Genomic DNA, 72,089 nt, shown 5'->3' on the forward strand with positions numbered 1-72,089 from the left:
CCAATAGAAAAAAACAGAACCATCAATATTCAAGGTTTATTTAGCACAGGCTCATTTATAATATACTTGGGAACTCAGAGAAGCCTTCATACAGTGTTTTGAAGACCACTAGGCAGCCACACCCCAGGGGACCTTGGTACTCTAGCCTCCAACAGCCTGACCTTGTCTAGAATCAATCCCCACCACAACTTTTTAAAATTAGATAAGAAAGGCAGGGAGATATATTTAGCAGCTGTAAAGATACCTAATTTCTTGGACGCCTGGGTGGCTCAGTTGGTTGGACGACTGCCTTTGGCTCAGGTCATGATCCCGGAGTCCCGGGATCGAGTCCCACATCGGGCTCCCAGCTCCATGGGGAGTCTGTTTCACTCTCTGACCTTCTCCTCGCTCATGCTCTCTCTCACTGTCTCTCTCTCAAATAAATAAATAAAATCTTAAAAAAAAAAAAAAAGATACCTAATTTCTTGAACTTGGAAGATGAAGACCCCAAATCCTCTGTCATGCTGGTGGACCATTCTATCACAGTGGACCTGCTATTCTGCAAAGTGGACACTGATGTCCTCCCCAAGAAGATATGACATAGAGACATTCAGAATCTCCAGTGAGAAATAAGGGAAAACATGAAGGAGGCTGCAGAGCCAGGTAGAAGAATCTTTACTCATTCCAGGAACATGTCTAAATATACTATGTTCTGGGGCCTGTGGGAGAGAGAAAGATGAAGAAAGCAAGCTCTGCAGCAGGTCAGAAAGGAAAAGCCAGGAATAGGGCAGGGCAGGGCAAAGAGGTGGGAAGGATGCTGGAGAAAAAGCACCAAGGAACAACCTCCTCTAACTCATATTTTGCTCACCAGAACTGAGAACATTTCTGATCTGGAGGGAAACAGAGTGTAGGCGTCCACATCACTCTGACCCCAGCAAACCTACTTGCCCTTTCCAAACTCACAAGGCCTCTGCTCTGTACCCCACAATCCAAACACTAGCTCTAGTTCCAAGAAACACCCTTTGCTCGAACTCTAAGGGCTTTCACAGCCAGTGGTAGTACACAGTCAACTTTCTTCCTCTGTGGCTCTCAGTTTTCTTGCCAACTCTATAAACACAAGAAATCACTTACCAGTGGGCCTTTCCTGTCTAAGAGGAGAAAGACCTCAAAAGAAACTGCAAGCCAAACCCAGGAAGAGGTAAGGAGATTGACCAAGCAGAGTCAGGACTTGGAGTAGAGCTTAGCTTGGCCTTTATGGAAATAGGACCCTCAGGAGGGGGGACCTTCTGGGAGGAGGGACCTTCAAGAGAGGTGGCATGAGCAAGACTGGGTCTCAGGGAGTTGGGGCCATTAGGAGGCAGATACAAGGGAAGGGTGGGGAACGGGAAAGGAGGTGGCTTAAATAGAATCCTGGAAGAAAGCAGGAGGTGGGCAATGGAAGACTAGTGGGGCTCTGCGTGGGTAAGGAAGTGGACTGAGGATGGAACTAAATGGAACCTTGCTGGAGACCTTGTAGGAAGGAAGATGAGAATTTAGAAGTAAACAAGCTTTTCAGGGTCTTGGCTATACAGGTGGTCCTGGCTGACAGGAAGAGGGCGTGGGGAGCCTGGTGGAGCCGAGCCTGTGCTGATTTGGAGGCCAATCTCAGATCCAGTTAAAGAGCCCACTCAACAGTCCTTTATTTTATTTTATTTTTTTACAGATTTTGTTTTTTAAAAAGATTTCTTTTTGAATTAATTTAATTTTAATTAATTTAATTTATTTTTTTTAAGATTTTTAAAAGTTATTTTAAAGATGAATATTGATTTATTTGTCGGGAAGGGAAGGAGAACGAGAGCGAGAGTGAGAGCACGCATAAGCAGAGGGAGCAGGGAGAGGGAGAAACAGGATTCCAATTGAGCAAGGAGGCTGATGAAGGACTTGATCCCAGGGCCCTGGACCATGACCTGGGCTGAAGGCAGACACTTAGCTACTGAGCCTCCCCGGGGTCCCTCAGCAATCCTTTAAACAAGAACATAAATAAGGACAGACGTGCCCCCGCACTATGTTCCGCAACCACACTATCCATCCCCCGCCCCCTCCCCTGCCCCCTCACCCATGTTTCCTATCACTCCAGGAATAAAAACAAAAGGGATCTGGCTTACGCATCACCACAAGGATTTCCTGAGACAGTCGCTCAGTGTTCACAGCATATTTTGACTGAATGAGTATTGAGCCTTGGGCTGGAGGAAGTAAAGACGTGGTCCCTGCCTGCAGAGCTTCCTGCTCTAGACAGTCATAATGAGGGGATCCCAAGACCCTGAAACAGTGACCAAAGGAAGGTGCCTGTTTGTTTCCACAATGTTAATCTTCAAGCAGAGGCAAGACTTCTCAGAAATGCAGAAGGTGGCGCCTACTTAGAGACCCAGGGCTGAATGCACAGGTGACGCGCCCACGAATCCGTGGGTCTCCAGGTAAAGCGGCACCACCACTGTCTCCACTTGATGCTGCTGACATGCCTCTAAACCCTCAACTGTGTGCCTTAAAGCCTGGGGTGGAAATGAAAGGAATAGAGAGATGGCAGGTCCCTAAAGGGTCAGAGTCTGTACTAGCTATAGGAAGAGACACTGAACTTGGAGCAGAAAGAATTGCTCCTGATCACAGGAAGAACCTCCAGCTGAGGAGAAACCATAAATCACACTGACCCTGCCCTAACACATCTGCAGGAGGCCTGGACCAAGGGCACTAACTGAGCACCTCCTGTGTTCCAGGTACTGTGCGGGGTAGGCTCTGTGCCAAGACTACAGAGCCAGAATTCCCAGAGGCAAAAGGGGCAGGCAGGACTGGAAGGACAACTTTCATGACAGAACAGAAGGGGAGGGGCACCTGGGTGTTTGATCTGTGTCTGTTCCAACAGTCCTGGGCTGTCTCCCCGCCTCAACTGGGATTTCCCCAGATGTGCACCTGCTTGAGGGCAAGAAGGGTAGATACAGGGGAGGGTCGGTCTATCCATGCAACTGGTCCCCAGAGCAATCTCTTCCCCTTTCTCCCTGTGCTACTCACTGCCTGCTGTATAGAGGGTGTGAGGCTGGGGAAAATTCCAGGTTCTCCAGACAATCAATAGGTAAGGAAGACAACTGGCCCAGGACTGGGGGAATGCAGAGGATACAGATTTGGGGCCAGAAGTCTCCCCTGGGGGAGGGGGACAGAATGGGGGAAACTGGCAGGTGGAGTTCACCCAGGTGATGTCACAGGAAGTGTCTGCACTTTGAGGAGGGAAGGAGGGAAGAGGAGGAGAGGCAGGGGTGTGAGGCAGAGATAGGAAAAGGGGCTGAGAGAAAAAAAGATAAAAGAAGCAGGGAAGATAGCTGGGAGGGAGAGCAGAGAGGGACCAGGGGTGGGGGAGGCAGCACAGGACACAGACAGGAGGAGATGTGGGGGAGACGCTGACAGGTTCACAGGGTGAGACTCAGACAGATGTGATGGGAAGAGAGACCCTCAGACTCTGGGGGAGGGATGCGGGGAGAGGGACAGCCAGAAGGGAGAGCTGAGGGCAGACCCAGTCCTGGGACATCTCAGACCACAGAATATCTGCAGTCAGACAGACAGACAAACAGGCCCAAAGACAGACAGATGTGCTGATGGGGTGAAGGTGAAGGAGGCCAAGCTGGAAGGAAGCAGACAGGGCTGCAGGGAGGAGGGAAGGAGCAGACAGAGAGAGAGGAGGCAGGAGTGCAGCAGGAGCCAGGCAGGGAGGGGGCTGCATAGTTGCTCCAGGAGCCTCTTCCCTCTCACCTGATTCCTGATGAGCCTGGGCCCTTCTCAGGAGCTGCTCCTGATGGAAGGGCACAGAAACCTGAGAAGGCGGGGCTGCCTCCCAGTGCCCACCTGGGGTCCCAGAGGCCATGCATGGGTATGGACCTCACCTCTCCTCGCCCTGCAGTGCTGCCAGGCTTAGAGGACTGAGCTCAGCCTTCATTTCTCAGGATTCATGCAGCCTGATACACCCAGTGCAGGGGAGTGGGAGCCAAGGAGAAAGAGAAACTGGGTCAGGCAGGCAAGGGAGGCTGACAAGCTCTGGAGAAGGTGCTGGGACAGTCTGGTTAGTGATCCTCTCCATGTTCCTGCTCCTTGCTAGCTGAGTCAATATTCTTGTCTCCTCAAAAACCTTCCAGAGTTCTGTATCTTCCTCCATCTTTCCTCCTGTGGTCATTGTCAGTTTCTCATCATTCAAGTCATGGCATCTGGTCCAGTTGCCCTTGAGCAACTCAGCTCACACACATTTGCTGAGGGAGTGCCCAGAGCACTGTGTCTCTCTGTCCTGCCATCAGCTTTCTCTTCCCAGCTGTCAGGGAGCTCCCCTGGCCAGGGCCCTTTCCCATCTGGGTCCTCACCTTTTTCACCAGCCTTAGAGAAACCTTGACAATTTTCTAAAATTAGATCCACCCTAAAGGACAAAAATGTGCCTCTGGTGAGTATGTTCAGAGCTGTACTGAATGTTGTAATGGAGATCCTGAAACAGAGGACTCCAGAGAGGGAGATAAGGAGTCCTGCCAGCATCTGTCACATAGGCCATCTCCCTCCAGCATCCGTGCCTCCTCCCGCCTGGCTCCAGCCAATCTGTCTCCTCTAAGGCTGATGCACTGAGCTCAGGCACAAATTCACAGAAGCCTAGACTCATAATCCAGGTCTGCTCTAGACCCATTCTTTCCAGGATGTCATACCCCTGCCGCTTTCTTTAAAAACTCTGCAACTCTGGGAGCTGAGGTTGTAGATGGAGACCAAGAGAAAGAGAAATTGCTCTCTCTGCTCAATATCTTTATCTCAGCCCTTTGTCTACACCGCACATCCCCCAAAGCAGAACTAAAACCTCAGACAACAGCAAAAGGGATGAAATCTCAGGAAGACTTTCCCAGCCTTAAGGAGGTCCTGAGTGCCTCCAGAAAGCAGGGCATTTGGAGGGAAAGATGAAGTTGGAGGACCACAGAATGCTTCTTGTGGTACACGCAATTTCCACCAGGGGGCGAGGATAGGAGGGGAAGCTACTCAGCAGAGGCTTGCTAAGCGCTCTGCAGCCACAAGATGGCAGCAGAGAACAGCGCTCCCTGCAGAGCAAGGCCTGGGCCCTGGGCGCTGGTACTGGGCTCCCCTGGAGGGAGGGAGGGACCCGTTGCCAGGGGAGCATCGAAAGACTGAAGAACCATGAGGAGATGGAGTAAAATGTATAGAACAATATCCCCAACTCTACCAAGGTCAAAATCTTCCTGAAAAGGGGAACCATCAGGCTTGAACTACTGACTAAAAAATATGTCCCAGGAGGAAGCAGTGTTGGGAAAGGGTGAACAGGTGTAAAAGCTCCAGGTACCAGTGTCAGATTCTTCTTACCCACTCCCAAGCCTTTTCTAATGTGACCCCTGATGTGCAAGAGACAGAAACTAATACTACCAACTTGTTCTGAAGGAGGCCGGTGGGAAAGTGGTCAAAGGAAGACCTTGGTATGAACTGCTTAGCTGAGGCTGCTGGGATACTGGCGGACTGCTTGCCCCTCATAGCCTGGGCTGTCTTCAGCCTTGGAGCAGGGATCCAGGGATGACTGGGGTCAGAGGGTGGGGGCCTCTAAAATCAGGGGATATCTCCCCCTTCCCTGAAGCCCCAAAACCCTGACCCAAAGAGAACAGAGCCCAGAACTCACTGAGACTGAGGTGGGAGGTGAGAGGAAGTCTCTGTGACAGCGATTTGCCTCTCTCATTGTGTACTTCTGTCTCCATCTCCTCACATCCCGGGCCATTATTTCAGACACCACTATCTTCTTCTGTCTCCAAGTCTGTAGCAAGATCAAAGCTCTTAACTCTGCTTTGCTTGAAAATCCTCAGCTGGAGAAGAGGTGGCAGGGTCCATTCTGAGAAAAGGGGAGAGCCCTGACTTACCCTCTTCCCAAGGCAGCAGGGAGGTTAGAAGTTGGACCAAAGAAGGAACCAATCTACTGGTTGGGTAAAAATTTCCTAATAAAATGATCTATACCTGAAAGTATCATGACCTGACCTATATTAACGGTAATATCCTTAATCAACATTCATAATGCACTTACTTCTACATCTCTACACATGGCTTCCTTCCCTGCAATTGTATACCTTGCATGCAATTATTTAACAATTCTTAGGTTCTGTGTTGGGCCCAGTGGAGAGAATGTAAAAATATACAGGGTGCAGTCTCCCCACTCCAAAAGCTTAGAGTTGAGTAAGGGACAAAGAAGATACAGGATAACTACAACAGAAGACAATGTGTGGAGAGATAACTACGGTAGATTGACACAGAGGAGTAAAGGTGGTTGAAGGAAATAAATTGCTTCTGATGTGAGTTATCTAGGAAGGTGTATGCAAGAAGTAGATTCAAACTTGGTCTGTGATGGATCTAGGATCTAGACCTAGCTTGTACGCTCAGTTTCTTCCAACGCAGAGCTGACCGCCACCGGCCCCTTCTCAGAGTGAAATCATGAAGGTAGTGAACTTGAAGCAAGCCATTTCGCAAGCCTGGAAGGAGCGATGGAGTGACTACCAGTGGGCAATCAACATGAAGAAATTCTTTTCCAAAGGAGCCACCTGGGACATTCTCAACCTAGCAGAAGCACTACTGGAGCAGGCCATGACTGGACCTTCCCCCAATCCTCTCGTCCTGTCCTACCTGAAGTATGCCATTAGTTCCCAGATGGTGTCTTACTCCTCTGTCCTCACAGCTATCAGTAAGTTTGATGACGTTTCCCGGGACTTGTGTGTCCAAGCTTTGCTGGATATCATGGACATGTTTTGTGACCGACTGAGCTGTCATGGCAAAGCCGAGGAGTGCATCAGGCTGTGCCGGGCCCTTCTCAGCGTCCTCCACTGGCTGCTGCGCTGCACTGCAGCCTCTGCGGAGTGGCTCTGGGAGGGGCTGGAGGCCGGCATTCCAGCCGCGGGGGAGAAGCAGCTTGCCATGTGCCTTCTGCGCCTGGAGAAGACCCTCAGCAGCACCAAGAATCAAGTCCTGCTCCACATCGCCAAACTAGACGAGGCCTCCTCCTGGACTGCCATTGAGCATTCTCTCTTGAAGCTTGGGGAGATCCTGGCCAATCTCAGCAACCCCCAGCTCCGGAGCCAGGCTGAGCAGTGTGGCACGCTTATTAGGAGCATCCCCACGATGCTGGCTGTACACTCGGAGCAGCTGCACAAGACGGGCTACCCCACAGTCCATGCGGTGGTCCTGCTCAAGGGCTCCATGAACCTGACAGGCGAGACACAGCCCCTGGTGGAACAGCTGATGATGGTGAAGCGCATGCAGCATATTCCCATCCCACTTTTCGTCCTGGAAATCTGGAAGGCTTGCTTCGTGGGGCTCATCGAGTCTCCCGAGGGTACAGAGGAGCTCAAGTGGACAGTTTTCACCTTCCTCAAGATCCCACAGGTGTTGGTGAAGTTAAAGAAATACTGTCACGGGGACAAGGACTTTACAGAGGACGTCAGCTGTGCTTTCGAGTTCCTGCTGAAGCTCACACCCTTGCTGGATAAAGCTGACCAGCGCTGCAACTGTGACTGTACAAAATTCCTACTCCAAAAATGTAGCAAGCAGGGGCTTCTGTCTGAAACCAGTGTGACCAACCTCATGGCCAAGTGGCAGCAGACCGGGAGCATGCACCCCAGCTGAAATCAGGAGAAAATGCCAACATCCAGCCCAATCCTGGGCTCATCCTCCGGGCAGAGCCCACTGTCACAAATATCCTCAAGACGATGGATGCAGACCACTCCAAGTCCCCAGAGGGCCTGCTAGGAGTCCTGGGCCACATGCTGTCCGGGAAGAGTCTGGATCTGCTGCTGGCCGCTGCCGCCGCCACTGGGAAGATTAAATCCTTCGCCCGGAAATTCATCAGTTTGAATGAATTCACAACACACGGCAATGAAGAACTCGCCAAAGCAGCCTCCGTTCGCGCCTTGCTCTTCAACATCTCCTTCCTCATGTTGTGCCATGTGGCTCAGACCTATGGTTCAGAGGTGATTCTGTCCGAGTCAAGCACAGGAGCACAGGTGCCCTTCTTTGAGACGTGGATGCAGACTTGCATGCCCGAGGAGGGCAAAATCCTGAACCCTGACCACCCCTGCTTCTGGCCTGACTCCACCAAAGTGGAGTCCTTGGTGGCCTTGCTCAACAACTCCTCGGAGATGAAGTTGGTGCAGATGAAGGGGCACGAAGCCACAGCATTTCAGCGGCCATCTTGGAAATCCTCAATGCCTGGGAGAATGGGGTACTGGCCTTCGAGTCCATCCAGAAAATCACAGATAACATCAAGGAGAAGGTGTGCAGTCTGGCAGTGTGTGCTGTGGCTTGGCTTGTGGCCCAGGTGCGGATGCTGGGTTTGGATGAGCGCGAGAAGTCACTGCAGATGATCTGCCAGCTGGCAGGGCTGCTGTACAGTGAGAACACACTGCAGTTCTACAGTGAGAGGATGGTGATCATGAGCTCGATCCTGGAGCACATGTGTGCCGACGTGCTGCAGCAGACGGCCACCCAGATCAAGTTCCCGTCCATGGGTGTGGACACAATGCCCTACTGGAACCTGCTGCCTCCCAAGCGACCCATCAAGGAGGTGCTGACGGACATAGTCGCCAAGGTGCTAGAGAAGGGGTGGGTGGTCAGCCGCTCCATCCACATCTTTGATACCCTGCTGCACATGGGAGGCGTCTACTGGTTCTGCAACAACCTCATTAAGGAGCTGCTGAAGGAGACGTGGAAGGAGCACACGCTGCGGGCAGTGGAGCTGCTCTACTCTATCTTCTGTCTGGACATGCAGCAGGTGACCCTGGTCCTGCTGGGCCACATCCTGCCAGGGTTGCTCACCTATTCCTCCAAGTGGCACAGCCTCATGGCACTGCGCTGGCCAAGCTAGCCGTCTGGTGTGCCCTCAGTTCCTATTCCTCCCATAAGGGACAGGCGTCCTCCCGCCAAAAGAAGAGACACCATGAAGACATCGAAGATTATATCAGTCTCTTCCCCTTGGACGACATGCAGCCCTCAAAACTGATGCGACTGCTGAGCTCCAATGAGGAAGATGCCAACATCCTCTCGAGTCCCACTGACCGCTTCATGAGCAGCTCCCTGTCAGCCTCCCAGCTGCACACGGTTAACAGGAGAGACCCGCTGAACCGAGTCCTGGCCAACCTCTTCCTGCTCATCTCATCCATCCTGGGCTCGCGGACCGCGGGCCCGCACACTCAGTTTGTGCAGTGGTTCATGGAGGAGTGTGTGGATTGCCTGGAGCAGGGCAGCCGAGTCCAGCATCCTGCACTTCACGCCCTTCACCACCGTATCGGAACTGGTGAAGGTGTCAGCCATGTCCAGCCCCAAGGTGGTTCTGGCCATCACGGACCTCAGTCTGTCCCTGGGCCGCCAGGTGGCTGCCAAGGCCATTGCTGCGCTCTGACAGGCTGGGGGGTAGCCGCAGGGGCCGTGTGGGGGACCACAGCCCCAGGCGCCTCACAAGGGAACAGTGAGGAAAGATGAGACAGCATTGCTCATATCCATGTGATGAAAGAGCCCTATGTCATTTCCAGATTATTCCCCTATCCTGACATCTGACCTCTAAGACGTCTCCCAGTTTCTTTCATAATTTCTTCTGCCCACTGCCAGCACTAAGGACTGTGTACAGCCTGGCTGTTAGCCTGGGGCCCTCAGCACCCCACACCCCTCCCCCTTCGGACAGTAGATGTACCTCTGGGAACTTTGCAGGTGCAGAGTGTGTATATTTATATTTTTGTAACACATGAGGGAAGTTTCTCTCAGTTCATTTGTAAATAAAGATCTTTGTGGGAAAACAAAAAAACAACAACAACAAAAAACTTGGACTGTGATGATTGTGTAGAATTTCAGTAGTCAGAGATTGGAAGTATGGAAAAGACATAAGGAAAAGACATAGTTACAGGGAAGGATTTCTTGACTTAGGGCATTATTTGACACTGACCTTCTGTCATCAGGATAGTGAAATACAAGGGCCAGTGAAATTCAAGGTATTACTGCAGAAGCCAGAAGCTTTCTATAGGGCAATAAGGGTCAGGACCTGAGTCCCAGGGTCCATTTATTCCCCCCTTCTCTTGCAGCTGATCTTATTAAAGGTCTGTACTGTTCAAATGGAGCAGGGTACCCATTATGCCTCCATCTATAGGTCTCTCATCTCTTCTCTCCCTCCCCTGAGTTCCTTAATGACAATGAGAGGATTTCTTAATCTCATTACTAAGAAGAGCACAAAGAATATACCACACCACTTAAGTTGGATAATTTGCGTACCTGAAGGAAAGAGAGACACCCCTCCTCCTCCCATCTCCATAGTCAATTTTCCTTGATCTTTAGACACTATATGTCAGTAAATACCTGTATTTCCTCCTTCACTGGACAAGAGATGCCATTAAAGGTCAGATGCAAAGTTTGTCATAAAAATCCCTCATAAAACAGTCTCCCAAGTGCTGGCATTAGAAGATGGAAAAAGGGGTTCCTGGGCTGTGTCTGCCTTCAAACCACGTGAAGGTTGTCCTGCGTCCTGTTTCCAGGAGCTTTGCTTCAGGTGCTCTAAATAAGGAAACAGAGACATTCAGCTCCTCTTACATCCTTTCTTCTGTCAAAGCTCCTTGTTTTCTATGAAGTTCATTTCACAAGTCCCCTATTTCTCACAATCTCAACTCTACATTCCTGAGTTAATATAATTTTTAATTCTCCACTTTCTGGGATGGCTCAAATAGAAAGTCCCATTTGGAAGCAAAGATGTAAATAAAATAGCTTCTTTTAGTACCTTCCATGAAGGGGTTCTAGGAGAGGGGAGGGGGTTACATGGGTGGTTACAAGGATGGCTGTGTATTAGGCTAGAAAGAAAAGTCATGAGGCAATTTCCTCTGGTTGCTGTGCTCTTTCTCTGTAACCTCTCCTGGCTATAACAGATTTATAGGGGCTCCAAAGCATCCCAACATCTTAGCCATGAATTTCCCAGAAAGAAAACTCATGGATGTTCCCTTGAAAGTAGATGAAAAGTTGATTATCAGGATTTGGTACAAACACACAAACCAGGGCCGAGGAAAAAGGCAGCTAGTTCATTACAGCTTGTTGAACTCCTTCAGGATTTGTGTATGCACACACAAACAGAGGCACACAAACACACACACAGAGGCACACACATCATACCTAACAACCATGGTCATATTTATAGAGGAAATATACCCCATTCCTTGGTGCTTATTTCCACTCAAATTCAATGACATATGTCCATATATCTGGCACACACACATCTTTCAACGGGGTGCTTTATCAATATAATATACCCAGCCTTTCCCCTTTCCAAGCTCCTATCATCAGGGTGGGGCAGAGTGAAGTTGAGAGAATATCTGAGTACAAGCTTGCCTGTGTCACTAACTGTGACTCTGACCATAGGACACAAACAAATAGAAATTGTTTATTCATTATTCACTAACTGTAATTATCCATTATGTTTCCATTATCTCTGTGCCATCAAATTTCAATGATCATCTATCCCTCACTGAGTGGCTGCTCTGTGCAGAGTATAGCTTAAGGAGGGGTTAGCAGTATGAACTTTGCTCAGAGTTGGTACAAGTTTTAGCTTCAGTACTCAGTTTGCACAAATTTCTTCATTGCATTTTGCACCTCTCTGAGCCTTAGTTACAACTTTTCTTTTTAAATTAACATATAATGTATTATTTGCGCCCAGGGGTACAAGTCTGTGAATTATCAGGGTTACACATTTCACAGCACTCACCATAGCACATACCCTCCCCAATGTCTATAAGCCAGCCACCCTATCCCTATCTCCTCCATCCCCCAGCAACCCGCAATTTGTTTTGAGAGATTAGGAGTCTCTTATGGTTTGTCTTCCTCCCAACCCATCTTGTTTCATTTTTTACCTCCTTAGTCAGCTTTTGTAAAGTGAATATAACAATACTCAACCCCTACAACTTTTGTATTAAATATGTGATCTTGTAAAGTGCTTGAAACAAAGCATAGGGCAGAGTATTCAGTAAATAGTAGCTATTATTTTCATCATCACTCTGTAGACATTGGAGATATAAAGAAATAATACATAAAAGAGATGTTCTATTCACTTGGAGGTTTTTCAATCTCATCAATGAGGTAATATATATACAAGTAGACAGGAAGAACACGAAAACCTAAAACTCTTATTTGAGCCCTAACATGCAACTTATTCTCCTAAACCTGAGACTTGATTACAATTTTTAAAATTTTTTAAATAAACATATAATGAATTATTTGCCCCAGGGGTACAGGTCTGTGAATTGCCAGGTTTACACACTTACAGCACTCACCATATCACATACACTGCCCAATGTCCATAACCCCATCACCCTTCCCCTGGGCACCCTCCGTTTGTTTTGTGACATTAAGAGGCTCTTATGAAAAAAAAAAAAAAAAGAAAAAAAGAAAAAACAAAGAGTCTCTTATGGTTTTCTCCCTCCAGATCCCATCTTGTTTCATTTATTCTTTTCCTACGCCCCAAACCCCCCACGTTGCATCTCCACTTCCTCATATCAGGGAGATCATATGATAGTTGTCTTTCTCCGATTGACTTATTTCGCTAAGCATAATACCCTCTAGTTCCATCCACGTCATCACAAATGGCAAGATTTCATTTCTTTTGATGGCTGCATAGTATTCCATTGTACATATGTACCACTTCTTCTTTATCCATTCATCTGTTGGAAAGGTTCTTTCCATAGTTTGGCTATTGTGGACTTGCTGTTATAAACATTCGGGTGCACATGCCCCCTTGGATCACTACATTTGTATCTTTAGGGTAAATATCCAATAGAGCAATTGCTGGGTCATAGGGTAGCTCTATTTTAAAGGTTTTGAGGAACCTCCATGCTGTTTTCCAGAGTGGCTGCACCAGCTTGCATTCCCCCCAACAGTGTAGGAGTGTTCCCCTTTCTCCACATCCTCGCCAGCATCTGTCATTTCCTGACTTTTTAATTTTAGCCATTCTGACTGGTGTGAGGTGGTATCTCATTGTGGTTTTGATTTGTATTTCCCTGATGCTGAGTGATGTGGAGCACTTTTTCATGTGTCTGTTGGCCATCTGGATGTCTCCTTTGCAGAAATGTCTGTTCATGTCCTCTGCCCATTTCTTTGATTGGATTATTTGTTCTTTGGGTGTTGAGTTTGATAAGTTCGTTATAGATTTTGGATACTAGCCCTTTATCTGATATGTTGTCTGCAAATTTCTTCTCCCATTCTGTCAGTTGTCTTTTGGTTTTGTTGACTATTTCCTTTGCTGTGCAAAAGCTTTTGATCTTGATGAAGTCCATACAATAGTTCATTTTTGCCCTTGCTTCCCTTACCTTTGGTGATGTTCCTAGGAAGAAGTTGCTGCAGCTGAGGTTGAAGAGGTTGCTGCCTGTGTTATCTTCAAGGCTTTTGATGGATTCCTTTCTCACATTGAGGTCCTTCATCCATTTTGAGTCTATTTTCGTGTGTGGTGTAAGGAAATGTTCCAATTTCATTTTTCTGTATGTGGCCGTCCAATTTTCCCAACACCATTTATTAAAGAGGCTGTCTTTTTTCCATTGGACATTCTTTCCTGCTTTGTCGAAGATTAGTTGACCATAGAGTTGAGGGTCTATTTCTGGGCTCTCTATTCTGTTCCATTGATCTATGTGTCTGTTTTTGTGCCAGTACCATGCTGTCTTGATGATGACAGCTTTGTAATAGAGCTTGAAGTCCGGAATTGTGATGCCACCAACGTTGGCTTTCTTTTTCAATATTCCTTTGGCTATTTGAGGTCTTTTCTGGTTCCATATAAGTTTTAGGATTATTTGTTCCATTTCTTTGAAAAAAATGGATGGGATTTTAATAGGGATTGCATTAAATGTGTAGATTGTTTTAGGTAACACAAACATTTTCACAATATTTATTCTTCCAATCCAGGAGCATGGAACATTTTTCCAGTTCTTTGTGCCTTCCACAATTTCTTTCATGAATACTGTATAGTTTTCTGAGTATAGATTCTTTGCCTCTTTGGTTAGGTTTCTTCCTAGGTATCTTATGGTTTTGGGTGCAATTGTAAATGGGATTGACTCCTTAATTTCTCTTTCTTCTGTCTTGTTGTTGGTGTAAAGAAATGCAACTGATTTCTGCACATTGATTTTATATCCTGACACTTTACTGAATTCATGTACAAGTTCTAGCAGATTTCGAGTGGAGTCTTTTGGGTTTTCCATATATAGTATCATATCATCTGCAAAGAGTGATAGTTTGACTTCTTCTTTGCCAATTTGGATGCCTTTAATTTCTTTTTGTTGTCTGGTTGCTGAGGCTAGGACTTCTAGTACTATGTTGAATAGCAGTGGTGATAATGGGCATCCCTGCCGTGTTCCTGACCTTAGTGGAAGAGCTCTCAGTTTTTCTCCATTTAGAATGATATTTGCAGTGGGTTTTTCATAGATGGCTTTGATAATATTGAGGTGTGTGCCCTCTATCCCTACACTTTGGAGAGTTTTAATCAGGAAGGGATGTTGTACATCATCAAATGCTTCTTCAGCATCTACTGAGAGTATCATATCGTTCTTTCTTTTATTCTTTTCTTTCTTTTATTGTTCTTTCTTTTATTAATGTGTTGTTTCACATTGATTGATTTACGGGTGTTGAACCAACCTTGCAGCCCTGGAATAAATCCCACTTGGTCATGGTGAATAATCCTTTCAATGTACTGTTGGATCCTATTGGCTAGTATTTCGGTGAGAATTTTCGCATCTGTGTTCTTCGAGGAATTGGTCTATAATTCCCTTTTTTGATCCTTGTCTGGTTTGGGGATCAAGGTGATGCTGGTCTTGTAAAATGTGTTTGGAAGTTTTCCTTCCATTTCTATTTTTTGGAACAGTTTCAGGAGAACAGGAAGTAATTCTTCTTTAAATGCTTGGTAGAATTCCCCTGGAAAGCCATCTGGCCCTGGGCTTTTGTTTTTTAGGAGATTTTTGATAACTGCCTCAATCTTATTGGTTTGGGTATGTTCAGGTTTTCTATTTCTTCCTGATTCAGTTGTGGTAGTTTATATGTCTCTAGGAATGTATCATTTCTTCCAGATTGTCAAATTTCTTGGTGTAGAGCTGCTCATAATGTGTTCTTATAATTGTTTGTATTTCTTAGGTGTCGGTTGTGATCTCTCCTCTTTCATTCATGAATTTATTTATTTGGGTCCTTTCTCTTTTCTTTTTGATAAGTCTGGCCAGGGGATTATCAATCTTATTAATTCTTTCAAAGAACCAGCTCCTAGTTTCATTGATTTGTTCAATTTTTTTTGGTTTCTATTTCATTGATTTCTGCTCTGATCTTTATTATTTCTCTTCTCCTACTGGGTTTAGGCTTTCTTTTCCTAGCTCCTTTAGGTGTAGGGTTAGGTTGTGTATTTGAGACCTTTCTTGTTTCTTAAGAAAGTCTTGTATCACTCTATTTTCCTCTCAGGACTGCCTTTGCTGTGTCCCACAGACTTTGAACTGCTGTGTTTTCATTATAATGTGTTTCCATGAATTTTTTTCAATTCTTCTTTAATTTCCTGGTTGGTCCATTCATTCTTTAGAAGGATGCTGTTCAGTCTCCATGTATTTGTGTTCTTTCCAAATTTACTCTTGTGATTGAGTTCTAGCTTCAGAGCGTTGTGGTCTGAATATATGCAGGGGATGATACCAATCTTTTGATATCAGTTGAGACCTGATTTGTGACCCAGGATGTGATCTATTCTGGAGAATTTTCCATGTGATCTAGAGAAGAATGTGTATTCTGTTGCTTTGGGATGGAATGTCCTGAATATATCTGTGATGTCCATCTGGTCCAGTGTGTCATTTAAGGCCTTTATTTCCATGTTGATCTTTTGCTTAGATGATCTGTCCATTTCAGGGAGGGGAGTGTTAAAGTTCCATACCATTATTGTATTCTTGTCAATTTGTTTCTTTGATTTTTTTATTAACTGGTTTATATAGTTGGCTGCTCCCACATTAGAGGCATAGATATTTAAAATTGTTAGATCTTCTTTTTGGACAGACCCTTTGAGTATGATATAGTGTCCTTCCTCATCTTTTATTATAGACTTTGGCTTAAAATCTAATTGATCTGATATAAGATTGCCACCCCACCTTTCTTTTGATGCCCATTAGCATGGTGAATTGTTTTCCACCCCTCACTTTAAATCTGGAGGTGTCTTTGGGTCTAAAATGAGTTTCTTGCAGACAGCATATTGATGGGTTTTGTTTTTTTTATTCATTCTGATACCCTGTGCCTTTTGATTGGGGCATTTAGCCCATTAACATTCAGGATAACTATTGAGAGATATGAATTTAGTGCCATTGTATTGCCTGTAAGGTGGCTGTTACTGTATATTGTCTCTGTTCCTTTCTGGTCTACAACTTTTAGGCTCTCTCTTTGCTTAGAGGACCCCTTTCAATATTTCCTGTAGAACTGGTTTGGTGTTTGCAAATTCTTCAGTTTTTGTTTGTCCTGGAAGCTTTTTATCTCCCTTTCTATTTCAATGATAGCCAGCTGGGTATAGTATTCTTGGCTGCATGTTTTTCTCCTTTAGTGCTCTGAATATATGATGCCAGTTCTTTCTAGCCTGCCAGGTCTCTGTGGAGGTCTGCTGCCAATCTAATATTTTTACCATTGTATGTTACAGACTTCTTGTTCCGGACTACTTTCAGGATTTTCTCTTTGTCGCTAAGACTTGTAAATTTTACTATTAGATGATGGGATGTGGACGTATTCTTATTGATTTTGAGGGGGGTTCTCTGCACCTCCTGGATTTTGATGCTTGTTCCCTTTGCCATATTAAGGAAATTCTCTACAATAATTCTCTCCAATATACCTTCTGCTCCCCTCTCTCTTTCTTCTTCTGGAATCCCAATTATTCTAATGTTGTTTCATCTTATGGTGTCACTTATCTCTCGAATTCTCCCATCGTGGTCCAGTATTTGTTTGTCTCTCTTTTGCTCAGGTTCTTTATTCTCTGTCATTTGGTCTTCTATATCACTAATTCTTTTTTCTGCCTCATTTATCCTAGCAGTAAGAGCCTCCATTTTTTATTGCACCTCATTAATAGCTTTTTTTAAATTTCAACTTGGCTAAATTTTAGTTCTTTTATTTCTCCAGAAAGGGCTTTTATTTCTCCAGAGAGGGTTTCTCTAATATCTTCAATGCCTTTTTCAAGCCCAGCTAGAACCTTGAGAATCGTCATTCTGAACTCTAGATGTGACATATTACCCATGTCTGAATTGATTAGATCCATAGCCTTCGGTACTGCCTCTTGTTCTTTTTTTTGTGGTGAGTTTTTCCACCTTGTCATTTTGTCCAGATAAGAATACATGAAGGAGAAAATAGAATACTAAAAGGGTGGCAAAGACCCCAGGAAAATGTGCTTTAACCAAATCAGAAGAGACCCCAAATCATGGGGAGGGGGAGAAAGGGGGTAAAAAGAAGTTCAGAAAAACAAATTAAAAAAATAAAACAAATAAAGAAAAATATTAAAAAAATGCATATATATATATATTAGACTTGTGATTAGAACAGGGTCACCAACTACTTTTGGGAGTATTTTGATCTCTTAGAGGAAACTACCTCCCAAATTTTAAAGAAAGAAAAATGTATATAAGGGTAAACACAATGAAGGGATGGAATATGACCATAGAGATGAAAAAAAATTTTTTTATTTCTAAAAAAGGAATTGATAAAGTAAGTTGGTTGGGAGAATAAAGAAAAAGAAGGTGGAGAGAATTTGCTCAGTCTGGAGACTAGAATGATCCCCATGTTATATTTAGGGTGTATTTTGATCTATTAGAAGAAGTTGTATCCCAAATTTTTTTAGAAGAAAAAGCCCTATGTGCATACAAAAAATAAAGTTAGATATAATGAAGGATAAAATATGACTATAATAATGAAGGTTCAAAAACAATTATTTTTTAATGAAAGGTATTGTTAAGATAAACTAGTTAAAAAACATTAAAAGAGCAAAGAGTAAAAGTTAAAAACATTTAGTAGAAAAAAATTAAATTAATAAAAGTAATTAACTTTGCAAGACTAAAGATTCATGGGGAGAAAGCCATGAATTCCATGCTTTGCTTTCTCCTCCTCTGGAATTCTGCTGTTTTCCTTGGTAAGTGAACTTGTTCTTGGCTGAATTTCTTATTGATCTTCTGGGGGAGGGGCCTGTTCTAGTGATTCTCAAGTGATTTTTTTCTGAGGCAGAATTGCACCACCCTTACCAGGGTCCAGGCTAAGTAATTTGCTCGGGTTCACTTTTGGGAGCTTTTGTTCCCTGAACACTTTCCGTAGAGTTTCCGAGGACAGGAATGAAAGTGGCAGCCTCCCAATCAGCCTCCCTCTCAACCCTCTCCCCTGAGCCAAGAGCTTGGGGCCCCACTCCTCAGTGCACCTTCAGAGAAAAGTGCTCAATCACTCCCATCTCCCTGGCCTCCAGCTGCACTCCAAGCTCACCCAGCCTGTGACCAAGCATCCCTGTCTCTGGCACACAGCTCCACCTGGAGTCTCTGAACCCCGCAGATCCCTGAGCTCCTCTGGGGGGTCTCCCCAGATCTTGGGGGACCCCACTCTCAGAGCCATGGCCTGTGCCACAGATTACGGTTCAAGGTAGCCCTGAGTTGAGAGCTCACTCCTCATCTCCGTCTCTGTAGCTGGTTTCCCTGCTCTAATACCTGTGAACTCTGTGATACTCAGACACCCCGATCCTTCTATGACCCCGTGGGACCTGAGGCCATGCTGTCCCTGCATGGGCTTCACCCTGGTTTAGCCTCTGGAGCGATGTCCCTCAGTGGAGCAGACTTTTTTTTTGGAGCAGACTTTTAAAAGTCCTGATTTTGTTCTCCATTGCTCCACCGCTTGCCGGGTGCCGGGCCCGCCCCCTGTGGTCTATCTTTCTGTCGCTTTGGATTCACTTCTCTGCCGGTCCTACCTTTCAGAAAGTAGTCAATTTTCTGTTTCTAGAATTGTTTCTCTTCTTCTCTTTGATCTCCTATTGGATTTGTAGGTGTTCGGAATGGTTTGGTAAGCTATCTAGCTGATCTGCTACCTGATGTCGTCTCACCCTGCTACTTCTCCACCTTCTTGACTCCTCCTCTCCTGATTACAATTTTAGCAGATTTCAATGCTCAAATGTTTTTTTCATCATCCCCATGCCTCACCATCTTATCTACACCACACACTCAAACCAGTCTTTCACTTAACAAGTTGACTGGAGATTTCTTGGGGCAACAGTAATTTTGAGAGTTCATTTTATCCATTTTGCTGGTTCTGGGCAGGAGCCCATTTGAAGCATAACACATCCAAGTGAGACAGCCATATCCCCCATCACCTTGCTAATCTCAGAATATTTTTCCTTTTGTTCAACTCAGTCTGTTTTCCTTCAATATTGGCCTGTCTTCCTCACTCATTCTGATTTAGGATGAGGTACATAAACCCTCAAAAGTGTAAGAAAACTTCCAAATGCCCACCTGGTAACATTGTTCCATTGCCTATCAGCAGGTCTCTGGAATTACAGGTCTTATATAGTTTGTTATTAACCCATTAAGAATCATCAAAAGATCTCTTAAAAAGCATTAGTTTTGGGCCCTGTCAGGGTATAACCACCCATGTAGTCATCTGATGTCTTCATACAGTTTTCAAAAGATGAAAGTATCCTAATTTCCAGGACAGATACTTAAGAAATCCTATTTCAATCCCCCCAACCTCCAGAGCCTCCTTGATTAGTGTCATTATATTATCACTCATTTGATTAAGGGACAGTACAACCCTGAGTCAGGACATGACTAAGATGACCTCCCCCGTCCCTTTAAGGCCATCGTATGAAGAAGAGGTAGGAGAATGGGCAGCAGTCCCTACATATGCAATTCTTATGCCAGGGGAGCACCTGAAGACCAAGTAGATTCCTGGGAGGGCACAACAGGCATTGTCCCAAAGTGGGAAGAGTGCCAAAACCTGCCATAGTGACCAGTGTTGGAGGCCTGGAGACAAGAGGGAAGCTAATGACTATACTCTCCCTCTTCCTCAAATTCAACTCCCCCAGCCTAGGCTCATCCTCTTATACTCCCAGTTCCAAAGTTTTCAGACCTTTTGTAGTGTCCCTCTGAGACTAGATACCTATCACTGATCACCTCAGGCCAATGCTTCTCAAACCTGAAAGAACATACAAATTACTTGGAAGCCTGCTAAAATGCAGATTCTGATTCTGTAGGTCTGGGTTGGGGTCTAAGACGTTGCATTTCTACAAGCTCCCAAGCGATACCTATACTACTAGAGCAAGGATCTAGATGATATAGCAGGTGCTACAACTGTCTCGCAGGAAGAGTCTATCTGTCCACATCCTTCTGCTGTCTATCCTCCAGATGGCAATGAGAATCATGTCATTCCTTCCTGATTCAGGAGTCTCTCTCCATGACACAATACACAATATAAACCTGGCTCATATTCCCTTGAAATGTGGAAAAAAAAAATCCCTCAGAAGAGTCTCATTCTTTCATGACTCTTAAAGGTCCATGTGCCTAGAATGACTGTCCCATTTCTCTTCCAGCTCACCTTTCACTTTTTTATTTCCCAAATTTATCCATAAGTGTCTTCCTCCAGGAAGTGTCCCTAGACTAATAACTTTTTCTCCGTTTCTACTCATACCTTTTCTTCCAAAGGAATGATGCCTTAACTCCTATCCAGTTATTAATTCCTCCCATGTCAGTCCATTTCCCTCCACATTTGGGGTATGCATTGTTTTTTACCAAGATATCTTAGATGCTCTCACAAGGTTTTTGCACCAGTCCTACAAAGAAGCATCCAAAGGAGTGTGTAAATATATGAGAGGTCCTGCCTCCACCAGGCTTCCCTGGAGTCACCTACCCCGTGTGGGGAAAATGAGAAATATCGTGAGTAAAAAAGTAGCTTCCTAGCCCTCTATCCCAGGGCAGGCCCCATACATAAATGCAACAGAAAAACACTGGCCCTTCTGTTCCAGTCATTGACTACATCAAAAAAGATGCCTGTTGTGCCCACACTGGAGCCAGTTTCATCTTTAGGAATTCCCTGGAGTCAGAGAGAGAAGGTTGGGCCTTTCATCAATTTCACTACTTCTGGCTCCTTCCCATATTCCATGGAAAGACATGGAGCAGGACCAACGGAGGTCATGTTGGGTATGTTCCTGTTCCAGGTCTGCATTTTTCCTGTTGCTCTCTGAATGAACAACACTGTTTCTAATGTTGGGTCGAGAGGAAGGAAAGAACCTACTTCTTGCTTGGAGTAAGACTCCATTCTGATAGAAGAGACAGGATAGTCACCAGAATTCAGGCATAGCCACACAAAGGCAAAACTTGTAATAGCTTAGTACAGGTCTAGAGGCACTTCTAGATTTAGTTCTGAAAGTAGAGAAATGCTGTTTGTCAAGGAAGTCTTCCAGATGATAGTCTTAAAGGAATAACATAGCACTAGCCTAAAAGGAGAATTTTCTGCATCAAAGAAATGTGTAAGGTTCAATTCACTTTAACATGAATTTACTAAATGCTCATTATGTGCCCAGCTCCCAGCTGGATGCTCTCAGCAGTAAACAAGATACACTCCTGGGGCACCTGGGTGGCTCAGTGTGTTAAGCCTCTGACCTTTGGCTCAGGTCATGATCTCAGGGTACTGATACTCTCTGCTCAGTGGGGAGCCTGCTTCCCCCTTTCTCTCTGCCTGCTTCTCTGCCTACTTGTGATCTCTCACTGTCAAATAAATAAATACAATCTTAAAAAAAAAGATACACTCCTTACCTATGATTTACAATCATAAAGAAATAAAGACACACAGATAGCTTTGGTATTTCATATTTAAAATTTCAGCTTTATTGAGGTATAATTGACATAGAAAATTATAAGTTACTTAATGAGTACACTGTGGTGATTTGTTATACATATACATTGTGAAATGATTCACTCTGATATCCCCACTGGGAGAGGATTAATGGATGTTATTTTAATCTAAATATCTCATTAAATGAAAAAAAATCTCATTAAATGAAAGTCAATGGTCAAAGCACACCTTTCTTTCCCTCACTTAATCTTTGTATCATCAGGGCCTTCAGGTGGAGCTTTCCTTTTCAGTTGTGTTCCCTGGACCAGAGGTATCAGCCCTACCTGTGAACTTGTTAGAACTACAAGTATTGGGGGCCACTCTGACCCACTGAATTCCAAAGGCTGGGGTGGGGCCCAGTGATCTGTTTTCACAAGTCCTATGGATGAGGTGGCACCTGCTGAAGTTTGAGCACCACTCAGCAGTGTACTTACTAGTCCTGGTCTCTCTCTTCTCATCCCCCTTCACTGTGACTTCAATTAATGAGTTAAAGAGACAACCATGAGCATGCCCAGCTCAGACACTTTCACTTTTTTGTTAAGTTCCTTTTTTTATCCAGAATCAAGTTACCCACAGGACACTTGATATATCTAAAGAGGTGTTAATATCCAAAGTATATACAGAACTTCTACAAGTCAACACCAGAAAACCCGAACAATCCTATAAATGGATTGAAGGCTTGAATAAACATTTTCCAGAGAAGACATACCAGATGGGTAACAGACACATGAAAAATGGGCAACATCATTATTCATCAGGGAATGTATCTTAAAACCACACTGAGATATCATTTTACACCCAATAGAATGGCTAAAATAAAAGAGCAAGAAATAGCAAGTGTTGATGAGGATATAAAGAAAAGTGAACCCTCAGTTACCGTCAGTGGGAATGCAAATTGATGCTGCCATTATGGAAATTATTATGGAATTTCCTCAGAAAATTAAAAATAAAACTACCATTTTACCCAGTATTTCCCTACTGGATCTAAACAGAAAGAAAAACACTTTTTCTGGTTTCTTTTAATAATAACTTTCAAAACCTAGTATGTAGTACAAACACATTTGGAAAGTAGACAGAAAAAAGGAGAAAGAGCAAAGACACATCCTTCATTTCATTATAAATAGAGTTGTATTAGTGTTCTCCCACCAACTACCCATGGGAAGCCAAGCTTTCCATGTGCCCCAAAGTACTCTATTATCGCAGGGGACCAGACTTCATTCAAGTGTGATGATGTCAACTCAAATACAGACTGCCACTGCTAAGTTCACTGCTGAGTCTACAGTTTTGGTCCTAACTAAAGTAGGGTTAAGGGACCAAGCTGTGCTGGATCCCGTAGCCAAAGTATATAGTAAACCCAGTTAGCATCCAGACACCAAATCGGGCCCAGGTGCCAGCTGACATCTGCATCATAAGATAAACATTCACAGAGATACTCAGGAGTGGGAGGAGAGGCAGAGCAGGGACTTTAAAGTGAAGGGGAGTGGAACTCTGTGGCTGTCTCCAGATGACCCCAGTGATCCCAGTAATGAGCACCAGGAGCAGCACAACCACTGTGATCACCCCTGCATCTCCAGAAAGCAGACCTGGCCAGTGGGCCAGCACCAGGCAGAGGAGAGCCAGCAGCAGAACAAGTAGTGAGGAGCAAACAATGACAACCCAGCCAGATAGTGGAGTGGGGGTGGGGCTCCCTGGAAAAAACAATTCTTGTAGTGTCAGTTTCTCTGCTGCCTGTCCATTCTCTTCCTGCTCCTGTGCTTTTTTTACCCCGTTCCTCCTCTCAGGCTGGTACCTGAGGATGAGAACACAAAGAGCCATCAGGGAGTAAGCTAGCAGGGCCCCAACTGACATGAGATCCAGAAGATCAGTGAGTCCAAGGAAGAATGCCATGATTCCTACGATGATGCCCAAGATTACAGTGGACACATTGGGCATGTATGTGCTGGTCTGGATTCTGGCAAGGACAGGGAACAGGAGGCCATCCTGTGCCATCATGTATATCAGATTACGTATGGGGAACATAAAGCCAAAGATGCTGACAGAAAGACTACAGAGGAATACAAAAGCTATAGCATAGTAGGCAGTTGTCCAGCCAATATGGAGAAATATCTCTGGCAATGTGCTCCCAGGTCGAAGCTGGTAGTAAGGAACCATAAGTGTTAGTGCTGCAGCGACACCAAAATACAACAAAAAGCAGATGAGCAGTGAAACCACAATGCCCATGGGGATGGAACGCTCAGGATTCTGGGCTTCTTCCACTCTTGTAATAATAATGCTAAAACCAATAAATGCATAGAAACAGGTAGCTACTCCACGGAGAATCCCCCTGAACCCAAAAGGCACAAATCCTCCAGAGCCCAGAGGGCCCAAGCTAGAGGTGTCATTGAGTCCAGCCTTTACATAGTCCTCTTCTGTGAGCTTCCAGTTGTGCAGGTCTCCCTTAATGAAGCCCGAGATGATGACAAAACTGAGAGCCAAAAGTTTCACCAACGTGACCACTTTGGAAACCGGGAAAATCCACCTATTCCTCAGAGTCAGCAATTCCATCAGCAACAACATAAGGCCCACAACAATGAAGCCTAGAATTTCTCCCAGGTGCTGGGGAACATTTGGTGAGATGCTCTCATGCAGGGTCTGAGAGATCTGGTTCCCAAGCAGATTGTCAAAAGCTAAGGTCCAAGCCCGAGCCACAGTGGCTGTATGAGCAACAAAGAAGACAATGAGGTTCCAGCCAGTGATGAAAGCCCAGATTTCACCCATAGTGACATAGGTGTAGAGATATGAAGAGCCAGCATAGGGAACCTGGACACCAAACTCTGCATAGCACAGCCCAGCCAACCCAGAAGACAGGCTGGCTCCCAACAAGCAGACCACAATGGATGGTCCCGTTACATCTCTAGCTACCTCCCCAGCCAGGACAAACACACCTACTCCCACTGTGCAGCCCACACCCAGGGCCACTAAATCCAGAGTGGTCCGTCTTCTGGCAGGGGCCATCTCATTCACATCTTCTTCCAGCATTCGTCTGCGTACCAGCTTTGGACCAATTCTGCGAAGTGCCTGACATGGCATTCTAGCTGGAATGAAGAGGACTCTAGGATCAGAGAGCTGTAGAAAGTCCAGGAGTGGAGAGTCTGAGATCAGGTTCAATGAGGCTGAGTTAAGCTGAGTTGAGTTGGGGCTGTTGAGTTCTGTTGCTCAGGCTTCAGAGCTGCTGCTTCATATTTTTTTTTTCTGTTATGTGTTATCCCTCCATAATGCCTAAGTAAACAATAAATATTTACTGGAAAATGGTGTTCAATCAACCAACTAAGGCTCACAAGTCCCATGTCACTTGTTACAGCACAAATATCATAGAAACTTATACAAATATCATAGAAACATAGAGGACATCATAGAAAAATCAATATTGCTTTCCCTCCAGGAAAGAGGACAATGGTTCCCCACATTCTGCTTTTAAACATACCACAGGACATATTCCAAATTGGGTTCATCCAACTCATGTAGTGTCATGTACTAATTAAGCCATAAGACAAGAGGTCATGAATTATTGTAGAGTAATTCTCACATAGGATGTGCGAGCAGTGTTTGAGTGTGAGTCATGACAGGTTAATTTACGGACTGGTCAGCCTCATCACAAGTGTAGACCCATCTTGAAAATATCATCTGAGATTAAAATATAACTTTGGCCCCCCAGTCATAAACCTTTAGCTCCAACATCAGCTAGCCAAGGTCAGCTGGCACGTTGGTCCCTTTCTCTTCATTCCGCATCATCCAATTAGCTGTGCTGAGGGCCAAGCATGGACAGTCCACCCCTTCCCTTTACCACCTAGGCCCACAAGGGTGCAGTGAACAGAGAGGAAGAAGGGGAAAGGGGCAGGACCTTCATAACCACCTGCAAGAAGGAAAGGACCAGGCTGTCTGAGAAGGAAACACTGGAGAAATGGGGGCAACAGCCAATCTAGGGTCCATGACTGAGAAGGGAGAGGAGCGAGGAATTTAGTTTTGTGAATTCTTACATTCAACACATCTCACCCAAAACAACTAGGAAAGATTCACTACAGTTTTTATGTCCACGGTTATGAATGTGTGATGGGTAGAGAGAAAAGAAATAAGTCCCCTAACTCAGTGGCTCATAATCTAAATATTTCCCTCTCTCTCCTGCCTCTCTGGGTTCCAGGAGAGAAGGTGAGGCCACTTCTGCAGGAAGTCTCTTCACCAGCCACACAGTGATCCAAACACACCCTGTGTAATCTGTGATGTCAGCTGCCAGAGACTTGGAGGTTATGCCCCACTCTGTGAGCTTGTATTAAAACACACATTTTTAACTTCCTATTAATTTTTCACAAGAAATTATTTTTAACTCCCTTGAAACATTGCCCGAGTATGTCAAATATATATTCTTAATGAATGAACCCTGGATGTGGTTCTTCTTTCCCCCTTCTCCCCTGCTGCTATTCAAATGACTACTGCCCAAGAGGAGATCAAGTCTTTGGATGAACAATTCACAGCCTTGCCCAGAAAAGAACTTCAGAATACAGAGAGAACAAAGGGAGGCAGTCCCCACTATCCTCCCTGCTCAGGCTTTGGTTTTGAGAGAATTTAATGGGATGTTGGCAGAAGTTTTCTTTTCTTTTTTTTTTTTTTTTAAATTTTATTTATTTATTTGACAGAGAAATCACAAGTAGGCAGAGAGGCAGGCGGCGGTGGGGGGGGGGCAGGACGCAGGCTCCCTGCTGAGCAGGGAGCTAGATGCAGGGCTCAATGCCAGGACCCTGAGATCATGACCTGAGCTGAAGGCAGAGGCTTAACCCCCTAATCCACCCAGGTGCCCCTGGAGAAGTTTTTATAGACAGAAAGATCAAGTCAAAATGGAAAAGTCTTATACAGAATACACCAAGGGCTGATGGAGGGAAGCAGATGGTTATGGGCTTAAAGGGTAATGGGTACTAAGGAGGACACTTGTGGTGAGAACTGGGTGTTTATATAAGTAATGAATCACTAAATTCTACTCCTGAAATCAATAATTAATATTACCACATATATTAACTAAGTAGAATTTAAAGTTTAAAAATTAAATTTAAAAAACCTCAAGAAAATAATTGGAAAATCTTCTCTATACATTGTTGAAAGGAAACTGACATATGGGCCAGACCTTCTGACTGCAAATCCATCTAGATTCCTTATTTGCCACTCACTAGTTCCAGTGTTATGATTTCCCAACTCACTTAAGATAGAAAAGAAGAGCCAATTCTTAATGTACGGAAGTTTACACTATAAATATGATTGAGTCATCCTCCACCCATCCCCAGGCTCCAAACCCTTCAGTGGTTCCCCACTCTCCTTCCTTCATCATCTGACATAGGCTTGCTCCTCTAGCATCATCCCCTGGTGTTAAACACATGGGGTCCTAAGCTTAGGGAATTAAACCAAACATCAAAAAAATGCAATAATAATAGTAATAGTTGTAGTAGTAACACTACTAATAATAATGATCTGTTCGCCTGTGGATGGCTCATCTTATTCCTGGGAGAGGCAGTGCTGGTTACTATAGAGTAAGAGCAATGACCATTACGTCAGAAATTCTGCATGTGAGCCCTGGCCCTTTCTCGTAACTACAGTAACTCAGGGAATCTGCTCTCTCTAAGCCTCTGTCTCCTCATCCACAAGGGAACTCACCTGACTTTCGCTGGATCAGCATGAGAATTCATTGAGGAGACACAAACCATCACACACTATTGGTGGAGTGTCACGGGGCACCATCCTGAAGGACAATCCCAGTGGAATTAAGAACCCACACTCCCTCTCAACCCACAATCTCTCTCCCTCCAAGGGGCACACCCCTGGGAAACTCTCTCCTGAGTCTGTAATGGGCCCATGCGAGCATGTTCATCACATGACTGTTTGTGGTGGCAGGAAGTGGGAGCCGTGCCAGCCTCTGTTTCTAGAATAATACATAAGTAAAATGTGCCGTGAGTGCACAATGAAATGTACATAGCAGTCAGAGTTCATAAAGTCCCTTTACAGAGAACAACTTGGGTAGATCTCAGAGACCAAGTTAGGTAGCCAAAGTGAAAGCAGTGTGATGTGTCTAGCACAATGCTATCTATGTACATTTTAAAAACAGCCCAAAAATGCTGTGTATTTGTCAAGGATACATGTATACCTGTTTAAAACGTCATGTTATTCTTGTGCTCAAAACCTTCCATTGGTCTCTCTTTTAATTTAGAATAGAAACCAAAGTCTGTATTTTCAGTGACCTACAAAGTCCTACAGGATTTGTCACTGACTCAGTGACTGTTCAGCCTTCTGTTTCTCTCGTCCCACTCATTTCTCTGTAGTCACTGGCCTCCTAACCATTCGGCCTACTAATATATCAGACAAAGCCCTACCTCAGGGCCTTTGTATTTGCTGTCCCCTATAACTGCACCACTTCTGTCCCAAATATCCACATGGCAGCTCCCTTCCCTGCATTTGGTGAAATAACATGTCTGTAGCACAGCCTTCCTGAATCACCCCACATACAGCTACAATCTGCTCCTAACCACAGACAAGTGACCTCGTCTCTCCAGCCTTCATTTTTCCCCAGCACTTGTCACTATTTAAGGCACCATATGTTTTACTTATTTATTTGCTCATTATTTGTCTCACTCCATAAGCATGTAAGATCCATGAAAGAAGGATTTTTTTTTCTATTTTGCTCCTGTCTATAGTCCCCCATCTACACCTGTGTCTGACAGAGATGGCACTGTGTTTGTTGAAAGGAAGACAATATCTAACTACACATAGAGAACATGGACCAGAAAAATGTTTGTTAAATACACTAAAATAAGTCTCTCCAGTGAGGAGGGTGAATGAGAACGAGATAAGGATGAAGGGGATAATAAAACGCACCAGCTGTCAGAGCCCTGCTGTAACTCTCCCCCTACCCTCAGGCCTATCACTTCCTCCCTAACTCAGCTCCTCACATCCTGACGTACCCTTCCTGGGATGAGCCTGTGGGTTGGGTGAGTCACCTGCCCTGCCAGGGACACCCTCCTCCCTCCTTCTGTCCAGTCTTGACCTTCTAGCTCCTCTCAGCCCTATTCTATGACCTTCCCTCCACATCTAGGAAGACTTTCTTAAGCCATCCTTACTGATCCCCATCTCCAACCTTTCTCACCTTCCTGTCAGCATTATAGGTCCTCCTGATGGTCAGCTGAGACTGATTTTCAGCTGGTGGTGTCCTTGTGTGCCACTTATATTCCTTTACAGTGCAAAAGCATCCAGACGGCAGGGCCAAGATCTACGTACTTACTCCTCCATCTAAATTCCACACCCCCACTTTCAACCCTCACCCCCCAGTATAAGGATCTGCTCATAATTATACTAAGCAACTATATGTGGCATTTAGGACAGAGAGAATGCATATATAGAGATGTATTGATTGACTACTATATCTTAAGATCCCTAGAGACTTTTAAATTTTTCTTTTAATTCTAGAAAGAGTGAAAGGGCCAAACAGAGATATAAACAAGAGACTAGAATATGCCCCATCATCTATTTCAAGAACATTTCCTGAGGACATTTCCTAATGAGGGCCCTGGGTGTGTGAATCTTGGTTAAAATAGGAAACAGTCTCTCCCAAAGGAGGTGCTTGGCAGAGGGGAGGTGCTTACAGAAATGCAGAGAGGGGGCAGGGAACATGAAGTAGCATATATGAATTCCATAATGCTCCCAGCTCCCCTTCCCTTCCCTTTCCTTCCTAAAGAGCTTCAAAGACGATTTGGATATCAGTTGCTTTGCTAGAAGTTTGATAAAGACTTGAGAGAACAGTTAATGAGGGTGTTCAATAATTATTTTCAAGTTCTCAAAGTTTCAGAAAAGTAGACTTTAAATGTAACATCTCTAGAGATTATACCAGCCCTCTGTATCCAAGCACAGCTCCTTTCTGATCCCAAAGTGTATAAATACTCTCATCCTTCTTGAAGTTTCCGGACAATAAAAATGCACCCTTATTTCCATCACTCCATCTTTACATTATTCAGGCCTTCAGCTGGAGCTTTGTTTTTCAGTGTGTGGTCCCTGAACCAGCAGTATCAGCATCATGTGGGAATTTGTTAGAAGTGTAAGTTCTGGCCCCCATCCTGACCTGCTGAATCCTGGATGCTGGGGTGGGGCTCAGCAACCTGTGTTGCTCAGCATCCTGTGAGCCTCACCTCACAAGCCCTCCAAGTGAGGTGGCACCTGCTGGAGTTTGAGCACCACTGAGCAGCGTACTCTTCCTGGCCTCTCAGCACCACCACCCCCTCACTGGGACTTGATTGTGAGTTGAGGAGATAGCAGTGAGTATGCTCTGCTCAGCGCCTTCCAGTTTTTGTTGGTTTTCTTTTTTCATCCAGAACCAACTTGCCCATAGTATACACACATTCCAACCTGCTGATACACCAGAAAATCTAATAAGAGCAGGCTCTCTCCTATGATAGAAGGCAGAGGTTGCTCAGCACGACTGGTGATGACGAATATGTCTGTCTGACTAATGCAAGACTGACTATCAAGTCAATTAGGCTGCAGATCTACAGCTGATGATTCAATCATCTGTCTCTATGTCATGATTATCAGTAGGTTCCAAACACAGGAGAGGGGAGATGGGATGTTATTTATTGGGCCCCTACAGCTCCAACTATGGATTGTAATGAAAAGTGGACAGGATGCAGGTTCAGATGGTATGCAGTATGGAGACCTAGTTGAGAGAATAATAGGGCAGAAGAACCAGAGGCAATCCTAGATTTTTTCAAGGAAATGGAACTTGAGAAATGATCAGCTGTGACCTCTCCCATTACAGACAAATAAGCAGAGCATGGAAGGAACTGAATGGTTTGCTCAAGGTCACATTGCTAGTTAGTGGTGGAATCAGGATGAGAATCCAGGATACCTGGCTCTCAGCTGTGTACTTTCTGAGCAGGTGGACCAAAGCAGACAACAGCAGAGAAACTTTAAAGTCCAAGAATGTAGACATGGCTAAGTAGAAGAAGCAGCCCCAGGGTTTTTCAGCATGAGTGGTGGATTCAAAGCAAAGTGCTTTGTGCTCAGAGGAAAGCTCTGGCTCCAGTCCACGTGTGCCTGCTCTGTTGTCCCCTCACACTGCCGAGGCTCAAGCTACACAGCCTGCTCAGTGTGCTCTGAACATGGCTTCATTTTCCTGTGCTTTTCCTGGTGTTGTTCTCTCTGCCTTCAAATCTTTCCCTCCTGCCCATGTGTGGAAAATTCCATCTGGGCTTGGAGAGTGCTGGTTTAAATGCCATTCTTCTACAAATTCTTCTCTGATTTCATCAGTCAACTTTTACCACTGTGCCATCTCCTCAACTCTGAATTCCCAAGACACATTATCTGCTTATTACTTATGACAGTACTTACTTAAGCCAACGTTGTTTAAAAAAATACTAGAGAAAATTCCAAAAGCTACAACACAGTAGGCCCAACCAATACAGAGAAATGACTGAGGCAACCTGCTCCCAGGTCAAAGCTGGTAGTAAGAAACCATAAGTATAAGTACTGCAGAGACACCAAAAGACACCAAAAAGCAGGTGAGCAGTGAAATCACAATCCCCATGGGGATGTAATATTCAGGAATCATGACTTCTTCAACTCTGGTAATAATAAGGGTGAAACCAGCAAAAGGATAGATACAGGTAGCTGATCCATGGAGAATCCCCTGGAAGCCAAAAGGCACAAATCCTCCAGAGCTGAGGGGCCAAGTGAGAGGTGTCATTGAGTCCAGCCTTTACATAGTCCTCTTCTGTGAGCTTCCAGTTGTGCAGGTCTCCCTTAATGAAGCCTGAGATGATGACAAAACTGAGAATGAAAATGTCCATGAATGTGAACATGCTGAGAATCAGGAAAACATGCCTCGTTTCCTGAATCAGTAATTCTATGAGCAAGAACACAAGGGTCACAATAAAGAAGCCTAGAATTTCTTTAAAGACATGGGAAACATGCAGTGGGATGCTCTAATGAAGGATCTGAGAAATCCTGTCACCAGAAATATTGTCAAAAGGTAAGGTACAGGCTTGGTAAACAATGGTTATCCTAGCAATGTTGGAAAGGATGAGGTTCCAGCCAATGGTGAAAACCCAAGTTTACCTACAGTGACAAAGATGTAGAAGTATGCTGAGCCAGAATGGGGAACCTGGGCACTAATCTGCATAGCACAGTACACCCAACATAGAAGCTAGGCCAGTCACCAAAAAGCAGATCACAGTGGCTGGTCCTGCTATATCTCTAACCACCTCGCCAGCCAAGATATACACAATCATATTCACTGGGTTGTCCACACCCAGGACCACTAAATCCAGAGTAGTCTGGCCTCTGGCAGGGCCAGTCTCAGCCCTGTGTTACTCCACCATATGTCTGTGCACCAGCTTTTGACCAAGCTTTGGATCTTCAAAGTGCCTGACACAGCATGATAGCTGGGATTGAAGATGAGTCTAGGATCAAGGAGCTATAGCAAGCTCAGGGAGCTGAGAGTCTCAGATCAATTTCAGTGAGGTTGAGTTAAGCAGAGTTGGGTTGGGGCTGCCAAGGTCCGTTGCTCAAGTTTTTAAAGTTGCTGCTTCATATTTCTTCTGGTATGTACTCTCCCTCCATAATGCCTAAGACATGGTAAACAATAAATTTTTACTAAATCCATTATTCAACCCACCAACCAAAGCTCAGAAACCCCACGTAACCTGTTGCAGGCCAAAGATCACAGAAACTGACATCAAAGGACAGCATAGAGAAATTAGTCCTGCTTTCCCCCCAGAAAAAGTGTGAAATACTTCCCAACATTCTCCTTTTTATGCACTACATGATGCAATGCCATTTGGGTTCATCTAACATATTTAGCTTCATATACTAACTAAGCAGCAAGACACAATAGGATATGAATATATTGTGCAATAAATCACACACTGAATGTGTGCTTGGTGCTTGAGCATGAGTTATGATACATTAATTCAGAGACTAGATGTCTCATTGCAATTACCCATTTTTTAAAAATAAATCATTTGAGCTTAAAATACAAATATTGGTTTTCTGGTCTTAAACTTTTGGGCCCAAAATCAGCTAGCTAAGTTCAGATGGCACTTTGGCCCCCTTTCACCTCATTCTGCATTACACATTCAGCTGTACTGATGACCATGAATGTACTTTCCACCCCTTCTATAATGAGGGGAGATAATAATAGAGATAAGGATGAAGGGGAAAATAAAATGCATTGAAAGGGGGCCTGAGAGGGTGTGATGGTGGGAACACGTCATGAATGAGGGAAGGACAGACTTCACTTTGAGCACTGCAGATTCAACACAGGAATTGCAGGAGATAATGTGAGAGGACCTGTTACAGAGCCTAAGTGGCAGACATTCAGTAGATTTAACATGAGGGGGAACCAGAATCCTGTAATTGCCCAGGATATGGAGAATACAATACCTGCTAGAAAAAGAATTCAGAACAAGGGAAGATGGGGCACCCCTTCGACTAGGTCCCTCTGAACCCATGACCCTTTTCCCCATTCCTCTTTCTCCTCCAGCTCCTTCAACTATCTATGGAGGCTCCTGTCATTGGCCCTAAGGATGTTTGTATCATGTTTCTGTCTCTGGGGAACCATCACCAGCCATCTACCTCCCAAAAAAGACACAACAGTGGTCCTTCACATTTGTTGACTCACACAAGGTTGGTCACCTTTAAAAAAATGTCATATGCTCTGCTGAAGTCCATCCATGGACCCTGAGCAGGAATCCCAGAGGAGGACCATCTGAATGGCAGGAGTAGAGAGGGGTCATACTTGATAACTTCTGTTTCTCTCAACTATGTTTTGCAGGATGGTCTTTATGCTCTTTCCACTTTTACTGAAGGTGAAGCAAAGTGGGCCTACGACAGAGTATGAAAATGATAGAGAAGCAGGGGTGCCTGGGTGGCTCAGTGGGTTAAGCCTTTGTCTTCAGCTCAGGTCATGATCTCAGGGTCCTGGGATCAAGCCCCACATCAGGCTTTCTGCTCAGCTCAGCTCTCCCTTTCTCTCTCTGCCTACTTGTGATATCTCTGCGTCTGTCAGATAAATAAAATCTTGAAAAAAAAATCACTACAATATAAAAAAAATAATAGAGAAGCAGCCCAAAGAACAAAACATCTGGGAATTAAATAATATTTTGTGACTCCAACAGAGGTAGGCAGAACAAATAATTAAGAAGCAAACTTAGGGAAAATAAAGCAAACCCATGATTGGGAATCCTGAGAGAGTTTACTACAAATACAACTTATAACAGCACAGATAAACATCATCCTCAAATACCACTTTCAGAAATACCCTTTCTCATGAAATAATCTGCAAGTATTCCTATAGTTTCTGTTCAGTCCAAATTCTCTGACCCAGCTGTGGGAGCTCCCCTCAGACCCATCACCTCCTCCCTAACTCAGCTCCTCACATACTGACTTAGCCTTCCTGAGATGTACCTTTGGCTTTGGTAAGTACCTGCCCTGCCAGGGATGCCCTCCTCACTCCTTTCTGTTCAGTCTTGACCTTCTAGTCCTTCCCAACCATATTCTATAACATTTTCCCCACATCTAGGAAGCCTTTCCTAAGCCATCCTGACTGATCCCCATCTCCAATCTTCCTCCCCTTCTCACCAGCCCTTACAGCCTGACCTGATGATCAGTTGAAACATTTTTCCATCCTATCAGCTAGTGTCCTAGGTGTGTCACTTAAATTCCTTTACAGTCTAAAAGCTTCCAGAGGGCAGGGTCAGGATCCATATACCTCCTCCTTCTGATTTCCATACTTCTACCCCCAACCTGCACTACTTAGGACAAGGATCGGTTCATGATTGTGACAAGCAACCAAAAGAGGCTTTTAGGACAGAGAAAAGGAATATAGATATGTATTGATTAACTACTGTATCTTGAGATTCCTAGAAGTTTTTGTTTTTTGTTTTTTGTTTTTGTTTGTTTGTTTGTTTTAAAGAGATAAAGGGCAAAAAGAGAGACTAGAACATGCTCTCTCACAAAAGAGGTGCTTTCTCGGGGGGCATATTTAAAGAAATGCCGACAGGGGTCAGAGAATAGGAAGCCAGCTTGCAGGAATTCCATAATGCCCCCAGCTTCCCCTTCCCTCCCTCCTCCTCCCTGTGTTTCTCTCAGTCTCTAAGCTCCTTCCAAACTCAGAAACCAGTTTCCATCCCAAGTCTCCAAGAAAAACTCCTGCCAAATCCTGTAACAATCCACCCACTAAACTAAAGTGGCAAATCAAGAAATGGATTTGGTAGGGCTCCGTTCCCAGATGAACAGTTAACTGGCCACAGCCAAGGAAGGACCCCAAGCTCCACAGACCAATTTGGATGTCAGAGATCTGACACAAGAACTGAGGTCCAAGTCTCTTTCACCATAACAAAGCAAAAGTAGAAGGGAAGTAACCAAGGCAGCCTAGACAAAGGGTGTTATCTGTGACATTTATGATTCACCGCAGTGTCTTCCCCTCAATGTGTGACAACTGAACAGACAGATGACACAGAGTTTTATTACTCCCACTGCTTTACTTGTTTGGAAAACAAGTCACCTAATGCTCTGACGTTAGGTAACGTGACATGATACTCAAGCTGCAATAACTACAAGTAAATCTCGTCTGCAGAAGGGAGAGTAGGACAATATTCAAAGGATTGAATGGGTGTAGAATAGGATTTCACTTGTCAGGAGGATAGGGAAGTATACTTACAGTGTAAGCTCCCAGAGAAAAGGTATTTCTGGATTTGCTACCTTTTGCCTGCACTGTTTATAAATAACCACACAGATGGGTTCTCTGTACTTTGGGTTGGAGCTAAAGTGAGGGTAATGGTGGTAGAGTTGATAATTTAGGGTGAATAAAAATGTTGTTTTTCCTCTAAGTCTTTTGAACAAAGGATTAGTGTGGTACCTAATCACATACTTGGTCCCTCAAGTAGAAGCCAAAAAAGTTTCTAAGTGAGAAAGACTGGATTTAGTCTATTAGAGATAAGATTTTGGGGCTCCTGGGTGGCTCCATCAGTTAAGTATCAGCCTTTGGCTCAGGTTGAGATCCTGGGATCAGGCTCCCATTGGGGCTCCCTCCTAGGCAGGGAGTCTGTTTCTCCCTCTGCTTCTTCCCCCACTCATGCACTGGCATGTGCTCTCTCTCTCTCTCTCTCTCAAATAAATAAATACAGTCATTAAAGAAATAAGATTTCAACTAAGTATAAAGGAATACAAAGGCAAATTCCACATGAGAAAATTTAGGTACCACACTAATCCTTTGTTCAAAAGACTTAGAGGAAAAGCAACATTTTTATTCACCCTAAATTATCAACTCTACCACCATTACCCCCATCATATGTTCAGTTACACACAGTAAAAGAGAATAGTGGAAAACAAAGAATTTCCCTCTCTGGGAACTTACAATTAAGGGCATTTCATGAACCTCCCCACCTGCCAAAATAAGTAAAAGATATATCAGCTACGACCAAGAAAGGTATTCCTCAATAAGAAATGAACAGTCATGGTAAGAGTATGTCAAGATCCCAGATGGCTTCCTTGGTAATGGAAGGTAAGAGTACTAAGAATCAGATTTTCTACTATTGGAGAAACTAGAGAGTATCTTCTGTACACCATGGGTCAACTCGAGAAGGCGGCATGGAAGAGGGGGAATTACCCCATCATGGCATTGTGAGTAACTACTTCCCAGGAAGACACCTGTTCAAGCTATATCTTCAGGTTGGGCCATGATCCAATAAACAGAGCCCCTTTCAGGCCTTCCTTCCATGTCCCCACCAGAAACACAAAGCAAATGCCACCACATCTGAACCAGTAAATCTAATTGCCCAACCAGACAGATCCGGTTAAATATTTGCTACAGATCTATATACCAAGATATAATACTAATTCATCATCATCATCATCATCATCATCGTCATCATCATCCTCATCATCTCAGTCTTGGTCTATGCAGGAAAGAAAAAGAGAGAGAAACCATTGAAGTGGTAATAAAATATAAACTCTCCCCTGAGGAATGAGAAGTAAGGCTTCCCTGAAAAGTCAGAAAGAAAGTTGAAGTAACAAAATTCAGCTCAGTCTAAAGGAAATAAATATCCAAACTTATCTCCCAGGAGTTTTCTGAGAACAACCTCACCAAATGGATCACTTTCCAGGTATCCTCCCACCTGTGATCTTACTTTGTATTATATTCTGTTTGCATGATACTTTGAAGAAGCTTTCGTCTCCCTTTCTAAAATAAAAACTCCTTGGGATACAACTTGCTTCATGTTCTTTCAAAGAGACTAGAAACCCTAGTTCTGCAAATAAATATTATTGCATGCAACTAAGACTTGAACTTGGAAACACGGAACCCCTCAAACTATCTGCTTATTAGACCCAGAGGAAACACAGCTACCTCCTCCAACTCAGCCACCTACCCTACCACCCCCAGTATTACACCTCTCAAATCCCCTCCCAGTCAGGTAGAGATTGAATTCCAAGTCAGTGAAACCCATCCTGATGCAGAATAACACAGCAGACCAACTGTATGTTGACCAAATCCCTCCACCCAAATGTAGCCCCAAATCTATGCAGATGTAGACCAAAACATATGTGCTTCCTTCCTATAACCTATGGAGTCCATTCTACATGTAGGCATAATATAGTGTCCTTGTACCATATTTGGGTAAATAATCAGATAGCCAGGGCTTTTCTAGAGGCTGTATATACTCCAAATTACTTAGTATCATTCTGGGATGGTTGTGAACATGTACCTTTTCTTAGTCCCTTTGGAATAACTGAAGAATGCAATGTTCCTCATTCATGATTTGGCACATACAGGTTTAATTTCAGTTAGAATCCAGTGTTGGAAATTCTTTTTTTTTTCCCCAAGATTTTATTTATTTATTTAACAGAGAGATACATAGTGAGAGAGGGAACACAAGAGGGGTAGTGGGAGAGGGAGAAGCAGGCTTTCTGCCAAGCAGGGAGCCAGAAGCAGGGCTCGATCCCGGGACCCTGGGATCATGACCTGAGCCGAAGGCTAATGCTTAATGTCTGAGCCACCCAGGTGTTGGAAATTTTTAACATTTCTATCATGCCAAAACAAAGTGAACTACTTGACAAATGTTTCTGCAGTTCTTCAGAAAATAGATGGGCTACCAGGAAGAAAGAGAATTAGATTTTCTAAAAAGGAATCAGGAAGAGACTAGCCTTTTAGCCAGGAAGGGTATGAAATTAAGGGATTGACATTGATGTCAACAGTGAAAATCAATTTCTTCTCTACTTCCCCATAAGTCTTTACACACTTTTCTCTACCCTGGATGTTGTCAACACAGAATTTCTAATAAAAGTCCTCAAGAGAAACCAGTAGAAGGAAACCCATCTGCCTACCCACTTCATTTCCTAACTACAATTGTAATATAGGAAGGCCTTTGTCTACAATGAGCACTGACCTCAAGTCATTTTTTCTAAGAAGCCTCGATAAACTCCTTTGCTTTCCTCCCTCAAATTTTTCCTTTCCTTGTAAGCACAGAATCTAGAAATTCACCCAGTGTTTCCATCCATCACTATACTCTGTCTCTACTGTTAGACTAGCAGTTGTGAATGGTCAGAGCCCATGGCGCCTTCTTCCATGTACCTTCTCCCAATAGACACTCTCAGTAATACACTGCATACAACATGGCTTAGAAAAGGCCAACTGTCTCTCTGGTTATCTTCCTTCATACCTTTAATGTGTCCTTCTGTCCTCCCATGTGAGGATTTGGCTGTCTCTGTCCTCTCTCATCAACTGTGCTTTGTCCTTTCAAAACCGTAGGTAGTTGTTTCACCACTTGCTCCTTTGGAAAGTTAATTGGTTTTGTTTTGGTTTGTTGTTGGAAAGATACCAGATCATCGGATTCATATGAAAGTTGTATCCTGGCTCAAAGTCCTGAGCTCTTCTCTAAATAGAGATCCAGATGACTTCTCCACCAAGAACCACCTGACTCACACCAGCTCAGGCAACATAATCTACAACAACCAGCTTCTGCCACCACTTTTTTTTTTTTTCTGCCACCACTTTTTAAGGGAAACTCTTTATACCTATTCCTAGTTCTTTCTCATCCCCACTCTGCTTTGTGAATTCTGTGATAATTAAAGAAAAAAGGGACAAGGATAAACCAAGTGAATATCATCCAAAAATCCTACTGATCAATTTGGAATATACTTGCTGAAGAAATTGGTCTTTCCACATGATTTTGCTTTAATTAAGGTTGAAATGAATCTGCCTTCTGGAAGCATATAACATATATCAATTGATAATGGAGAGAAGTAGCCCAAGAACTACTAGAGGGTAAGAGAAATCAACATTCACCACATATAACCAAGAAAACAGGTGTCACGCATGGATAAGTGTTGTCTGGGCTTCTGGTGTTGGGGTGCTGCCCACAGCATACAGGGCAGTAGGGAGGCGGGGAGGGTAGAGAAGAGTTTAATACTCCAAAGGCCTTTGAAATGAAAGAGTTGCAAATATGTTTTGTGATAACAGCAAACTGCCTCTTGGTGACCCAGTTTTTAAAGACCACGAGGCAGCCACACCCCAGGGAACCTGGGAAATCTTTCCGCCTCTAGACTGACCTGGCTCATAATCAATCCCCCACCATAACATTTAAAATTAGATAAGAAAGGCAGGGAGATACCTTGAGCAGCTGTAAAAATAGATACCTAGCTCCTTGAGCCTGGAGGAAGAAGACCCTCAAATCCTCTCTGGTGATGGGGGACCCCCTTATCACACTGGACCTGCTATTCTGCAAAGTGCATACCGATGTCCTCTCCCAGAAGATAGGACACAGAGACTTTCAAACTCTCCAGTGAGAAATGAGGTGAAACGTGAAGGAGGCAGCAGAGCCAGATGGAAAATTTTCCATTCATTAAGAAAACATGTATATGCTTACTATGTGCTGGGCCCTGTGGGAGAGACAAAGATGAAGAAAGCAAGCTCTGCACCAGGTCAGAAAGGAAAGACTGGGAATAGGCCAGGGCAAAGAGGTGGGAAGAACACTGGAGGAGAAACACCAAGGAATAACTTCCCTTAACTCACATTTTCTCATCAGAGCTGAGAACCTTTCTGGGCTGGAAGAGAACAGAGTGTAGGCCTGTGTATCACTCTGACCCCAGTAAACCTGCCTACCCTTCCCAAACTCATAAGGTACTGATCTATCCCCACCCCCCACCAAACCAAAGTCTAATTCAGGTGCCATGAAATACCCTCTACTCAAACCCCACAGGGCTAGACAGCCAGGGGCACTCCAAGCCCAGACTACTTCTTCCCTGGCTCTGTCTCAACTTTCCTGCCAACTCTATAAGCAGGAGAAATCACTTACCCCTGGGCTTCTTCTGCCTCAGAGGAGAAACGCTTGGGAAGAAAGTGCAAGCCAAACCCAGGAAGAAGAAGAAGCTTGGCCAAGAAGAGTCAAGACTAGGAGTGGAGCTCACAGGGTGCCCTAGAGGAGTTGAGGCTCTAGAGAGGCGGGGCCGTCACAGAGGAGGGGCCTCAAGAGTGTGAGCACTGAGGAGGCTGGGCCTCAGGGAGCTGGGGCCAAAGGGCAGAAGGGGCCTGGGAAGGATGTGTAAGTAGGAAGAAGGTGGTTTAGCTGGAATCCTGGATAAAGGCTAAAGGTGGGCAATGGAAGACTAGTGAGGACCTAAATGGGTGAGGAGGACTAGGAAGACTAGGAGGACCTAAATGAGACTTTGCTGGGGACTATGTTGGCAGTAGATGTGAATTTAGAAGTAAACAAACTTTCCAGGGTCTGGGTATAGAAGAGGTCCTGGTTGGCAAGAGGGGGCGGGGGTGTGGGAAGCCTGGAGTAGCCTGGCCTGTGGTGATTAGAGGCAAATCCCAGATCCAGTTACAGAGCCCACGCAGCAGTCCTGTAATCAAGGATAGAAGCACCTCCCCCAACCCAGGTGCTTCTCCCAGAATCTCCTACTGGTTCCTCCACTATTGCCACCCATCCTTGCCTCAGCCACATTTACTCCAGGAGTAATACTTTAGTATTACTAAATACTGGCTCAAGCTTTTCCCCGAAGGATTTCCCGAGACAGTCACTCAGCGTTCACAGCATATTCTGACTGAATGAGCATCGAGCCTTGTGCTGGAGGAAATAAAGACATGGTCCCTGCCTGCAGAGCTTCCTGCTCTAGACAGTCATAATGAAGGGACTCCAAGACCCTGAAACAGTGACCAAAGGAAGGTGCTTCCTCCTCCCCGAACATTAATCTTCAGACAGAGGCAGGATTTCTCAGAGATGGATGGTGGGGATGGGGCCTACTTAGAGACCCAGGGCTGAATGCACAAGTGAAGGGCCCACAAGCCATGGGTCTCAGGGAAAAGGGAAACCACTGCCTCTCCTTGATACTGCTGACATGCTTCTAAACTGTCAATTACGTGCCTTAAAGACTTGGGATGGAGGTGGAGGGAGGGGAGAGGAGGGTAACAGCATGTCCCTAAAGAGACAGAGTCTATACTAACTATACTAAGAGCACTGAACTTGGAGGAGAAAGAATTGCTACAGATTTCATAAGAACCTCCTACAAATCATACTGACACATCTACAGGAGGGCCAAGGGCACTAACTGAGCACCTCCTGTATTCCAGGTGCTGTGCTGGGTAGGGGAGGAGTGGGCCAACCAAGACTACAGAGCCAGAATTTTTTGAGGCAAAGTGGGCAGGCAGGACTGGAAGGGTGGCTGTCATGACAGAACAGTAGGGAAAGGGCATCTGGGTGTTTGATCTGTGTCTGTTGCAACAGACCTAGGTTGTCTTTCCCTGCCTCAGCTGGGATTTCCCCAGATGGTCACCTGCTTGAGGGCAAGAAGGGCAGGTGCAGGGGAGGGTCTTTCTATCTGGTCCCCAGAGCAATCTCTTCCCCTTTTTCCCTGTGCTATTCGCTGCCTGCTGGGTAGAGGTGGGAGACTAGGAGGAATCCCAGGGACTCCAGTCACCAGGTAATGAAGAGAACTGGCCCAGGCCCTTCTTTCCCTATCTATCTCTGGCCAGCTGCTGTGGGCTGGCAGCCTGAGGTCCTGAGGCCTTGCATTAGGTATGGCCCAGCCCAGCAGTTCAGGGGTGGCCTCGAGTCTGGCCACTGCAGGCCTCATGCCTCTAGTCCCTGTTGTCTCCAGAAGCCCCATCGTGGACGAGGCTATGTTCCCTCTGTTCCCTTGCATGCTACTGCCCACCCTACTTGCTGGTGGAAAGGGCAGCCTCTTGAACTTCTCACCACTTCTAGGTCAGGCCCAGACCCCGTGCAAGGTGGACCTGAGCTCCATTCCCCTTCTTTGCTTCCCATGGCTACCCTCAGTGTCCATTTCTTCTGGTGCCAGCACCCCTAGCCGTGCCCCAGCCCCCAGACACTGCCCATCCAGATGCACTTGCTCCCTCTTCCAGTCGTCCCCCAAGAGTCCACTGCCACCTCTGCTGCCCTTGCTGCTGTGCCCCACCCAGCCACACGAACAGTGGACACAGCAGCTCGGAAGTGCCCTCTGCCGCCCCCACTGGTGGTGTCACCCATTGTATAGGTCGCGTCCATCTCTGCCACGCCACCACCATCCCTGCAGCCACCACTGTTGCCTTAGTAGCCACAACCTCAATGGTGGCCATGACCGGGTCTCATCCGTCTGGGAGAAGAAGACGAAGACCAAGGGGCCTTACACGTGTGCCCTGTGCATCAAGGAGTTCCAGAACAGCTACAAATTCAGGAGGCAGAGACCATCTACACAGGAGCAAAGCTGGCCGGCTCCCCTGCATGCTATGGAGATGCCCACTGTGGTGCCCCCAAGCCTCCTGAATGTCCTCAGCTGAGTGGAGCCATTGGGGGAGGGGTGTATGGGGTTGTGGGCTGCGGAGAGGCCACAGAGGCGCAGGGGCCACAGGTGGCGGGTGGGAGGTGACAGGGACCATCTCAGGAGGGCACACGTGGGGTAGCACACCTGTGAGAGGTGCAACAAGGCATTCCTCGGTGTCTTCCATCTGAATCCATGGGAGCTGTGGAGCTGTGTCTAGGAGCCCTGCCCATGCCCGGTGTGCCCACGGCACCACAAGCACGAGGACCCCATGAGCTACCGCGTGTGCACAGGACAGGAACTGCAGTGCACAAGTCCTACAGCCGCTCCCACTATGGCCAGAGCTTCCCCCACAGGATCCCTTCAGCAGTCACGCTCCACAGTGAACTCCACAGATGGACTTCACATGTCACATGTGTGACAGCTTTTGCTATGAAGGACCTACTGCAGGACACATGGTACCACACGGGGAGAAGGTGCAGTGTCACATGTGTGGCAAGATGCGAAGCTCGGCTTCTGTTTCCGACCACACGCAGGTGTGGACATCACGCTCTCTGTGAGCTGTGCAGCAAATACCCCTGAGCTCTGTCCTAGGACAGCAGTGGTGACAGGGGCCAGGCAGACCTGACCCCACACACCTGTCCTCCCAGTTGTGCTGAAGCCCCCTGGACAGTGGGCAGGGGTGACAGAGGACAAGAGCAGCCACTGCCTTCACCCCTCTCCTCTCTGTACCCCTGTCCTGCCCTTCCAGGTCTGTGAGCCTTCTCCATGATGCTCCTTGCTCCCCTCCTTCCTCACCCCTCCCACTACTGTCTGCAGCTCCCCCCACACCTTACTGTTTTTGTTTCTTACCAGGAAGGAAGAGAATCAAAGATTCTACCCAAAGTGGGGAAGGGGTAGGATTGGAGAAGAGAGAAGCAGGGAAGAGAAGGATACAACCTTGAGAAGGTGGGGATGTTTGGGTTCAGGCTCTAGACAAATAAGGAGCCACTAGTTCCGGAGGAGGGATGAGAGACAGAATTTTAAGGCATTAGGGTAAACAGGAGGATCCAGTCGGTATAGGACCTTCCTGGAAGTGGACGGAGTTTACTGGGTTTAGAGTTTAGAACCTTATACAAACATATAGAATTATTGGTATTCAGCTGGTTTGGGCTCCTACAGTCTATTACTATGCTTCTTCTCTCTTTGAAACACTTATTTTCCTCCCAGCTAAGGGCCAGGGGAGCGGAGTGAGGAAGGGCAGACACGAAGAGCTCATAGACACTGGCGCACACCGGGTGCCCAGGCTGTGGCCTTCTCACCATTGTGCTGATGCCACCGCAGTCCCATGAAGGATTTCCCGCAGGCCTGACAGGCATTCCCCACCTGGTACAGGTGAATGAGTCCAGGTGATGAGGCTACATGGGGAGGAACAGGGCTGGGATCCAAGTCAGCCCAGACCTCCTGCTTCCCTACTGCACCCCTCCCCCCACCAGGGAAGTCCTGGCAGAGCCTGGGAACCAGAAGGCCCTGCCTGCAGCTTTAGGATGGGGAGGGAGGGGAGGAAAAGACCACACTGGATCTCTGGGGAAGGGACAGAAGAGCCCCATGGCAGAGGTGAGCGTAAAGCCCAGGGAGCACACCTGTAACCCAGCTGGAGAAGGGCCAGTACACACACAAAGGGCAGGGAGGAGGCTGAGAGGGGGCAGCAGACAAGGGCAGAGTCTGGGAGAGTAGAAGGAGGATCTGCAGGGGGAGGCCAAGGCGGGTGTGGGCAGAGCAGAAGGGCAACGATGTGGAAGAACCAGGCCTGGTGCAGAGTGTCGGGTGCCAGGGAGGGAGAGACAGCAGGGGCATGGGGAGGAAAGATAAAGGCCAGGGGAAAGGATGGAAACAGGAGGGAGGGAGGGAGCCTGTGGAGGAGATGTGGGCCTGAGGCCAATGGAGGAGCCCAGGGTCAGAGGCAGGGTGCACTGAGAGGGGGAGGTGGAGTCTGGCCCAAAGGGGAATGGGGTGGCAGGGCTGGGGAAGGAGTGAAGGTAGGGAGCACACACACACACACAACAGACAAGCTCATGCACGCGTGCGCGCGCACACACACACACGCACACACACACACACACATTCTACTCAGTAAAAGGAGCAATTCTGAGTCCCCAGCCCTATCACCACACACCCTGGCAGGCAACTGGAGGCCATGGAAGGCAGGGCCACAGGGATGAGAGGAGGGGAGGGGAGAGGAAGGTCATGAGCCAGGGAGTGTGTGTCCTGTGCCCGTTAGTGCCTGTGAGGGCACCTGCTCTTCAGAGCAGCCTGTGTCTGCAGGACTCCACAGACCACTGGCCCTCAGCCTCCTCATTCAGGCTTCCTCTGTGGGCGTCTGCACAGGGTTTACACTGATTCTATTCTCTGTGCGTAGAGCAGTTTGTCATTTTGTTGTTTGCCTCCTTGTTAGGACCTCAGCAGGGGCAGAGGGAGCCAGAGCAGGGAGAGAGTCAGCAGGGGGTGCTTGGGCAGGTCCCACCTCTCAACATGGGCAAATGTGCGCGCACACACACACACACACACACACACATGCTGTCTTCCACCCCATGCAACCAAATAAAATACACAAAAGCAGCCGAGACACCACTCATGCATCAGACACAACTGCACACAGGCACTCAGACAGACCAACATGCCATTACCCACACAGATGGGCACACAACAGCCTGGGGCCCAAAGCCCCCTGTGTGTGCAGCTCACTGGCCTCAACACACACACACACACACACACACACACACACACACACACACACAGGAGACCTGTTCACTCGGGCATACACTTCCCCAGAAGACTGTGCACACACACATCACTGCCTAACACATCTCAGGGCTCCCTCCAGTGGCCTCATTTCCAATCCCAGCAACTTCAGATCCTTCAGCCCTGCTGTGAGCATCTGCCTCCCTCCTCTCCCCTTCATGCTGGTGCCCCAGTCCAGCTGCTGATTACCGACCAGCTCAGCTGTCTCCTGCTTGGCATAGGGTTAGCTCATCCTGCTTCTGAAACAACACAGAGAGTTTCTCCTCATCTTGTCCTCCATCCCTGCCCTGCTGGGTTTCTCCTTCTACACCTCCTCCTGACTCCCCTCCTCCAGGCAGCCTTTCCTGATGCACTCACTGGCTCTGATTCTGAAATTGCCCTTGTCCTAGGTACCTGTAGGTGTGTGCTGGGTAAGTGTCACCTGGTTACTCTGCATATGAGTGGGCAGGGAGGGGACTGTGAGCTCCCCAAGGGCAGGACCCCTGGACCCAGTATTTCAGGCAAATGCCAGCCCTCCCCCACCAGCACCAGGCTGGGCATGTTCCTGGGAACTCTGCTACCTGGTTGTAACAAACACACAGAAAAATGACACCAGGGCTGCCGCAGCCCCCAGGAAAGTCCCCCTCTGTCGCAGGCTGCAAGTGTCACCTTCACAATGACCTTCAGAACTATGCAGGTGTAGGCATGATCTCCACTCTGTCTTCCCACATCCACCTGGTTTTCTCTGGAAATAGTGCTTCCCAACGGGGTCCTCACCACTTTCTCCAGCCTGGGAGATCACAGGGCCCACCCTAAAGGACACCTGTGTGCCCCTGGTGAAGAGTCTCAGGGCAGCTCTGCAGGCTGGGAGGGGATCCCCACAGAGGAAGCCAGCATGAGCCAGCCTCCTGCAAGGGACACTGTCACCACCACTGGGAAGAAGGTGGCAGGCAGGGGGATAGGCTCACTGTACTGAAGCCGGGAGAGAGGGACAAGGTCACCCTTAGAACCACGCACAGGAGCCCTGCTTGCCTCCCTTCTGCTCCTGATATGCTTCTCCACAGCCCTGACTCCGCCCTGCCCCTGAGCTGCTTCTCCACAGCCCTGTCTCCCCCTACCCCTCTCCCTAGTATAGTGAGTGGTGCCCTCCCTCCCCCTTTCTCTCCTGCACCCCTGCCTCCAGTCATGTCCTTCTCCACCTCTGTCCTTTTGTGTCCTCTGTCTTTTTCTCTGCTCCCTTCCTCACTCTCAGTTTTCTCTCTCTGAGCTCAGTCTGGACTCTGCCATTTCTTTCCCAGCTCAGTCTGTCTCTAACCTGCATCTGGTTTCTGTTCCCCCTCTCTCCTACTGCTCAGAGCAGGGCTGCAGATGCAGGAATGCAGGGTCCCTTCAGCACCAGAGGACTCTGGATGTGATTAGAGCTCTGAACTGCTGGGTTCCTCACAGACACACACACACACACACACACACATACACACACACACACACACACAGGAGCCTCTCTATGCACATTTCTCTGGCTCTGTCCTCATCTTGGCCCCGTGTCCATGGATCTGTCTCTGGGCTCTGGATCCATGGCTTTCCACCCCTGAGCCTGGGTCCATCTCATGTCTCTGAGTCTGTCTCTACTATCTCTGGCCTCCGGGTGTCTCTCTGTGTCTGTCGTGGATCCTTAGCTCTGCTATCTGGAGGCTCCTCTATGTCCTCTCCCCTGGCTCTGTCTCTGTCTCCCTCTCTGTTCGACTGACCATTGTCTGTCTCTGTTGACTGTGTCTGGGTCTATTAGACTCTCCAGGTCCATGGACCAACTCTATCTTGTTTTTCTCATCTTTGGTCTTGGCACGAATTTACTAGGCCTTTCTTTCCCTATCACCGTGTCCAGATTTCCCTTTCCCTGCCTCAATCCCTAACCACCCATGGATCCAGGGTGGGCTGGCATATAAGGGCATGGAGGGGACATGCCTGGAAGTCCTCTGTGTTAAATGTAAATGGCTGACAGATGACTACAGCACTCTGCTCCTCACAGAACATTCTCCAGGACTCCGGATGCAGGTCTCCTCCCTGCCTGCTCTGCTGCCTGGTCAGGCCCTGAGGCTTGGCCCTGACCTGCCCCCAGTGCATCCACTGGGAGCCACGGGAAATTCTGCGAGGGCACTCCAGGTCCCCTCAGTCAGCCATCCTGTGTCTTGGGCACTCTGAGAGGGTGAGGACAAGAGTTAGGCTCACTGGAGGTGCTTGCTGAGGGGTGAGGGAGGCTGTGTGCACCACAGAGAGTCTGGGAGCTCTGCCTCTGCATCCCACAGGAGAAGGGCCCAGACAGTCCTTGCACCCCTCAGGCAGGCATATGTGGGACACCCAGGCCAGGGAGGAGCTGTGACAGGTTGCAAGTAGAGGAAGGGGAACAGAAAGTATATGCGTCCATCCCATACCCTCTCACGGCACCTGTAACCCTTCCTTGCACACAGGAATTTCTCCATAAAGTCACTGGCTCCTATTTCACCAGGTGTCCCCAAATAAGCCCTTAAATCAGTGGAACTCAATCCCTTTCAATATTCCTTCCCACCCCCAATGACTCACCCTCAGCCCTTCAGTATCTGCCCCCAGGACAGTGTCCCCTGCCAAGCCTACCCAACACCTCAGTGATGAAGGGACTCCTGTTGAAATCCCAGTCATCTGAACCCCTCCTCCTCCCTCATTACCTTTGTCCATCCCTCACCCTCTCCCCCCTCCTTGCCCATCCAATACAGCTTGGTTCCCCGGGCATCGGTGGTCACTAATGAGCACTGAGCATTAGAAGGAGGGGCCAAGGGCAGCCTGGATGGGGGAGGGGACTCCAGAGCTGGAGATAAGAAGTCCTGCCAGCACCTGTCACACAGGCCATCTCCCTCCAGTGTCCCTGTCTCCTCCCCCCAGGCTCCTGCCAATCCATCTCCTCTGAGGTTGATGGACTGAGCTCAGGAGCAAGTTCACAGAAGCCTAGACTCATAATGCCTGGTCTGCTCCAGACCCATTCTCTCCAGGAGTTTTAGTAGCCCTGCTGTCTTTCCTTCAAAAAATCTCAATGACCCTGGAAGTTGAGGTTGTAGATGGAGCCCCAGGGGAAAAGAAATTGCTCTTGGCTCAATATCTTCATCTCAACCCTTCATCTCCACTGCACATCCCCCAAATCACAACTTAACACTTCAGGCAATGGCAAAGAGAGTGAAATGGGGGGGCCTGGGTGGCTCAGTGTGTTAAAGCCTCTGCCTTCGGCTCAGGTCATGATCCCAGGGTCCTGGGATCGAGCCTCATGTCGGGCTCTCTGCTCAGCAGCGAGCCTGCTTACCTTCCTCTCTCTGCCTGCCCCTCTGCCTGCTTGTGAGCTATCTGTCAAATAAATAAATAAAATCTTAAAAAAAAAAAAAAGAGGGTGAAATGTCAGGAAGACGTTCCCAGCCTTCAGGAGATGCTGATGCCTCCAGAAACCAGAGGAGATGAGGGAAAGATGGACTTGAGAGGCCAAAGATCTCTTTTCCTGATAAATGCAATTTCCACCAGGGGGCAAGGGACAAGGTCCTGAGGACTTGAGGGAAGCTTCTCAGCAGTGACCTGTGAAGGGCTCGGGGCCACAAGATCCCAGGAATTTCTGAATGTAGGAATCCCCTTCCACTGCGCTTCCCACTGGCATCCCTTATTCTGTTTGGGCCCTGAAATGCCATCCCCTGTTCTAGCACCCTTCCCTTTTCTGGTCCCCGGCCCTGGGGATGCTGGCACAGAAGGGCCACCTGGCTTTCTCTTAATTGGTTGGATAGCAGGTGACATTCGAGCTCTCAGAGGTGATGCCTCACAGGGGCCCAGCTGAGAACTAGAGCCAGAGCTGAAGCCCACGTGTTCTTGATTCCAGGGTCTTCCCATTGGTGCTGACCTCGGCTCCTCTAAGAAAGCATACTCTGTAGGGGGGCACCCTGACCCTCTCCTCCAACTTCCTGAGCTGCTGGAATAACTTCTAGTCATTCATCATCTGCTCTTTGCCCTGTGTTTCCAGAGTCTCCTCCCAGCTGCAGACAGGAAAGTCCTTTTCCCTTTCTCGTCTATTCCCTCCTACCACAGCGCCTGTTTCCAGTTCCCAGGCACTGTCTGGGGCGACAGGGGAAACAGGGAAAATGGGTGGTCGAGCTCTCTTCTCCGAATCTGCCCTGCTGATCACCGCCCTCCTGCCCGGGAAAGGTCTGACCATCTGTGACCCACCAGGCTTTACCCCACATCCTCTCAGTGTCCCTGCAATGTAGGGAAGACATTAGGGTTTGAAGCTGATGGCCAAGAAGAATTATTGAGAATTATCTTTGGTGCAAAATGGTGATTGTTATTAGAGCATGGGGCCAATCCCGGTGTACAGAAAGATCTCCAGTGGGATCATGAGGAGTGGCCCATTATATACTTTCAAGTTGGGAGGGGATTAGGAATAGCCTAAGGAATTCTGGAAGGAAGGTTTCCAGGACCTTGAGGGGCTAGCTGTTGTTGGGGAAAGGTCATTTATTACCATCTAAAAAAATCTTAGTCATGAGACTCTTCAGATATATATCGATAGACCATGTGCTTGGGGGAGGACTGCTAACATGTGTCTTGGGGGGTAGAGATAAAGGAAGTTTCCAAGGGAATTTTTATACAATAAAGTAGACTTATGGGACTTGGGGGGGGGCGGTTAGGGTGGAGGAGAGCTCAGGCTAGGATTGCTTTTTGCCCTTAGCAATGTATTAACATGCAGTCAGTTGAGTCTCTAGAGGAAAGAATGTTACTCTGCCTTTTTCAAGGACTTGTCAATGGGCTATAGGTAGTAAGGAAGTTTAATGATTTTTCTTCAGTCTTTCTTTCCCACCACACCTATACTCTGACCCACTTACCTATCCAAAAGAAACTACTTCTGTCCTTGGGGGAGGGGGTGCGCAACTCTAACTTCACAAACAGCCTGGGCTTGGGCACTAATTGCAACAAAAGGAATGAGTTAGAAGCAGTCAGAACTTTCTAGCACAAGGGGTCTGAGAGCCTCAGCTGCTGTGACCTTCAGTAAGAATGCACCCATGGCCTCACCAGACACCTCCAGCAGACAAGGACTTGTTTTTGGACCTGTCAGGGTAGTCTTGACTAGAGACAGAGGTTTTCAGTGTGACTTTGATCATGCCAGCCTCAGAAGGGGGCACACAGGGACCTCTGGAAACTCACAGGCCTTCAGGCAGAATGGATGGAGCCTAGAGTTAGAAACTGCAGTCTGCTTATATCATTCCTGAATCCTGGGGTGGAGCTGGGGAATGCAGGCCAAACACTCCACAGTCTGGCCTCCCTCCCACGCTGGCCCCGCCTTTACATCACCTTCCCTGGTCAGAGCAGGACCTCTGAGCTCTTGCAGTGCAGCCCTGGGAGCAGGCCTCAGGACCCAGTCTCCACCCAGCCTCTGACCCAGGACCCTGACACCATCCCACTGTGAGCTGGCAGGGCAGAGACACTCACTGCTCAGGCTCCTCATCCCCCACACCCCAGCACTAACAGCCTTCCTCTCCTGGCTTCCTCTCCCTCCCCACCCCATAGCACAGCCTGGAACCTACTGGGAATGTGCACAACTCAAAGACATATGCCACTATGGGTCTTCAGGCTCCCCTGGGACAGCACACGTAAACACACATAAACATACACACACACACGTACACATGCTCACACCTGGGACAGCACACACATGTACACTCACACTCATACACACACACACACTCACTCACACTCGTACAAACACAGACACGTGCCCTCAAAATACACACATACACACCCATGCATCCAAACACTCTTATGAGTATGCAACACAAAGACACATACAAACTCATTAACAGACAGGCATGCACACCCAGACCTACACACTCTCACACACTCATCAAACCACTTGTGCACACATACACACCGCTCTAGTTCTTTCTTCTAAGGATCCAGAGATCCTAGAGATCTAGAATGCCTGGGGTAAGAAGGGAAACCCTCAGGAAAACTATTTCCATTTTCGTGGCCCACACTGGAGCTCCTCTACTCTATCTCTCCTCCTGCCACCAGAGTCTCTAGGGCTGTGACCCATACTGTGGGAGTGCCACCTGCAGAGATAACTTGGTCCTTCACAAAACAAACACTTTAGAGCACCTACTTGCCATCCCCCACCCCATGCCCAACCCCAGGCCTGCAGCTGAGGCAGACACATGAAGGAGAAAGAACTCAAGGCAGATTCGTGCCTCAGTTGGTTAAGCATCTGCCTTTGGCTCAGGTCATGGTCTCAGAATCCAGGCCCCCATCAGGTTCCCTGCTCAGTGGGGAGTCTGAATCTCCCTCTTGGCCTCTCCCCCTTCCCTTCCTCTGCTTGTGCTCTCTCTTGCTGTCTCTTTCTCTCTCTTGCTCCTTCTCTCTCTCAAATAAATAAAATTATTTTAAAAGAATTTATTTAATTGACACAGAGAGTGCAAGAGAGAGCACAAGCAGGTGGATCTGCAGGCAGAGGGACGAGGGCAAGCCGACTCACCCCTGAGCAAGGAGCCAATGTGGACCCCATCCCAGGGCCCTAAGATCATGACCTGAACTGAAGGCAATGGTTAACCCATTGAGCCATGCAGGTGTCCCTAAATAAATGAAATCAATTAAAAAAAAAAAAGAGTAAGAACTTCTGCCCAGTGGTGTGGTGGAAAGAACCAGAGCTCAAAAGTTAAGGACCTGAGTTCAAATCCTGCCTTTGTCTCTTCATATGCTGTGTTACTTTGGGTCCTTGACATAACCTCCCTGAGCCTCAGTTTCATCACTAGAAATGATGTTAAAAAATGGACTTAATAATTCTGTGAGGATTAAAAGACAGATAAAGCTTCCATGAACAATGTATCCACCCATGGGAAGTAACCCCCTTCTATTTAACAGCCCCCATGGTGAGTATCTCCCCAACACACTCCCAGGCCTGCTGTTCCTAAAACACAATCCCAGTCTCCTTCAGCCTCAGCCCCTCTGCTGTGCACATGTGGGGAAACTTGATCTCTAATTGCCTGGCTCCACAGGACTCCCCTTACCAATCCCTGCCCCTCCAGATCCATCATGCCTCTCACTCATTTGTAGACTGAGTTTTCCATAGTAACAGTTAATGAAGCTGTCCATGGCCCAAATATTCCCACCAGAGCCCTGAGCCTGAGCATCAGATGGACAGGAGTGCTAATCACCCCCAGGGAGCCATGTCAGAGAAAATCAGCCTCTTAATCTTTCAGCTTTAGCCAGCACTCTGAGCCCACAAGACTGATTAACCTTTCTTTGTATCCCTATAGATCATGCATGCTTTCCTAGAACAGAACAGAGTCCTCCTGCACATAATGAAAGAGAATCCAGAGACTCCTGCACAACCCACTACCCTGTAGCAAGGAACCAGACCCCCTTACACAACCTCCCAGAACAGAGATAATATCTATAGCTCGTACCGTGGAGTCTGGATGTAATCAGGAAATGTTAGGGACCACTGGACTCCCTTTACTGATGAATTGCCCTAAGGTCCTTTAAAGCCCTCTCCCCGACCCTGGACCAGGCAGAAACCTGAGAGTTGGCCCTTGGACAAGAGTCTTCCCTCTCCCCAGGTGGCAGGCTTCCTGTCCAATCAAAACTTGTCTCCTGAGTATAGACTTTTCAAGGAATTTTTTTTTTTTTGGTTTGTTTTTGTTTTGTTGTTGTTGCTATTGTTTTGTCTTTCCAGAAATCAAAGTTTCTTTTTTTTTTTAATTTTTATTTTTCATAAACATATATTTTTATCCCCAGGGGCACATGTCTGTGAATCACCAGGTTTACACACTTCACAGCACTCACCAAAGCACATACCCTCCCCAGTGGCCAACCCCCCCCCCCCCAGCAACCCTCAGTTTGTTCTGTGAGATTAAGAGTCATTATGGTTGGTCTCCCTCCCAATCCAATCTTGTTTCATTTATTCTTCTCCTACCCCCTTAAGCCCCCATGTTGCATCACCACTTCCTCATATCAGGGAGATCATATGACAGTTGTCTTTCTCCGCTTGACTTGTTTCGCTGAGCATGATATGCTCTAGTTTCATCCACGTCGTCGCAAATGGCAAGATTTCATTTTTTGATGGCTGCATAGTATTCCATTGTGTATATATACCACTTCTTCTTGATCCATTCATCTGTTGATGGACATCTAGGTTCTTTCCATAGTTTGGCTATTGTGGACATTGGTGCTATAAACATTCGGGTTTATAGCACATGCCCCTTCGGATCACTACGTTTGTATCTTTGGGGTAAATACCCAGTAGTGCAATTGCTGGGTCATAGGGCAGTTCTATTTTCAACATTTTGAGGAACCTCCATGCTGTTTTCCAGAGTGGCTGCACCAGCTTGCATTTCCACCAACAGTGTAGGAGGGTTCCCTTTTCTCCGCATCCTCGCCAGCATCTGTCATTTCCTGACTTGTTAATTTTAGCCATTCTGACTGGTGTGAGGTGATATCTCATTGTGGTTTTGATTTGTATTTCCCTAATGCTGAGTGATGTGGAGCACTTTTTCATGTGTCTCTTGGCCATCTGGATGAACAGAAATGTCTGTTCATGTCCTCTGCCCATTTCTTGATTGGATTATTTGTACTTTGGGTGTTGAGTTTGCAAAGTTCTTTATAGATTTTGGATACTAGCCCTTTATCCTGTCGTTTGCAAATATCTTCTCCCATTCTGTCAGTTGTCTTTTGGTTTTGTTAACTGCGTCCTTTGCTGTGCAAAAGCTTTTGATCTTGATGAAGTCCATACAATAGTTCATTTTTGCCCTTGCTTCCCTTGCCTTTGGTGATGTTCCTAGGAAAATGTTGCTGTGGCTGAGGTCGAAGAGGTTGCTGCCTGTGTTCTCCTCAAGGATTTTAATGGATTCCTTTTGCACATTGAGGTCCTTCATCCATTTTGAGTCTATTTTAATGTGTGGTGTAAGGAAATGGTCCACTTTCATTTTTCTGCATGTGGCTGTCCAATTTTCCCAGCACCATTTATTGAAGAGGCTGTCTTTTTTTCATTGGACATTCTTTCCTTCTTTGTCGAAGATTAGTTGACGATAGAGTTGAGGGTCTATTTCTGGGCTTTCTATTCTGTTCCATTGATCTATGTGTCTGTTTTTGTGCCAGTATCATGCTGTTTTGATGATGACAGCTTTGTAATAGAGCTTGAAGTCCGGAATTGTGATGCCACCAACGTTGGCTTTCTTTTTCAATATTCCTTTGGCTATTTGAGGTCTTTTCTGGTTCCATATAAATTTTAGAATTATTTGTTATATTTTTTTGAAAAAGATGGATGGTACTTTGATAGGAATTGCATTAAATGTGTAGATTGCTTTAGGTAGCATAGACATTTTCACAATATTTATTCTTCCAATCCAGGAGCATGGAACATTTTTCCATTTCTTTGTGTCTTCCTCAATTTCTTTCATGAGTACTTTATAGTTTTCTGAGTATAGATTCTATGCCTCTTTGATTAGGTTTATTCCTAGGTATCTTATGGTTTTGGGTGCAATTGTAAATGGGATTAACTCCTTAATTTCTCTTTCTTCTGTCTTGTTCTTGGTGTAGAGAAATGCACCTGATTTCTGTGCATTGATTTTATATCCTGACACTTTACTGTATTCCTGTACAATTCTAGCAGTTTTGGAGTGGAGTCTTTTGGGTTTTCCACATATAGTATCATATCATCTGTGAAGAGTGATAATTTGACTTCTTCTTTGCTGATTTGGATGCCTTTAATTTCCTTTTGTTGTCTGATTGCTGAGGCTAGGACTTCTAGTACTATGCTGAATAGCAGTGGTGATAATGGACATCCCTGCCGTGTTCCTGACCTTAGTGGAAAAGCTTTCAGTTTTTCTCCATTGAGAATGATATTTGCGGTGGGTTTTTCATAGATGGCTTTGATGATATTGAGGTATGTGCCCTCTTTCCCTACACTTTGAAGAGTTTTGATCAGGAAGGGATGCTGTACTTTGTCAAATGCTTTTTCAGCATCTATTGAGAGTATCATATGGTTCTTGTTCTTTCTTTTATTGATGTGTTGTATCACATTAACTAATTTGCAGATGTTGAACCAACCTTGCAGCCCTTGAATAAATCCCACTTGGTCGTGGTGAATAATCCTTTTAATGTACTATTGAATCCTATTGGCTAGTATTTTGGTGAGAATTTTAGCATCTGTGTTCATCAAGGATATTGGTCTATAGCTCTTTTTTTTGATGGGATCCTTGTCTGGTTTTGGGATCAAGGTGATGCTGGCCTCATAAAATGAGTTTGGAAGTTTTCCTTCCATTTCTATTTTTTGGAACAGTTTCAGGAGAATAGGAATTAGTTCTTCTTTAAATGTTTGGTAGAATTCCCCCGTGAAGCTGTCTGGCCCTGGGCTTTTGTTTGTTTGGAGATTTTTAATGACTGTTTTAATGTCCTTTCTGGTTATGGATCTGTTCAGGCTTTATATTTCTTCCTGGTTCAGTTGTGGTAGTTTATATGTTTCTAGGAATACATCCATTTCTTCCAGATTGTCAAATTTGTTGGCGTAGAGTTGCTCATAGTATGTTTTATAATTGTTTGTATTTCTTTGGTGTTAGTTGTGATCTCTCCTCTTTCATTCATGATTTTATTTATTTGGGTCCTTTCTCTTTTCTTTTTGATAAGTCTGGCCAGTGGATTATCAATTATTAATTCTTTCAAAGAACCAGCTCCTAGTTTCGTTGATTTGTTCTATTGTTTTTTTTTTGGTTTCTATTTCATCGATTCTGCTCTGATCTTTATGATTTCTCTTCTCCTGCTGGGCTTAGGGTTTCTTTCTTGTTCTTTCTCCAGCTCCTTTAGGTGTAGGGTTAGGTTGTGTGCCTGAGACCTTTCTTGTTTCTTGAGAAAGGCTTGTACCGCTATATATTTTCCTCTCAGGTCTGCCTTTGTTGTGTCCCACAGATTTTGAACCGTTGTGTTTTCATTATCATTTGTTTCCATGATTTTTTTTTTTCAATTCTTCTTTAATTTCCCGGTTGATCTATTCATTCTTTAGAAGGATGTTGTTTAGTCTCCATGTATTTGGGTTCTTTCCAAACTTCCTCTTGTGGTTAAGTTCTAGCTTCAGAGCATTGTGGTCTGAAAATATGCAGGGAATGATCCCAATCTTTTGATACCGGTTGAGTCCTGATTTAGGACCAAGGATGTGATCTATTCTGGAGAATGTTCCATGTGCACTAGAGAAGAATGTGTATTCTGTTGCTTTGGGATGAAATGTTCTGAATATATCTGTGATGTCCATCTGGTCCAGTGTGTCATTTAAGGCCTTAATTTCTTTGTTGACCTTTTGTTTGGATGATCTGTCCATTTCAGCGAGGGGAATGTTAAAGTCCCCTAGTATTATTGTATTATTGTTGATGTGTTTCTTTGATTTTGTTATTAATTGGTTTATATAGTTGGCTGCTCCCACATTGGGGGCATAGATATTTAAAATTGTTAGATCTTCTTGTTGGACAGACCCTTTGAGTATGATATAGTGTCCTTCCTCATCTCTTATCATAGTCTTTGGCTTAAAATCTAATTGATCTGATAGAAGGATTGCCACTCCTGCTTTCTTCTGATGTTAATTAGCATGGTAAATTCTTTTCCACCCCCTCACTTTAAATCTGTGAATTTCTTGTAGGCAACATATAGATGGGTTTTGTTTTTTTTATCCACTCTGATACCCTGTGTCTTTTTTATTCGGGCATTTAGCCCATTAACATTCAGGGTAACTATTGAGAGATATGAATTTAGTGCCATTGTATTGCCTGTATGGTGATTGTTGCTGTATATTGTCTCTGTTCCTTTCTGATCTACCACTTGTAGGCCCTCTCTTTGCTTAGAGGACCCCTTTCAAATTTCCTGTAGAGCTGGTTTGGTGTTTGCAAATTCTTTCAGTTTTTGTTTGTCCTGGAAGCTTTTAATATCTCCTTCTATTTTCAATGACACCCTAGCTGGATATAGTATTCTTGGCTGCATGTTTTTCTCGTTTAGTGCTCTGAATATATCATGCCAGCTCTTTCTGGCCTGCCAGGTCTCTGTGGATAAGTCTGCTGCCAAGCTAATATTTTTAACATTGTATGTTACAGACTTCTTTTCCCGGACTGCTTTCAGGATTTTCTCTTTGTCACTAAGACTTGTATATTTTACTATTAGGATTTGGGGTTGGGCCTATTCTTAATAATTTTGAGGGGTGTTCTCTGCACCTCCTGAATTTTGATGCTTGTTCCCTTTGCCATATTGGGGAAATTCTCCCCAATAATTATCTCTGGTATATCTTCTGCTCCCCTCTCTCTTCTTCTTCTGGAATCCCAATTATTCTAATGTTGTTTCATCTTATGGTGTCATTATCTCTCGAATTCTCCCCTCATAGTCCAGTAGCTATTTGTCCCTCTTTTGCTCAGCTTCTTTATTCTCTGTCATTTGGTCTTCTATATCGCTAATTCTTTCTTCTGCCTCATTTATCCTAGCAGTGAGAGCCTCCATTTTTGATTGTACCGCATTAATAGTTTTTATGATTTCAACTTGGTTAGATTTTAGTTCTTTTATTTCTCCAGAAAGGGCTTTTATATCTCCCAAGAGGGTTTCTCTAATATCTTCCATGCCTTTTTTGAACCCGGCTAGAACCTTGAGAATTGTCATTCTGAACTCTAGATCTGACATATTACCAATGTCTGTATTGATTAGGTCTCTAGCCTGCGGTACTGCCTCTTGTTCTTTTTATTGTGGTGAATTTTTCCGTCTTGTCATTTTGTCCAGATAAGAGTATATGAAGGAGAATGTAAAATACTAAAAAAGTGGCAACAACCCCAGGAAAATATGCTTTAACCAAATCAGAAGATATCCCAAATTGTGAGGGGGGAGAAAGGGGATAAAAAGAGGTTCAGAAAGAAAGAAAGAGAAAAGAAAAAAAAAAAGAAAAGAATTAAAAAAAGAAAACGAATAAAGAAAAGTATAAAAAAGACAAAATATATATATATATATATTAGATAAACTAGTTAAAAAACGTTTAAAAGGAAAGGGGTAAATGTAAAAAACAATTAGCGTAAGAAGAGAAAAAAAAATGAAAAAGAAAAAAATTTAAATTAACTGCAAGACTAAAGAATCTTCGGGAGAAAGCCATGAGTTCCGTCCTTTGCTTTCTCCTTCTCTGGAATTCTGCTGCTCCCCTTGGTATTGAAAGTGTACTCCTTGGTAGGGGAACTTGGTCTTGGCTGGATTTCTTGTTGATCTTCTGGGGGAGGGGCCTGGTGTAGTGATTCTCAAGTGTCTTTGCCCCAGGCGGAATTGCACCACCCTTACCAGGGGCTGGGCTGAGTAATCCGCTCAGGTTTGCTTTCAGGAGCTTTTGTTCCTTAAGCACTTTCTGTAGAGTTCCGGAGGACGGGAATGAAAATGGCAGCCTCCTGGTCTCCGGCCCAGAGGACCCGAGAGCCCAGGGCCCCCCTCCTCAGTGCGCCCTCAGAGAACAGCGCCCAGTAACTCCCGTCTGCCTGACCTCTGGCTGAACCTCGAGCTCACCAAGCCTGTGACTGGTTCAAGGTAACCCTGTGCTGTGAGCTCACTGTCGGGTCTGTCTCTGTAGCACGCTTCCCCATTCTAATCCTGTAAGCTCTGCGACACTCAGACACCCCCGATCCTTCTGTGACCCTGCGGAACCTGAGGCCATGCTGACCCCGCATGGGCTTCACCCCAGTTTAGCCTCGGAGAGATGTCCCTCAGCGGAACAGACTTTTAAAAGTCCTGATTTTGTGCTCCATTGCTCCTCTGCTTGCCGGGAGCCAGCCCCTCCCCCCAGGGCCTATCTTCCCGTCGCATCGGATTCACTTCTCCGCCAGTCCTACCTTTCACAAAGTGGTTGTTTTTCTGTTTCTAGAATTACTGTTCTTCTTCTCTTTGATCTACCGATGGATTTGTAGGTGTTTGCAATCTTTAGATAAGCTATGTAGCTGATCTCCTGCTAGCTGAAGTAGTCTCAGCCTGCTACTTCTCCGCCATCTTGACTCCTCCCCTCTATTTTTAATTTCTTGAGGACTCTCCACACTGTTCTCCAAAGAGGCTGCACCAACTTGCATTCCCACCAACAGTGTAAGAGGGTTCCCCTTTCTCCACATCCCCTCCAACACATGTTGTTTCCTGTCTTGCTAATTTTGGCCATTCTAACTGGTGTAAGGTAATATCTCAATGTGGTTTTAATTTCAATCTCCCAACGGACGAATGGATAAGGAAGATGTGGTCCATATACACTATGGAGTATTATGCCTCCATCAGAAAGGACGAATACCCAACTTCTGTAGCAACATGGACGGGACTGGAAGAGAGTATGCTGAGTGAAATAAGTCAAGCAGAGAGAGTCAATTATCATATGGTTTCACTTATTTGTGGAGCATAACAAATAGCATGGAGGACATGGGGAGATAGAGAGGAGAAGGGAGTTGAGGGAAATTGGAGGGGGAGGTGAACCATGAAAGACTATGGACTCTGAAAACAATCTGAGGGTTTTGAAGGGGCAGGGGGTGGGAGGTTGGGGTACGAGGTGATGGGTATAATAGAGGGCACAGATTGCATGGAGCACTGGGTGTGGTGCAAAAATAATGAATACTGTTATGCTGAAAATAAATTAAAAATAAATTTTAAAAAAAGGTTTCTTTTTGGCATGACCATTACAGGTAGCAAAGAAGAGCATTGCTTGATATCCAAGAACAGGCTGGCAATTGAAAGCCTATATTAATGTATCACACCATTTCCATTTCTTCTCCCCATTCTTTTTTTCCTCTTTTTAAAGATTTGTGTATTTATTTTAGAAAGAGAGAGAGAGAGAGCACGCGAGTGGGGAGAGTATCAGGGAGAGATGGGGAGAGAGAATCCCAAACAGACTCCAAGCTAAGTATGGGAGCTGAATCGGGGCTCCATGTCAAGACTCTGAGATCATGACCAGAGCCAAAATCAAGAGTCACACGCTTAACCCACTGGGCCACCAGGGTGCCTCCCACTTCATTCTTCTTAAGCATCATGGGACTTCTGTTTCTCCAACTTAGGTTAAATGGGGAAGGATTTACGATGCCTTTGAAAGAGGCAGCCAGCTAAGCTGGGATTCATTACCATTGTGATCTGGTGATTATGTACCAAGAGTATTTAAGAAAAACAGTGCCAGTTTCATTCTGATTTTCATCCTGTTCTTTATCCACCAACTGAACAGTTGGCTCACCTAATCCAATTTTTTCCCATTTTTCTCATTATCATTTTAATGTTTCTGTTAGCCTTCTTTGTTCTTTAGAATGGCTTCTTATTACTAAAGCAATACATGGCAGATATGGTATCAAGAGGTTGTTTCCTATGTGGTTTATCGCCCTCTGAGCATGAGGTTGAAATAAGGTGGCTCAGGCAGAAGGAACTGCCTGTATCACAAGGCGTATGGTTGTTTGGAGGCACATGATTTTGGCTAGGTAATTGCTTGTCATCACAAAACCAATCTCAACTTGCTTGTACATGTAACATTTTTAAGGGGTTCAGGGTATATTTCATTATTTAAAGAAGGCAAGACAATCAAGTGGTAAAATTTTCAGCATAAACTTGCTCAATTCATGACTTCATTCATTCCAAATTCGTTAATTCAATTACATCTAAGTTCTGGAGAATTTTATGTGTGTTGAATTCTGCTGGGACTCAGCCTGACTAGTCCATTCTGTTCAGTTATGTCTACCATGAAATTGTAAATCTCCCAATTATTTAACTAACAAATCTGAGAGAATGAAGATTTATCAGGGACTGGCTAATATTTTCAAACAAAGTGTCAAATTCCTTTGAACTATATTCACAAGCTCCTGTGGTCCCCCCTCTCCTTTGTCATATGCCTGGGAGTCTGGCTAGTGATTAATGAACATAGCTGAATAAAATCATAACTGACTACAGTATTTCTCCAATTCCCAGCAGAACCTTCCTTGTACAATAACACTTTTCAACTGTTTTATCTACATGACTGACTCTTTTCTTATGTTTTCAGCAATTCTACTTACACTAAAAATCAACTAAGTACTAACCCAGTTATAGTCCTTCTCAGTCTCCTCCTCTCAATTGTCCTTTCCTTATGAATTTATTTTGCCAGCTCAATAGGAGTTGAAACTTTTCACTCATAAATAATAAGTAAACAAACCAACAAACCTCTATCACAGAAATTTTGCTGCTTTGTACCAAAGTGGGTCAGCAACTGTCCTGGTATTGAAACCTGAGCTCTTTCTTCCCTCATCCTTGCCTAATCACAAAGTACCCTTGCCATATTGAGTTGTAGGTCTGAAAGTCAAGATGCCAGCCTGTAAGATCTACAGCGATTAAATAGCAGTAGTGGTCTTGGGTTCTGATTGATAATCAAACTCATAAAGCACAATAATCTTCACAAACCACCAAGTTCATTAGCTTTCATGAAGGTTAAATATCAGGGAACAACATGCACAGTGGCCGAAGAGCAATTATCTCTTGACTCTCAGAACCATCTTCTGAATATGCCCTAAATTCCATATTAAGGTTATGACTGAGAGTTGATACTGGGTTTTTAAAAGATATTTATTTATTTACTATTAATTAATTAATTTACTTACTTACTTACTTATTTATTTATGTGTGCATGAAAGAGAGAGAGAGAGAGAGAGCACATTCTCAAGTACGCAAGCCAGAGAAGAGAGAGAGGAAAACGGAGAGGCAGACCCCCTGCTCGGGAGGGAACTTAACTCAGGGCTCCATCCCTGGACCCTGGTATCATGACCTGAGTGGAAGGCAGATGCTTAACCGACAGAACAACCCAGGCACCCCTGATACTGAATTAAGTAACATGGAGGATGACTGGTTACTTTGACAAAAAAGTTATAGTGTTATCATGGTGTGAAAACCTGATTAGAGAGGGTTAATGAGAAATAGAGGCAGTATAGGCAGAAACTATATATAACACTGTTAATGAGATGGACAACAAAGGAATGGGCAGAGACTTGAAGCAAAGGTCAAATCAGAAACGGCTTTGAAATGGAAGCATTTGCTGCTGATGATAAACCAGTAGAGTAGGAAAAATAAAATATGCAGAAGGAAGAGGAAAGCATCACTAGAATGATGTACTTGTGTAGGCAAGAAGTGAGTACTGTGCATTGTTGGAGTACTCGGAATATTTCCAGATTCTTCTCATGTGTCATTACACTACTTACTGTTACTTCAGGCTTCAGAAGAGATAAATATATGCTAGCAACTCTTCATTTCATTGCTAGTACTTTTGTTTCCTTTTTGAACATTTAGTATTATAATTTCTTATTGAAATGCTTTAGGGTGAATTTTAATTCAGAGAAATGAGGAAATCCACTAATCGTGTCCAGATTCCATTGTCCTGTGAAGAAATGTTTCCCAAGATTTTAGTTGCTCAGAGAAAACTAACAACATCAACAACAGTGAAGGATCCACACATAGCTGAGATTTTCTAGGCATTTATTTAGAAAAAGAAATTGTAGCTCACACAACAATGGCACTATAATCAATGATTTCTGCTGAACTCTTTGCAGAGTGTTCACTGGGATTCCAAGTGAGTTTAATATGCAGGAGACAGATCCATTCAGACAAAGAAGGGGAAGCCTTTGCAAATAGGAGGAAGGCTCTTCTCTGCTCTGGTTTGGAGTCTCACTATACTGATTGTGTAGATAGAGTTTTATTTCTCCCATTTGTTCTTGACTTTGTTGTTGATGACATTAATATATTTTTAGGAGCCAAGCAACCAGGGATAACCAGAGAGATGTAGCTCATATCATGCACTACTAGGATGACAGCAGAGATATTATTAGCTGAAAATCTGCTCTCACAGTACAAGACCAATGGCAGTGGGTATTAAGGAGGGCATATACTGCATGGAGAACTGGGTGTGGTGCATAAACAATGAATCTTGAAACACTGAAAAAAGTAAAATTAAGCTAAGATGTTAAAAAGATAAATCAAATTAAAAAGATTTAAAAATAAATAAAGCAATGCAAAACAAAACAAAACAAAACACGAAGCCATTCTTTTCCTTTTCTATTATTTGCTTACCAGGAGTCTTGTTCTTGACTCTAATCAGATTTCTTTAAGCAGAGTTATTTAAGTGTAGCCTCATTTCTTATCCTGGACACTCAAATTTGGCCTCTTTTGTGGTTAAGCCTGTATATGGGAGTATATAAATGACTGAGAGTTTTACTGATTTTAAGTTGGAGCATAAGCAATCTGGCCACAGCTACCAACATGTAGTATTTAAGGGAAGGATTTGACTTCAGCATTATGTTCTTTCCCTTTCCCATCACTTAGCATAGATTTGGCTGCAAATGGCTGCAGCAACGTGCAAGTGACCCAATTTGAAATATGTCTTTCAAGCAACTCTGACTTCCTCAGGACCTTTGCATTCCCAGTGATTTAACAATAATGCTTCCCAACATGTTATTGGTCTCATAGTAACAAAATCTCTCATCTAATTCCAATCCACGTTTACCATCTTTTTGAGATTACAATCTTGATTTCCAAATAAAAATGAAATAAATTACAGTTTGCAATGTCTCTCTCAGGATGAAATTTTGCCAAAATGGAATGTTCTGTAATTCATATGATTAGTACAGTTCTGCATTTCTTTTCTGTGTGGCTCATTTTACAGATGATAGCATGAGGCCCAGGCCAGCTAATTGATCCCAGGGCACAGAGGTTATGTAGCCTCCTGTCCTATTATTGCTTCTACACAGCTACCAGGAAAAGGCAGCATGACCAAAAAATGCCATGGGACATGAAGTCTTCTAAAAATCCCCACTGTAATTTTTCAGAGTGCTGCCAAATGTCTTCTTCAGAATGGCAGCAAATGTCAATGAAGACTCACATATCTGCTAGTAGAATCACTGTTGTTCAAGCCGCAAGAGAAAAACAGACCAGATGATCTCTGGTGCTAAAGAGAGGAAGAAAGAAAGGCCACTGATTCTACCTATCATTTTGGAGACAATATCTCTCTTCTCTGAGCTAGAAGATCAGTGTGGCATTGGCTTTGCCTAAACTAGGGTATTAGTGTGATGACTGAATTTAACAGTATATGAGATTCTTAACTGTCATCATAAAAGTGGCAGTGAATACTATCTTGCTACCATCTGGGCAAAGCAGCCTGTAACATCAGACTTTACTGGCAGTGAAAGGCCCTTTACCCTGGGAATGTTTAAATGCTTCACAGAATTCAAAACAGGAGACTAGAGCTTGGATGTCTGGTTGACTTATCTGCATGTTTGTCTATAAATCATATCGTAGAAATAGTAAAACCTATGTGTTTGGAGAAAACTTTGATTTTTGTGGTAGGTGCTCTGACATAAGAAGTAAAATGAAGTTTAGAACATTTCTGTTTTTATCATCTTTATAATTTACATAAAAAGGTTCAAGATATTGATGCAAGGGTTGGGGATAATTTAGAAGCAGAGGACTCAGTGCTGGTCCAAAGAGAAGAATTAGGTTCTTTTGTCTGATCTCTTCAAATGCTTCTTGGACCCAAAAATGACAAAATCTTACATTTCACCATGAATGAAAATCACAGATACTACTATCTCTCAGTAATCTTTTTCAACCTCTGCAGACTGAGATGAAAACTGTATCTTTTAAAACCACAGTTTATGGAGCACCTGGGTGGCTCAGTGGGTTAAAGCCTCTGCCTTCAGCTCAGATCATGATCCCAGGGTCCTGGGATCGAGCCCCACATCGGGCTCTCTGCTTAGCAGGGAGCCTGCTTCCTCCTCTCTCTCTCTCTGCCTGCCTCTCTGCCTACTTGTGATCTCTGTCAAATAAAAAAAAAAAAAAACCACAGTTTATCAGAGAAGAGAGGAGAATATGATAAAACCACACCTCCCTGCCAACTCCTGGTGCCTTATCCCACTGACCTCATGTGAATTCTTCCAGAGAAGCAATCACTACCTGGTACTTCACGTGATTGTTTCTCTACTGTCTCTCTCTCTCTCTGAGAATGGAAGTGTCAAATGGTCACAAATTTTGTTTTGTTCACTTTTGTGTCTCCAGTAAAACTAGCATGTAATATACCCTCAGTGAACATCAGCTGAGTGAATGAATAAAGGCAGAAAAGGTTATTGAGTGCCAAGACATGGTGGAGAGAAACACCAAACAATGAAGGCTAGAATTTATAAAGAGAAAAATGGAAACTGGTAATTTTAAAAAAGATTTACTTATTGTTTGACAGAGAGAGTGATCACAAGTAGGGAGAGAGGCAGGCAGAAAGAGAGGGGGAAGCAGGCTCTCCTCTGGGCAGAGAACCCGATGTGGGGCTTGATCCCAGGACCCTGAGATCATGACCCGAGTTGAAGACAGAGGCTTAACCAACTGAGCCACCCAGGTGCCCCAGTGATTTCCTTTTAGCCTTAGACTTCTCTCAGTTTGGTGGAGAATGCTGATATGGCTGAATATATAACATATACACGTATCTGTCAAATATGTGTCAAAGATCTTGGAAAAGTTTATATTGTGAGAATAAATACACATCTAAGGAGAGTAAAAGGAAGATACACAAATACAAGTGATATAAAAGGAAAAGAAAAAGCTATCTACATCCAAATCTGTTTTCTGCCCAACTCTTTTGCTTTCCAAGACACTATGCTTTACTAACCATCTCCTTAACTTCTGTGGTTGGAGACCCTTGCTTATCTTTCTGATATGCAGGTCACTATAGTAATAGTGGTCCCTTGGCTTCTGGAAGTTATAAATTCCCACCTCCTCACTATTGCTTTGGTGTTCCATCTTTCCTATTGCTATAAAGTCAAACTCTGTGATTGTCTTTCTGGCCTACAGAAGAAAGTCTCTACAGTACAAAATGGTATCAGTACCCCTTTTACCAGTGGTGTTCCTGATGACTTTGGTAAGTGGATGTGCCCTCTGGGCATTCTTACAGAATATAATCCTCCATTGAGTGGTCTGGTCTCACATAATATATTCCCTCCTGCGAAGTCACTTTTCTGAGCCATTTTGACCCTTTCTAGAACTCTATCCCAGGGAAACTCAGGCATTCCCACTTTGTTTGGTGTGGATAATCATTCTCTCCAGGCTTTTAAGGGCCACTTTACCAATGAACTTGTCCTATTTTCTGGGTCTTCACAGGTTGTTAAGCTCTATATTGGGAAAGTGCCCCCAAGTCTATGAATTCTTGTTAATCCAGCCTCAAGTTCTGTCCCTCTCTGCCCTGACACCCTTAAGCAAGCACCATCATATTCCTGCTGGTACATATTAGCTCATCCCTGCACCTCCTTTGGAATGTTCATGACCAATGACTAAGGTTCTTGATTAGTTTCAAAACCTGATTATTCTCATTTATGCAATCCTTGTTTCCCACTTATCTTTACACTCTTTCTACTTCTGATCTGGTCTAACTTGAAAAGCATTATAAAGTAGAACAAAGAGATGGAAGAATATCATGCTCTATTTTTTTTTAAATTTTATTTTTTTTAAAGATTTTATTTATTTATTTGACAGACAGAGATCACAAGTAGGCAGAGAGGCAGGCAGAGAGAGAGAGAGAGGGAAGCAGGCTTCCTGCGGAGCAGGGAGCCCGATGCGGGGCTCGATCCCAGGACCCTGAGATCATGACCCGAGCCGAAGGCAGCAGCCCAAACCACTGAGCCACCCAGGCGCCCCATGCTCTATTTTTAATAACCAGTTGACAAGGAAGACTCATTGACACATTTTCAGATGGTTTCATTTCAGAAGGTGAAATGAAATAACATTTTTAGGAAGAAATACAATATTTAGAGGTAACATAGCTATGAACTAGAAGAATCTAATAAATGGAGATTTTCTATTGATAGTATTTCAACAAAAATAATACTGAATGTTGACCCTTAACTTTTCTCTTCAGTATTGCTTTGAATTTGAATTTCTAGCACTCTTTACTTGCAATATTATTAGAAATGTACATAAATTTTGGAAAGTTAAAAGAACCCTGCACCTGTTGAAACACTTATGCTTTGCTTTCTCACTCGGAAACAGTAAATTGCAAAATACATTTAAGCAGCTAATTTCCTGCTTGAAAATACTAAATCACTTCTTCTGATTTCCCTTTTGTGCTTTGCAAAGAGAGAACTTTAATCTTTTTTTTTTTTTTTTTGAGGGAACTTTAATCTTATGCCCTAGTAATGACAAGGTGGATACTTTCTGTATTTGTTAGATGCTCTCATTAACACCATTTATAACCTTATATAACAAAGACCATCACCCACAAGACAAAACAGAGATTGGAAAAATGGAAAACAACAATGAGATTTACAAAATACATCCATCCATCCGTACAAAAACTTATTGTCAGCCAGCCCTGACTGATGGTACCAATTACCCAATGCAAATTGCATACATTCATGCTTTAGTTTTTAGAGCAATCTTATCAAAATTTTGTTATTGTTTCATAAAATTTTTTTTTACTTCTATGTGTGCTACTTGTTTTATGTAGCCTACTGGTTTTATATAATCAGTTTTAAGTACTTTAAATAAAATATTTTTGGTCTATATATAAATACTCAAATATATTGATGAGTCAAATTAAAAAAAGATATAACTTATTCTAATCACCATGTTCTATGAATGAGAGATATATTTTATTATTTAATTTATGTCCCATAAGATACTCCCCAAAGGTTTTTCTAACTTTTTTCTTGGGGAGGGGAAGGGTTGATAAGGTTGTTGAGTTGATATAACAATAGATTTATGGCAACTATAATCCATTTGAATAATGTCATAATCTCTCCTTACCAAAAGGCATCTGAAGTTTTCCATGCCATGTCTTCAATAAACAGTCCTATAGTTTGGAGTTTTGGGGGAATAATGATGGTGAATTTAAAAATATTTTAAATGAATATAGTGTATTTTTCTCAAGCAGGAGAGGAGAGGAAAGGAATCTGGATCTGTTCTTTTAGCTTTAGGTATCTTTCTTAGCTTATCAATATGAGGTAAGATTGGAAACCACATTGGATAAACTGAAATGCATCATTAAATAAAAAACAGAAAGTAAGTCAATGATTATTTTCCCTGTTGCATAAATATGTGAAGAAACATATTGAGCACACATCAATTTCATCAACAATATCATTGAGTCATCCCTTATCTGTATGTTTACCCCAAATATTTTATATATTTAACTTACCATACTTTGATTTAATTTGAAATACAATGACTGACTCTCCCCCAAAGAATAAAAGAGAGTCTGTGATAACCTTAATTTCAACATGTCAAGTCGTGTTGTTGATAACCTTGAAATGTTAGTCTATGTTCTAGTAGCACAAATGCATTATTTTTTAAAAAAAATTCTTATTTGTTTGACAGAGGGAGATCCAAGTAGACAGAGAAGCAGGCAGAGAGAGAGGGGGAAGCAGGCTCTCTGCTGAGCAGAGAGCCTGTTGCAGGGCTCAATCCTGGGATCCGGAGATCATGACCTGAACTGAAGGCAATGGCTTAACCCACTGAGCCACCCAGGTGTCCTACAAATGCATTATTTATAAGATGAGTTTTTAATTAATTTCCCAAACAAGGAAAATTTGAGAATAAAAGAGGCACTATTAATTGTAATAAAAGAGGAGAGGGAATAACCCAGGACAATCCTGGACATAATGACTTCAATTATTAAACATTATTGGCAATTTACCAATATATTCAAATTCAACAGTCCCAATTTTCCTTCTTTTTGCATTTATGATCCCTACTGTAAAGTCTAACTTAGAAAAAATAGAATGAAGTTGAACAGCAAAGAGCCTACCCAGACTGCACTTGTTCAAATCTCAGTGTGCCTTTTGTACACTCACCTTCATTTAATGAAGCATTTAGGTAAAAATACCATTGTTAATGTTTTCACAGTGGGCAAATCATAATGAATAATTTCATAATTATTTGTATATCAAAATCACACTAGGTACACCTTAAATATCTTACAATTTTAAATGTCAACTCTACATCAATAAATCTGAAATTAAAAAATTGTATAACACAGTTTTCTGTGTGTCTTTCTTTTCTTTTTTTTCCTGATTATAAATTACTGGTAGGAAACGAGTGGATCTTGTTCACTCCCAGAGCATCTGGGGGCGGGGCATGCACATAATGAGCCTTTAATAAATTCATCTTGAATTGAATTGAGACTTACACATTTCCTTAGTACAGAAAATTCCCTTTCCATCAGGCTAGCTGTGTGCTATTCCTTTAAAACTATCTTCTGGGAGACCTCCTTGGCAAACATCATTTCTCTCTATCCAGAGCTCTATCTATACCCAGCATCTAAAACTTTGTCCAGGAACTTCTAGTTTTGCCGTTGTGTGGCTATGACTGAGTTCTAGTGTCTGTCCTGTCTGTTCCATCCCTGTGGGAATAGATTCTACATTTTCTCTAGATCCAACAGTAAGAGCAGTATTGTTCACTCAAAGAGCAACAGAGACACTACAGCTCTGGCGCAGGAGAATGCATGACCTGACCTCCCCTGGTCCAGCTCCATCTCTTCCCATAGGATGTGGGGAGGGTATAGAAAGATTGATATTAATAGCAATCCCAGCCAGTTCTGACCCCAGGGAATCCCTAAACATAGACTGGCTCCAGTGAGGGCACAACAGGCATCCTTTTTGATGCAGTCAGTTTTATGTTTTGGTATAGGAGGGCCAGTGTTTTTCTGTTGTAATTATGAATGGGGCCTGTCCTGGGAGGAAGAGAGGAAGGATACTTTCTTACTTGCTGAATTTCTCATCTTCCCAAAGGATGCAGGTGACTACTGGGAAACCTGCCAGAGGCAAGATTACTCATATACTTTCCTATTCCTTTAGATTGTTCTTTGAGGGACTGGTGGAAAAATCTTGTGAGAACAATTGTGATTCTTTGGAGAGAGTGAATTGATACTGTACATGGGGAGAAAAATGGACTGAAATAGGAGAATTAATCACTGGGTAGGGATTGAGGCATCATTACTCTGGAAGGCAAGGTATGAGTATAAACTGAGAGTGAGGTATTGGTCAAGAGATACTTCCTGGAAGAGGATGGTTATGGTGCAATTTGGGATACAGAAGAGGGACAGCTAAGTTGGAAAAGCAACGGGACAGTAATTCTAGTCACATGGACTTTTAAAAACCATGAAAGAATGAAACTCATTATGAGGGATGTGTCTCCACAATTGAAGGCAGTTTATGAGCCAGGTTTGTATTGTGTGTTGTGCAAAGGAGTGAGACTCCTGAATCAGGAAGGAATGAGACATGACTCTCACAGCCATCTAGAGGGTAGACAAACAGAGGATGTGGACACATAGACTTTCCATGGGAGAAAGTTGTAGCATCTGCTAGTTGTCATCTAGATTGTGCTCTTCAAAGTATGGTCCATGGACTGGCAGTGAGGGTATCACCTAGGAGTTTGTTAGAAATGCAGAATCTCAGGCTCCAACCCAGACCTGCTAAATCAGAATCTGCATTTTTAATAGACTTCCAAGTGATTTGTATGGTCTTTCAGGTTTAAGAATCACGGGTCTTAGATGACATATGATAGGTGGCTGGCCTCAGAGGAGCACTATAGAAGGTGTGAAAACTTTGGAATTGGGAACACAAGAGGAGGGGTCTAGGCTAAGGAAGCTGAGTTTGGGAAGAGAGAGAGTGTGGGCATCTGACTGCCCTCCTGTCTCCAGGCGGTCAGCGCCGGTCACTGTGGCAGTGTGTGGATCCCTGCCTACTTTGGGAAAATTCCTGCTGTGCCCACACTGGAGTCTGCCTGTTCCTCAAGCACTGGGTGGGTGGGGACTTCTGCCAATTCTACTACTTCATATGATGGCCCGAAAGGGACTGGCGAGGCCATATTAGTCATGCCCTGACTCAGGGTTGTACTGTCCCTTAATCAAATGAGTGATAACCTGGGACTGCTGGGTGACTTGGTTGGGTAAGCGCCTGCCTTTGGCTCAGGTCATGATCATAGGGTCCTGAGATTGAGCCCCACATTGGGCTCCTTGCTCAGTGGGGAGCACTTCCCCACTGAGTGGGAACCTTCCACCCTCCCTGCTTGTTTTCTCTCTTTCTCTGACAGATAAATAAATAAAATCTTTAAGAAATGAATGATCATGTGATGACACTAATTGAGGAGGCTGTGGAGTTTGGGGGATTGAAGTAGGAGTTCTTAGCTATATGTCTTGGAAATTAGGATACTTTTTATCTTTCAAATGCTCTCAGGAGAGACCAAATATCTACCTAGGGTGTTATACATTGGTAGGAATCAATTAATGCTTTTTAAAGGATCTTTTGATGATTTTTCATGGGTTAATAACAAACTATATGGACCAGTATTTCCAGAGACCTAGACTGACAGGCAATGGAACAATGTTATCAGGTGGGCATTTGCGAATTCTCTTCGCATTCAAGAGTTTGTGTACCTCAAACCTGACAAGAATAGATGATAAATAGAGGCCAGTATTAAAGGAAAATTGATGGAAATTGAACATAAGGAAGCATTTTCTGAGGTCAGAGGTTGATTGGGGTGATGGGAGGGGACAGGCTCTGTGGCTGTGTGCATGGCTGTCTCACTTGGGTGTGGAATGTCTCCAGTGGGCTCCTGCCCAGAGACAGGGAAATGTACACAATGAACTCTCAAAATCT

The 72,089-nt window shown here is 44.7% G+C and overlaps 2 protein-coding genes across 2 annotated transcripts; one reads left to right on the top strand and one right to left on the bottom strand.

Annotated features, from left to right (window-relative positions):
• Nucleotides 1-6,375: 6,375 nt before the first annotated feature.
• LOC131838965 (mediator of RNA polymerase II transcription subunit 24-like) lies at nt 6,376-9,463 on the top strand. Its single transcript, XM_059185893.1, is given in 5 exon segments — nt 6,376-7,600; nt 7,603-8,178; nt 8,181-8,846; nt 8,849-9,255; nt 9,257-9,463. Coding segments are annotated over 5 exon segments (2,949 nt in total). The 5' UTR covers nt 6,376-6,450; the 3' UTR covers nt 9,407-9,463.
• Nucleotides 9,464-21,834: 12,371 nt separating this feature from the next.
• LOC131838966 (cationic amino acid transporter 3-like) lies at nt 21,835-40,326 on the bottom strand. The gene is made up of 2 exons (XM_059185894.1): nt 40,221-40,326; nt 21,835-25,122 (listed from the first exon to the last, which is right to left on the bottom strand). The coding sequence occupies exon 2, from the start codon at nt 24,931-24,933 to the stop codon at nt 23,170-23,172; it is 1,764 nt and encodes a 587-aa protein (XP_059041877.1). The 5' UTR covers nt 24,934-25,122; nt 40,221-40,326; the 3' UTR covers nt 21,835-23,169.
• Between the last annotated feature and the right edge of the window lie 31,763 nt (nt 40,327-72,089).

The sequence above is a fragment of the Mustela lutreola genome, chromosome 8, assembly GCF_030435805.1.
Source record: "Mustela lutreola isolate mMusLut2 chromosome 8, mMusLut2.pri, whole genome shotgun sequence".
NCBI lineage: Eukaryota > Metazoa > Chordata > Mammalia > Carnivora > Mustelidae > Mustela > Mustela lutreola.

Coding starts and splice junctions, on each gene's coding strand:
- LOC131838966 (XM_059185894.1), bottom strand. CDS start 24,933: ATGCCATGTCAGGCACTTCGCAGAATTGGTCCAAAGCTGGTACGCAGA.